This window comes from Syngnathus leptorhynchus, chromosome 21 (genome assembly GCF_054491065.1).
Source record: "Syngnathus leptorhynchus isolate UIUO chromosome 21, UIUO_Slep, whole genome shotgun sequence".
Taxonomy (NCBI): Eukaryota; Metazoa; Chordata; class Actinopteri; order Syngnathiformes; family Syngnathidae; genus Syngnathus; species Syngnathus leptorhynchus.
In genome coordinates this window covers 242023-314111 of record NC_141215.1, presented here as the reverse complement: position 1 = coordinate 314111, position 72089 = coordinate 242023, and the positions used below count along the sequence as shown (strand labels likewise).

Sequence of the window (72089 nt, the reverse complement as noted above, 5' to 3'; positions counted from 1 at the left end):
CAAACTGAATAAGAAAAAGGGTTCTCAGCTGTGTGTTGACAGCACTGGCTGCAAAAATGTTGTCCGTGTCTGGGACTACCTACCTTTGTGAGCAAATTTTCTCACTAATGAACAGTAAATGAACAAAGCTACGCTCAAAGCTCACACATAAGCACTTAAATGAGATTCTGAAATTGGCTACTACCCAGGACATGATGCCTGATATTGATGCAGTTGTGCAGGCTATAAAATGCCAAGGTTCAGGGAGAAGTACTAAGACTGAATTTTATGGAATGCTGCTTTGAATGTTGCACTCTAAAATAAACAAATGTGAATATTTTCACTGGTAATTGCTGTGAAAGTTAGAAACAGATTTACAAGAGAAGAGTATTGTTAAGTGAAATATTATGTCTTATGCATGGCACATATGTTATCTATGTGTGTTTTTTTTTTACATGTTATGCATTAACAGAGAAGGGGCCATATGTACTGAATCAAATGTCTGTTTAAAACAGCTGCCACTTGAAATTTCAAGTGTGTGGCCTCAATTTATGTGTTCTGAATTGCTTCCTAGATGTGGAAAATTGATTTTAAATTCGTTGATTTCTAAATTTAGATGTGTTTAACGTCCAGGGCAGTGTTTTTAGGTTCCACAAAACTGATGACTAAATGTTTTAAAACATTGTACAATCACTGTGATCAGTTTTTTTTTTAAATGTACAATGCACTTAAATATCCATCCATCCATCCATCCATCCATCCATCCATCCATCCATCCATCCATCCATCCATCCATCCATCCATCCATCCATCCATCCATCCATCCATCCATCCATTTTCTCTACCGCTTGTCCCCACGGGATTAGCAGGCATGCTGGAGCATATCCCAGCTGTCATCGGGCAGTTGGCGGGGGACACCCTGACCCGGTTGCCAGCCGATCGCAGGGCACACTGAGACAAACAACCATCCCCACTCACACTCACCCTCTTAACTGTGAGGCGGATAGGTCGATGGCCATCTCCTCCCCGTCGAGGTGTCATCACTCTGGTCAGGGGGTTGTTTTTTTCCTCTCGAAGCCCAACCACCTGGACGCGGTGTTGTTCTTTGTTCTCGTTCCTCACCGACTTTGAGGTGTTATCGTCCGGTACTCCCCTCGTCCCGTACCATCCCGTACTCCCTGTCTGGGCCTGTTTTACAACACTTCGCAGAAAACAAGTTCATGCAGTGTGCCTGCACATTCCTCACCCCCCACCAATCCACACAAGCACTCCAATACTAGATATTATATTGATATGACTATATGTTTCACACAACCTTAAAAAATATGTTTGCAAACTGCTGAAAGGGCATTTCCCTTTATTCCCTCTCATGACCTCATTTATGAGGTCATCACCCGTTACTCTAGCAAACAGCTACCAGCGCGCTATTGGTCCTTCCTTCCCCCCGCGGCTCATGTTGAGTCACCAGGGTATATTGGCCTATCGGTGGCAACGGGCCAACGGTTTTCTCGATCAACTGGACAGCGAGTGATCTGATGCATTCTTTGGCAAGCGATCATGTAATTTGTCATCACCACACCACAACCAGATGTCTGCACGAGAGAAAGGAGAGGTTACAGTCAGTGACAAATTTGTCAGTGAATTTGCACCATGTGGAGTCTATTGTCCCAATACTTATGCCGGTTCCCTTTAACTTTAAACATGTCATATTTTGTTGAGTCACATGGTTGTCAAAAACAGGCTTTCTTTTTTCGTGAATAATTGTATGCTGTGACTCTCCAATGCCCTCTCAAACGAGGACAAACCAAACTCATTCCCTAAGCATTGAAAAACCATAAATAAAATAAACAACCACATTTTTCCATATGTTAACTTCTTTTGTCCATGACATGAAGCAACTACAAACCGTCTATCCTCTTTACCTTGGTGAATACATGTCTCTTCTCTGTCTGGTGGTGCTAAATCCAATACGTCCCTTACCTGTTCAATTTGCTTCCTCCACACCCTTCTCTGGTACTTTTCCAATTTGTCCTGTAATGTTTGGTTTGTCTCTGTCGTATTAAACAACGTGACTTACGTTTGCCAATTTCCGCTGTCACATCTCTGTCTCAAACCTCCCTGTTCCTCTCGTGAGAGCTCTTCTGTTGTGTTCACCTTAGCTTCATAAACTACTTTTCCTCTGTGTTAGAGATGTTCCGACTCTAACTTATTTTGCAAGAACCACACGAGAGACAATATGCCCTTTGAACACTTGCAAGTGGAGAATTTGTTCGTTACTGTAGATACAGCAATGTCCGAACAAAGTCTGCCGTTGAAATCATGCAAGAAAGTATTTATTGAGAGAAGAAGGGTGGGGGTGAGAGTCAGCCAAGGTGGGGGTGACATTTGACATGTGTGGTGGTCACCTCAGCAAATGATTAACCACTTGGGAGGGTCCCAGTTTATCGCTCCACGAGGCCGTGGACATAAATCCTAGTGGAGCAAAACAAGGACGCCTCCACACCACCTGGAAAGCTTCAACAACTGAATGGTTAAACTTTTCAGAGTCACGGGAAGGTAAAGGGTTCAAACAAAGTTCATCATTCTAGTCTACATCCCAACATAATCATACGATCAAGATAGTTTATAAACCCTAACATATCCCTCCTGTTTATCCTATGATTATGCCCACCCCGATCAATAAAACATAAGTAAGAAAATATAATGAAGAAAAACAACAATAAAATAAACACACAGAAACAGCACATCATTGTACCCATCACTTGCGAAGCATTTTCGATGGTCAAATCATTAAGTTTCTGTAAAACATGCTCGGCTAAACATCATCTACGCATAGATCAATTTTAGTGTGTGAGTGAAAAACCTGCGGCAAGATGTTATAATGCAGGAAAAGTCTCACACGGTCCCTCTGCCTTAGGCGACCATAATGTTATCAATAACAACAGTCAAGACAAAAACTGCTCGTGTTTGTTCAGCCGTCATAGTCATCACATTTGACATGTCTGATATGTTGTATTTGCACTTGTGCTATGGTAGAAGACAAAAGTCTTGATACAGCAGACTTCAAACACGGGATAACACAAGTTGTAAATAAGCACATCAACACAAGCACAAAAAGCACAGGAGCCACACATTTCAACAGCAGTTGCCACCAGTTGCCAGAGAATAGCCACGAAAAGAAATCCCATTGGTGTGGGACTTTGTCTTTTGACATGGCCTGCTGTAAGTTCTTCAGTGAATTCATGGCGTCGTTGATGTGCGTGTCATTTTCTCCTGGTATGTATGTGCAACAGGAGGTCCCAATAATGTGGCACACACCACCTTGCGCTGCAGTCATCAAGTCCAGAACCATCCTGTTTTGTAAGACCATTAGCCTAATAGCCTCAATCTCTCTGTTTTGACCATCATTGACCTGCAGCGAGAGATTCACAAACAATTGGAAACGATAGTTCAGTGTCTCGATGTAGAGTGCTTGTTTTCCAACTCCGATCCAAGGAAAAAGCGCATGAACAACTTTGTCTCCGACGGACCATATTTTATGATCATCTGGCACGTTCGCACCCCAGACAGGGTCATGAGGGTCAAAGGTTGCAACAGCCCTGCGTTGCCGTCGACGTCCAGAAGAGTTGTGTGCTGTCGTCAGCTGATGGTGTTTTATCCTGTAAGTGTGGTCTGTCACCGACACTGGAGCACACACTCCTGTCCAGTTGGCGGGCAGCATCGGATAAACCTTGTGACCACAAAGCCACCAGCCATTCTGTATGAAGTAGGTCCCGTTAGATGGCGCAGCCATATCGGTGGGAGATCCCTCACCACTTGAAATGGCTCTCTTATCCTGACACTCAGCGGTGATGTCCAAAGCTCCCATCCAGTTTCCTCCTGGAGAGCAGTCGTCGTTAATGCATTTTTGGGTCTCGTTTCCTTGGATGTAACGTGTAGTTCACTCCAGCTGGTCTCTCTGTGTAGGCCACTTGCGGCAATGTTCGTCCTTTAACAGTTGCGTTGACATTGATCCAAAAGAGTTCGATCACAGGTTCTTTTCTGTGAGTCCAGGGCGGTAGGGGTAGCATCACTGACTGTGACAGCATGGTGTTGAAATCCAAACCCCTCCCACAAAGGCCATGCATTTGCTTCAGTGACAGTCATTGTTCTGGCCTCCAGGTAAACCTTTGTGGAGGAAGGGGGGGAGTTTGGAACACACACACATAGCATTCCTCCTGTGTGTGAGCTCTCACAGTGAACCCCACACACCGGCACCAAGCGTAGGCCCCGTATGGGCCTCTGCGGTCCCATGACCAGTCCCCGAAATTCTCATCATGTGACCATCTTCTTCCACGAATGACACTGTCCATTGGTCCATTCAGATGAGCCCACAAATTATAGCACACTCCAACCACAGCGCAGCATAGAATCCACCTGGCATATGGAATTCCGTTGCTACTAGGAGGATGGCAGAGACACCGGGACATCTCCTCGCCTAGCGGAGTGGGGATCGCTGAATTCTTCACCAACATTGAGACGTTCCACCCTAAGCGATGAAACCCCTTTGAAGTCGGAACTTCCCCACCACTCCGAATGAGGGGTCCAGCACTCTCTGCAACTTGCAGTGGCTGAGGTGAATCCAGCTGGGCCGTTCAGCAATCTTTACTGCAGTGGGGGTAGTCAGCAAGACTTGGAATGGTCCCTCCCACCGCGGGCTGGCCCAGTTCTTTCTTTTGATGACCTTGATGTAGACCCAGTCTCCTGGCTTAATGAGGTTGTCAACCTGTGGGGAAAGACTAGGCGGCAGTAAATTTGCATTTAACACATCTTTCATTTTAGCGTTCTGAACATGTAATCTGCCAAGGTCTGTTCTTCATCTGCTTTTTGCAAATCTGGAGTGAACAAGGGTAGTCTATATGGTCTCTCATGGATAATTTCAAAAGGCGTTAGCCCTTCTGAATTGGGGGTGATTCTCATATAGAGTTTCACCAAGTCTAGGCACTCTGGCCAGGCTCTCTCTGCCTGTTGATTCCATGCATTTTTTCAACCTGCTTTTGATAGTAGCGTTTGCTCGTTCAACCAGGCCTGCACTGGATGGGTGCCACTGTTAAGGCATCTACTCATTTAGATGGAACAATTTCAACCCATTTGGAAAATGCATCAATCATCACTAGGCAGTATTTGTGAGGTCCACTTTGTGTGAGTTCAATCAAATCTATGTGCATGATTTGGAATGGGTAAGACGGTTTTGGAAATGAGCCTCTCTTAGGTCTCATGTTCCCTTGTGGATTATGTTTCACACAAACAGGACATGCTTCACCCAAAAAATTTTTAAGTCAGAATCTAAACCAAAGGTAGTGAATTGACCTCATCCCTCCTGTCGACACATGGCAAGGCCCATGTGTCGCAATTGCTGCTGCCTTAAAAAGTGATTTTGGTAAAACAGGTTTGTCATTGATGCGGTGGATATTATCTGTATCCACAACTGCACCTTTTGTCGTCCACATTCGTTTTTCCACCATTGGAGCATTGCCCTGCATGTCTGTCAGTATAGTTTTATCTATGAGTTGCGTGTCCTCTGAATCTATTAAAAAAATTTCATGGCCATGTTTCCCTGCTGCTGCTTCCTTAGCGATTTTGTCTGCAAATCTGTTTCCATTTGAGACTTCATCTGTGCCTGTGGTGTGAGCAGCACATTTACACACAGCAAGTTTAGCAGGCAAACGGATGGCCTGCAACAAGTCTTTCAACAAGGAGGCATGGGTAACCGGCTTACCGGTTGACGTTGTCATTCCCCTGCGCTCCCATTGTTTTGCAAAATAGAACAGAGTAGAAAACGCATACTGACTGTCTATGTATACAGTGACTTCCTTATCTCTTGCTAATTGACAAGCTCTTGTCAGTGCAATCAGCTCAGCAGCCTGCGCTGACCGATTGTATGGAAGCTTCTCTGCTTCAATAATCTGGTTTGGCAACTTCACAATTGCATAACCACTTTGATTGTTCCCTTTAAGATCCTTTGAACATGATCCATCCACAAACCACTTTTCCCCTTTATCAAGTGGAGCGTCACTTAAATCTTGTCTAGGTAGCTGTAGATGTTCTGTAGCATCTAAACAATTATGTGGGGTTCCATCCTCTGGCAACGGGATCAATGTTGCTGGATTTAGGACTGTGCACCTTTTTATCATAATATGCGGTTGTGACAGAAGTGTAGCAGTGTAGGATAGGTGTCTGGCGGGTGACAAAAAGTTCATTTTGCTTTGCAGTAGCAACACATCTACAGCATGTGGAACCAGCAAGTCCATTTTGTGGAAAAGGACCACATCTGCGGATAGTGTCACTGCAAGCGCTGCTGCGCATACTGCTTGGACACAGTCTGGTAAGGATTGAGCCACTGGATCCAATTTTTTTTGAATAAAATGCAATTGGTCTTAGTTTACTGCCATGACTCTGCAGCAACACTGGGGTCATAAAACCATTCCTGCAGTCTACCGTTTGCACAAACGTGTTATTGTAGTCTGGTAAGATAAGGGTTGTAGTTTCCATCAAAGCCTGTTTCAGTACTACAAAAGCATCTTCCGCTACTGGTGTCCATATTATTTTTTCTGTCATTGCCATGGGGACTCCATGCACAATATTCAGCAGTGGTTGCGTCTTTTCTGCATAATGTGGGATCCATGCTCTGCAGTAATTGCAGAGCCCCAAAAATGACATCTTTTTTTTTTTTTTTCGGATGTAGAGTACGTCTGCTGGTGGCAACAGAGGCGTACAGAGGTGTATTGAGAGGGACCCGAGACCCAGGTGATGTATTAGATTTGTGTGTTAGGAATAAATCCACTCGTGTGTGAAAATGCCGGCTTCTTGATACCTTTCTATTGCAGAACGAGCGCGCATATTGTTGGATGAGTGGCAGTTGGGTAAGGTCACAAATTGGAGTCAGATTAGTAACTCGAGTTCAGGTTAAATTAGAAATATATTCCAACAATTTATGGTGACCCCGACGTGATGCAAGAGAGGTAAAAGAGTCTGGGACTCTAAAGAAGTCTGGGACTTCGGTAACCACAAGAGTCTGGGACTCGGGGTCTGGGACCCACGTCCACACCAGGTGACGACCTGATAAAGACGCCACACGTCCGACCGTCTTTCCTCTTGGGCCCACAGTGAGACAAGGTAAGCAGATTACTTTTCAAATTCTGCACATTGACAACGCTAAATTATAAGAGGAAGGATGAGCGGACCAGTGAAAGTGTGTAGTAGGGTATAAAATCTGGGATTTACCTACTAGAATAGTTTGGAACTATTCACGGTTACTATACGGTTTAAAATCTGGGATTTACGTATCAGTACAATAGTGTGGACTTAGTAGGGTATAAAATCTGGGATTTACCTACTAGAATAGTTTGGAACTATTCGTGGTTACGATACGGTTTAAAATCTGGGATTTACGTATCAGTGTGGAAGCGGTGTGAGTGTGGAAACTAAAATTGTTCTGCGTAAAAAGTGGTTGGGAGACACGCGAGTGGATTTAAAGATGGCGGATAAGAGGAAGTGGGATAACGGTCTCGGGTCCCTTCAAATTAAGGGTTCCCTTCAAATTAAGGGTCCCTTCAAAATTAATGGAATAAAAAGTAAGAAAATTAAGAAGGAAAAAGAACGGTGTCAGAAGTTCTTTCTGAAATTAAAGAAGGATGAATTGTTTCACGGAGAAAGAGCAAAATTTCATACCCTGGCGTCTTTATCAGTTCATTCGATCTGTCTGACAGAGATAGTTTCTTTGACAGCAAGACAAGGAGTTCAATTGTTTTTGAAGTTAAACAAGGAAGTAATATTGTGGAAAAGATCCGACTGTTCATTCACAAAGTCACATCTCCATTGCACCCAAAAGTGGACACCAACAAGCCAAAAAGTGTGAAATCACTTTTACACCCTTTTTCCAGAGAGAAGGCACACCTATTCGATCTGTCTGACAGACACACGGAGACATGGGCAGGCAACGCCCAGCGGCGCTGATCACCGCAAGTAGTAAAGGGAAAATGATGGCACAGCAGGAGCAGCCTCAAACAATGGCACCCCTAGTGGTGACTCAAGCGGGCCGTCAATATGAGCCTTTGGTGCTTCGGGATGTGGCTGCATTGGTGGAAAAATTGCCCCCCCTGCATAAAGGGGCACGAGCCTGGATTACTAAATTTTTAGCTGCCATGTCAGGACAGGGAGTAGCATTGGGGGATTTTAGACAAGCCATTTTGGGATCATGTTCCCTGATTCAATTACAGAATATTGAGGGGGCAGCTGGCACCCGCCAGCTGGGGAGAGAAACGCCCCTGGCAGAGATCGCGGAGGCGTTGTTTCGGGAGCTGAGGGCGGCCTTTCCCTCCCCAGTGGATGTGATGCCAACAATTTTTAATTATGGAAAAGATGTGACTCCGGAGCAACATTATGCTCAGGCATTGGAGCTGTGGATTGAGACCACAGGTAAACACCCAGGCAGCTACCCTGAAGCTGAGATGATGTTCAGGACGGCAATGCTGAACGGCCTCCCAAATGAGGTGCAAGCGATTATGAGAGTTGATCCGGACATTTTGGTCTGTCCGGAACCGAGATTCAAGAGGCATTTGATACACCATTGCCGCATCTACATGGAAAAAGCAAATAAAGATCAAAAGGAAACTGACGCTCTGGCGACTAGTTTGGTTAAATTACAGTTGGCAAAGTTGCATGGTGAGGCAAAACAAGAAAAGGTTAAACAAAAACAGATGTATCAGACTCCAGTGGGGGCTGGACGGGGCCGAGGCCAAGGGTTCCGTGGTGGATACAGAGGGCGTGGTCGTGGCGCCCCCCTGGGACGAGGGCGGAATTGGTTCGCTCCAGGGACTTGCTTCAACTGCGGGGCCCCTGATCACTGGGCACGAGATTGTAATGGCAACCCACCACCACCGCAAGGGGCGGAGCAGCAGAACCAGCAAGCAGGGCCACCACACCAAAGGGGACCACAGCAGCCCCGCCCGTGGCCACAGCCGAATCCACAAGGGCAGTATTACCAAGCCGACCTGTGGTACGGCCCGGACGAATAGGGGGGCCTGGGAAGCTCGGGAAGCACTGGTCAGGCAGAGCCAATGCTTCGGTTGACAGTGGCAGACACTCCGGTCCAGATGTTGGTGGACACTGGAGCAACACATTCATCGATCAACATGCCACTGCCAACTACAGCGTCGTCGAAACGAGTTACAACGTTGGTCGGCTTCTCGGGACGTCCTCAGACTCTGCCCTTTAGTCGGCCATTGAAAACGGAAATCACAAACACCGGACAGAAACTATATCATTCATATGTTCATGCAATGGACACACCCATCAATTTGATGGGCAGAGACATGTTGTCAGCATTGAGAGCCCAGATATTGTGCGGCGAGAAGGGACTTACAGTGACATTTCCTGACGGACAGGTTCTGGAATGCTCCCAGCCTGTGACACCTCAGGGTCAGTGGTTGATGGCACCACTCCCCACAGTACCAGAAACGGCACGAATCTACTGGGCGAGATTGAATCCTGAGACTCCGTTTGGGGGAGGTGTCTACTCCACGTACCTCTTGTGGAAACCGTGGATCCAGGCATTGGCACCGTACCACCCCCCAGTGGATCCATTGCATTGCACTCTATATTATGATAGAGAATCAGATGAGATATATAGAGATGCGTTTGAAGAAATTGAGGGAGATGATTGGACATTACAATCACCATGCATCTTTGTGGGCCCCGAGGGGGTGGCAGCATATGTACAGTTGTCGCCGGAGCAAGAGCAATGGTATCGAATGAGTGAGGAAGGTTTGCCGCACGTGTCACTGGCTGTGTCGCCAGGCCATGAGCCCCGCCAATTGGGGCCCATGGTGAAACGATTAACACAACGACATGACTGGATGATGACTGAGAATCCAGATGTGTGGCATTCGGCCGCAACCAAAAGTTACAGGATAATGGCAAAAATGGTAGATGAGTCAGACCTTGAATTGGTCTTTCTGGACCGCCATCATGGGCGGGAACAGACGGACCATGAGTCTGCACAGGCGATGCTGGATCAAATGCCACAGACCTTTTGGTCGCAGGGTCCATTTGATGTTGGTTTTTGTCATACGGTTCAGCCGATCCAATTGGAAGTTGATTGCTCCAGTCTGGTCCGCCGTCCTCAATATCAATGGCCGAAGGAAGCAGACAAAGGTATGGAGGACACAGTGGCAGGATTGTGGGATCCGGGGGTGTTGGAAACGTCGGCGTCCTCTTGGAACACACCTCTGAGGCCGGTCCGGAAGGCTGATGGGGTGACATGGAGGATGGCCCATGACTTGCGGCCGGTGAATGACATAACTATAACTCCAGTTTTGCCGGTCCCTGACCCCCATCGCATCCTGTCCTCCCTGGATCCTCAGAAACAGTGGTATACGGTAATTGATTTGGCGAATGCATATTTCTGTTTACCACTGGCTGAGTCAATACGACACGTGTTAGCATTTTCTTACAAAGGGGTGAAATTGCAGTACAAACGACTCCCACAAGGCTTCAAGAATTCGCCGGGAATCTTTAATCAGGTATTGAAGGACTTGTTATTATCATGTGAACTACCCCAAGGCTCAGTGCTCCTGCAGTATGTGGACGATCTCCTCATTGCAGCCGAAACATCCAACCAGTGTGTGGAAGCCACACGAGCAGTGCTGTTGAAGCTTGCTGACCTAGGCTTCAAAGTGTCAAGGAAAAAGTTACAGTGTTGTCGTAAGTCTGTGGTTTTTCTGGGGCGTGTCATCACACCAGCCGGTTTGGCTATGTCCCCGGATCACCGCAGCTCCATCTTGCGACACCCACGTCCAGAGACAGTGCAAGACATGCTGTCTTTCTTGGGATTGTGTGGCTACAGCCGAGCCTACATCCCATGTTTTGTGGATAAAACACAAAGCTTGCGGGCCCTGGTCAAACAACAAGGGGTCCGAAATTTGAAGGCCACATTGCAGTGGACCCCTGAGGATGATGCATTGTTTGTGCAACTAATTCAGGAATTGGCATCAGCAGCAGCTTTGGCTACCCCAGATTACACTAAGGTGTTTCAGTTAGATGTGGCCATTAATGAGAAGACAGTGAATGCGGCATTGTACCAAAGACATGGGACAAACAGGGCAGTTCTATTGTATTGTAGTGTGCCATTAGACGGAATTGAACAGAAACAAGCAGACTGCGTTAGATACGCCGCGGGCCTGGCAAAGGTCCTACAGAAAACGGCACATGTGGTCATGGGGTATGCCGTCCAGGTGTTAACAGACCATGCGGTGTCAGCTTTTGTCGCATCGGCGGCATTTACGTTGACACCCTTAAGACAAACACGGATGATGAGGACATTGACGGCACCAAACGTTACGTATGTGCATGATGGTGTGAACATGGCGAATCACCTCCTGGAAGGGGCACATGAGTGTGCTCTGAAAGTACAGAAAGATCAAAAGGTCCGTGAGGACTTGTATGCAGAACCATTGGAAGGTGGACGGGTTATGTTCACGGATGGGTGTTGCTGGCGTGCCAAGGATGGGACCCTCCATGCGGCAGCGTCAGTGGTGGAGAGGAAAGGTTCTTCCTTCCTCCCGGTGACAGCTCAGAAGTTGACAACAAAACCCTCCGCCCAGGCGGCTGAGGTGTTGGCTTTGGTGTTGGCTTTGGAACAGTGTCCAGGACAGCAATTAACTGTATATACTGATTCAGCATATGCAGCGTCGGCTGCCCTGATTGACCTAAAGGGGTGGCTGCACAATGGCTGGCTAACAGCGAAAGGCAAAGAAATTGCTCATAGAACTTTGATGGAGCGATTGTATGAAGCAATTAAGGGTCCCCACAAATTGGCAATTGTAAAGGTCCCGGGACATTCAAAGGCCAACACCATGATGGCAAAGGGTAATGAGAGGGCGGATGCTCTCGCGAAAGAAGTGGCTGGGTACACCCCTCAGGGCGAGATGATGTTAGCAACCACGGCTGTGGTCGGGGATGGGGAACCCCCGGATCTTCCAGTGGCACCCGAGGTTACATTGGAGGACATTAAGGACGCACAAGGTAAGTCGTCACCGGAACAAAAATCGATGTGGATCGCATCAAAGGCGGTCAGGCGATCGGATGGTCTTTGGGTGGGACCTAGAGGCCAGCCGGTCCTCCCTGAAGGACAACTCATGACCTCGGTGTTGACTGAGGCCCATACAGTGGCACATGTGGGGCCTCAGGCAATGTTTCCAAAACTTCGTCAGTGGTGGCATCCAAGGTTGCAGGAGGTGGTCTGGCAGTTTGTGGCGGCTTGTGTATTATGTCAAACATTTAATGCACGACCGACATTGAAACCCAAGCCAGGAGCATTCTCCCCTGTGGCCTGGCCTGGAGCAGAAATTGTAATTGACTTCACGGACATGCTTGACAGGGTCAACGGGAAGCGGTTCCTTCTGGTCATTGTGGATTCTTATTCACGCTGGCCGGAGGCGTATCCGTGTGCAAGGGAAGACACCACGTCAGTCATTAAAGCTTTGGTGAATCATTATATTCCAACACATGGTTTTCCTGCTTTAATCAGATCAGATAATGGGACACATTTTAACAACAAAGCAATGGCTAAAGTGGAGGCGCTGTTGGGGCTGAAGCATCGCTTTGGGTGTGTGTACCACCCCCAGAGCCAAGGCAAAGTTGAAAGGTTTAACAGGACTTTGAAAGACAAATTGGCTAAGATCATGGCTCAAACAAAAATGACGTGGTTGCAAGCATTGCCCCTAGCCCTGTTGGTCGTCCGCCAAACTGTTCACAAAATAACAGGTTTTGCGCCATTCGAACTGTTGACTGGTCGCCTAATGCCAGGGCCTGCCTCCACCTTGGTCCCGCCAGCTGACGTACCGACACCTGATTTATCACACGCTGCATACTGGAAGTATCTTCATTCACTTGTATCCAGTGTGTCTACGCAGGTCGCAGACAAAGCGGTTGCAGATTTGTCATCAGCATCACCGGAGTCGGACATCACTCCGTATGTCTACCTCCGGGTGCTTTCCCGGAAGTGGACTGGACCTCGCTGGAAAGGACCGTTTAGGGTTCTGGCTAGAACTTCACACGCCGTCCAATTGGAAACTAAAGGACAAAAGTGGTACCATTACTCACAGTTGCGCCAGGCCCCAGACTTTGTGCCTGCCTATGGTGAGCATAAAGGTTGACCGCCCGGACGGGCAGGTCAAGAGAGGGAACGTGACGATGGCGAGAATTGGATCAAAGTCGGACTTGAAAGTGTCTGAACCAAGACGACGACGATGCAAATGTTTAACTTTATTGACTATTTTGCTTGCTGGCTTGTGCTTTGTGTGGACTATGTTGGCGTTTGAACATATGGTGCGGGATGGCAGAAGTGATGGAGCGAAAGGAGAACGAGTGAGGGTGTATCATTCCTGTAATGGAACGGTATGGTATGAAGCAGAGCAAGATGGTGGTAAGACGCTGACACAGACACAACAACTACTGCTAAATCTGAAGTATAAACAACCGATACAGGTGAACGCTTGGGTGACAAATTTCAACTGGACTCAACAATGGCTTGATTTGTTAGATAAATTGGACAATTATCAACCATGGTACCAGGACTGGCCCTTGGTACGCCCACAGGAACCAAGAAGGAGAAGAGAGGTGAAGTCAGAAAATGAGTGGGAGAAAAAAGGCTACCAGCCTTGGATAATAGGCTGGGCATACAATAATTCGGTGAGAGTAACAGTGGCCCCGAAAACAACTACCCAAGTAAATATACCAATAAAGGCACTGAGAGGGTTTCGGGAAGCGTGGTATACATCAGTGATGGCAGACATGTCGGTAGTAACTGGAGACATGTTCCCTGGTTATTGGTGGTATATGACAGGGCATGTGACAATGTGGGGATGGGATTCCTTGGTTACCACACAGGCGGGTGATTATTGGACACCGTCAAAGAATAATATTGCTAAGTATTTCCATAATAAGATTCTCCTAAGAAAAGAAGGGGAGATATTGAAATTGACAATTGCAACGGGTGATAAGTCAATTGCGCCACCACACCAAGAAGTGTTAGTGTTAAATACATCATGTTGGGGGTTTAAGTTGTGGGCATATTCGTCTGGAAAAGATCCATATTTTCCAATTATCATTTGTGAGAATGGGACTATGACAAAAGGGGAAGCACCAGTGTTAAATAATTATACCCGTCAAACGGGTACCACGGCCAAAACAATGACGACGGTGGATGACTGGTTTATGATTCACACAGGTATTTCTATGGTCACTAATAATTGGCTCCTGATGGCTGAACAGGCCGCTAACAATACTAACGAAAATTGTTTGGTATGTTTAGGTGCGAGACCAGTTTTGAAAATCATGGCAGCAACTGCTGTATCCAAAACTTGTCTCTTTGGTTTCCTGTATAACAAGACTCTCCAAGGAGAGTGCAGCAAATTGGACTTGGCCTTTCCACTGACAGATATGGAAAAGAAAAAGCCCATTTTTGAAGCCCATGTTGCACAACAAAATTTCACCTGCCTAAAGTTAAATGGGACTGGCCCTGGGATTGGAAATATCCAGGAGTCATGGTGTAATGAAAATGTGTCTTTGCCAGCAGGAATCCCTCTCGCTCGTGCTGATGTTTGGCTGTGGTGTGGAGCAAAAGTGTTGTACGATAGGCTTCCCTCCAATGCCTCAGGTAAGTGCGCCCTAGTAACGCTGATCATGCCAATTAGTGTGACAGCATTAGACGTGTCCAGAATAAATTGGGAAGGCATTGGACGGTGGGGAAGAATCCCCTTCCTTGTGAGGAGGAAAAAGGACATGCAAGAATGGTTGAATGCAGGAGACCCCACGTACATAGATGCAATTGGAGTTCCGAGAGGGGTCCCTGATGAATACAAATTGGTGAATCAAGTGGCGGCAGGATGGGAGAGTATTTTCCTGCTCATTACAGTAAACAAAATGTGGACCGGATTAATTATGTCCACTACAATGTCCAACGATTGGCGAACTTCACCACCTCGGCACTCCGAACAGTGCATGAGCAATTAGCAGCCACGTCTCTTATGGCATTCCAAAATAGAATAGGTTTAGATATGGTGCTAGCGGAAAGAGGAGGAGTCTGTGGTATTTTTGGGGATCAGTGCTGTACTCTGATTCCCAACAATACGTCTCCTGACGGTCGGCTTACTAAGGCATTGGAGGGTCTGCGCACGCTAAGTAACAAAATGAAGGAGCACTCAGGTGTGGACACCAGTTGGTACTCTGACTGGTTAAACGTCTTTGGCAAATATAAAAGCTTGATTGCATCAGTACTGATTTCTATCGCTGTGTTTGCCGCTATTATGGTGTTATGCGGATGTTGCTGTATTCCATGTATCAGATCATTAACTGTTAAGACAATTGAACGCACGTTGGGGCCACTCCCTCCGGGTGGCCAGTACATGATGATCCCTCAGAAGGACCCCCAGGAGGCGGAGACAGCTGTGGCCCTCCGGGATGTGAGTATGTGAAGGTGGCCTCAGGGACCTGGGGCCATGGGAGGGTATGAAATTTTCTCCTGATTGTCTACTAGAATTAAATTGTTTACTGATTTTTAGCTTACGGCTAGTGATTTTTAGCTTGTGTTTAACAAGAAAACAAGGTATTCGAGTGATGACCTCAGTAGTCTGAGGTCATGAGAGGGAATGAAGGAACATAAGGGTTTGATCTTAAAGTAGTTAATTAGACATCTTGTGCATGAGAGTATGAAACTGTAAAGTGCTGAGTGTGTGACGGTGGGAACAAAACAAGATATGTGGTTGGTGCAAGGACGTCTGCGTTCCAGAACAAAAGATAACCCAGGAGCAGCAAAGAGGACAAGACCCACAGGGCCAGCTGGTAGATAACAACTGGTGACCCTGGAAGGAAAACTACAACCAGGAGGAGCGAGCAAGTTATTCGGCAGGAGAAGAAAGACCAATGAGAGCAAGCTAAAGTTAACTGCAGTTTACACATAGCCAATAGAATAATGACAGAATGCCTTTGTTGATGTTCTATTTGCATATTGTGTAGTATAACTAATGGCTGGGCAACTCGGATGTAGAGTACGTCTGCTGGTGGCAACAGAGGCGTACAGAGGTGTATTGAGAGGGACCCGAGACCCAGGTGATGTATTAGATTTGTGTGTTAGAAATAAATCCACTCGTGTGTGAAAATGCCGGCTTCCTGATACCTTTCTATTGCAGAACGAGCGCGCATATTGTTGGATGAGTGGCAGTTGGGTAAGGTCACAAATTGGAGTCAGATTAGTAACTCGAGTTCAGGTTAAATTAGAAATATATTCCAACAGTGTCCATATTATTTTTTCTGTCATTGCCATGGGGACTCCATGCACAATATTCAGCAGTGGTTGCGTCTTTTCTGCATAATGTGGGATCCATGCTCTGCAGTAATTGCAGAGCCCCAAAAATGACATCATTTTTTTTTTTTTATTCAGGTTTTGGTGCATCTGCAATGATTTGTTTTCAGTTTTTTTGTATCTGTCTTCCAGCAGCTGACAACGTGTGACCTAAATAGTTCACTTCCTGTTTGATCCATTGTAGTTTATTTTTGCTTACTTTATTCCCTGCTTTACAGAGATAGTGTAACAAAGCTAAGGAGTCTTCCTTGCAAGCAGCTTCAGTTTCAGAGGCTATCAAGAGATCATCTACATAAACTAGAAGTTGGCTTTTGTTTGAAATTTGAAAATCAGCCAAACATGCCATGATAGCTTGAGTGAAAATAGTTGGACTATCAGCAAATCCCTGCGGCAATCTGGTGTACGTATAACTTAGTCCTTTAAAGGTAAACGCAAACCAAAACTGTGAGTCTGGGTGGATTGGCACTGAGAAAAATGCATTGCTAAGATCAATCACCGTGAAAAACTTCTGGTATGGTTTCAAAGTGTTCAGAAGTGTGTGCGGGTCAGGCACATTAGGTGCTCGTTTGTATTGCCTCATTTACTGCTCGTAAATCTTGTATCATTCGCCAATCAATCTTGTTGGCCTTTTGGACTGGAAAAATAGGAGTGTTGCAAGGAATATCTGAGCACTTCCTAATAATCCCTCCTGACAAAAGATCATTTACGACAGGGGCTATCCCATTTATTGCCTCCTGGTTTAAAGGAGATTCTCTGATCCCGGTTAGATTTGGATGTTAAGTCCTGTAGCAAATGGTTCCTTTGATCAGTCAAACAAATGTTGATGAGCCAGGGAAGCGCATAAGCGCGTGCCCTTCTAAACACCCACACCACTTCCTCATAACTTCGTTAGTAATTAGCAACAACTATTTCTTTGGGTTTTTTGTTTTTGTTTTCTTAGCATTTAACTTGCACAAAATCACTCTTTTGTCCAAGCTGCTCTACCAATTTCCCATAGTAGTCTCCAACAACTTCAACCATTCAACCAATACTTTCCTTTCATTCAGGAAATCATTCGTCCCTGCTCATTTGCATCTCACACACAGTCACCAAAGAGGAGTCTTTTCAACACATTGGTCCCAAGCTATCCAAGTCCTCCACACAACATTCATATACCATTCTCAGCACAATCCCTATCCTAATGTTTCCGATAGAACAATTCACCAGTCCAAAAAAAAAAAAAACTCAACACATAAAAAAAAAACACAGCTTGCGAATTAAACCAGTTTTCTGTCTACAAACAGATTTCTTTCTTTTCTTCTCTTATTTATTTATTTATTTATTTATTTTATTCTTCAAAATTGTTTCTGTTTTGCGGTGCAAATTGGATAGACCACAGTCTAACAAATTTCTTTTGTACACAGGTTTAGCCAATTTTATCAGTTTAACAAATATGCACACACGTGCACAGCTCTCGGTGCGAGGGGAGGGGACCTGGCAACAATGATTCGTCACAAGCTGGCCATTTCTTGCGGTCGATCATGAAGCTGGTCCCACCCACGCACGCGAGGACAGCACATTCTAATTTTTCTATTTATCTTTTAGAAACAAGTTGTATTACTTTACCACTTGATTTGCAAATTTTAACTTCAGTGTGCACACATAATTTGACCCCTTGTCATTTGCCGGGCATACAATCAGCATTGTCATAATTTCATTGTATGTACAGGGGTTCTAATAACCTAAAAAAAATGTTTTAAACCAAAAGTAGGAGCATGAGCGGTCAAAGGGGAGGAAGCCCGTTATGCTGAAAATTTGGCTTTTCCTCTGCCCCTCCCTCCACCCTTTGATTGGTCTCGTTTTGCATAACGACACACTCTTGCAAAGTGTCCTCGTCTCCCACAGTTCCAACAGTTGTCAGAATCTGGTGGGGGTTTTGAACCATATGGCGGCCTGCGACCTTGTTGGCCTTGACCTCTTCCTCTGCCCCATTGGGAACTTTGGAAGAAAACTGTTGCATCTTCATCTACATGATTATCATCATCATCTAGATGAAATACATCAGAACCTTTGCCTTTCTTGAACACTTTGTCAGCGTCTCTGGCCCACTACATGGTTGTTGTAACACAAGCAGTGTGTGCTTCCACCAAGTGTTTCCACACCCTGTTGTCTAATTCAGGTGGGGAACCATTGAGGAGCTCATATTTTAGCTGTTGCTGATAAGCAAGTTTAATGGAGCAGTGTCTAACTCCACCACCAGTTCTGCCTCTGACTTCAGCTCCACGTCTGACTTCAGCACCACCTCCAGCTCTGCCTCTGACTTCAGCTCCGCATTTGACTCCAGCTCCTCACCACGTCTGCCTCTAACTCCAGCTCCTCCTCCAACTCCAGCTTCACACCATCTCTGCCTCCGATCCCGGCCTCACACCAGAGCTGCCTCTGACTTCAGCTGAAGGCAGTTCCGTTTCGCCTCCAACTCCAGCTCCACACCAGCTCCGTCTCCAACGCCTTTTCCATGATGACATATTTTTTTTGGTCCCACCGGGATTTGAACTCGGGCCGCTGGGGTGAGAGTCCAGAGCACTATCCACTATACCATGAAGACTTCACTAGTGTTGCAGGGAAGGAATGTACACTATATGTTTTAATGGAGCAGTCTCTGACTCCACCACCAGCTCTGCCTCTGACTTCAGCTCCACTTCTGACTTCAGCACCGCCTCCAGCTCTGCCTCTGACTTCAGCTCCGCCTCCAGCTCTGCCTCTGACTCCAGCTCTACACCATGTCTGCCTCTGACTTCAGCCCCACTTCCGCCTCCAGCTCCGCCTCCAGCTCCACACCAATCTCTGACTTCAGCTCCACCTCCGACCCTGACTTCAGCTCCGCCTCTGACTCCAGCTTCACATCAGCTCTTCCTCTGACTTCAGCTCCACCTCCGACTCCAGCTCCACACCAGTTTTGCATCTGACTTCAACTTCAGCTCCGCCTCTGACTACAGCTCCTCCTCCGACTCCAGCTCCACACCAGTTCCACCTCTGACTCCAGCTCCACATCAGCTCTGCCTGCAACTCCAGCTCCACACCAGCTTTGCATCTGACTCCAATTTCAGCTCTGCCTCTGACTTCAGCTCCGCCTCCAGCTCTGCCTCTGACTTCAGCCCCACTTCCGCCTTCAACTTTGCCTCCAGCTCCACACCTGCTCTGCCCCCTGCCTTCAGCTCCGCCTACAGCTCCACACCAGTCTCTGACTACAGATCCACCTCTGACTCCAGCTCCACACCAGTTCTGCCTCCAACTCCAGCCCCACACCAGCTTTGCATCTGACTCCAACTTCAGCTCCGCCTCTGACTTCAGCTCCACACCAGTTCTACATCTGACTCCAGCTCTACACCATCTCTGCCTCTGACTTCAGCCCCACTTCCGCCTCCAGCTCCACACCAGTTTCTGACTTCGGCTCTACCTCCGACCCTGACTTCAGTTCCGCCTCTGACTCCAGCTCCACACCAGTTCTGCATCTGACTTCAACTTCACCTCTGACTACAGCTCCTCCAACTCCAGCTCCAAACCATCTCTGTCACTGACTTCAGCTCCGCCTTCGATTCCGGCGCCATACCAAATCTGCCTCTGACTTCAGCTCCGCCTTCGATTCCGGCGCCATACCAAATCTGCCTCTGACTTCAGCTCCGCCTCTGACTTCAGCTCCGCCTCCAGCTGCAGCGCCACCTCTGACTTCCGTTCCGCCTCCGACTCCAGCTCCACACCAGCTCCGCCGCCAACGCCTGTTCCATGATGACATATTTTTTTTGGTCCCACCGGGATTTGAACTCGGGTCGCTGGGGTGAGAGTCCAGAGCACTATCCACTATACCATGAAGATTTCACTAGTGTTGCAGGGAAGGAATGTACACTATATGGTTTAATGGAACAGCCTCTGACTCCACTTCCACACCAGCTCTGCCTCTGACTTCAGCGCCGATACCGACTCCAGCTCCACACCAGTTCTGCCACTGACTTCAGCTCCATCTCTGACTCCAGCTGCTCACCAGCACTGCCCCTGACTTCAGCTCCACCTCAAACTCCAGCTCCACACCAGCTTTGCATCTGACTATAATTTCAGCTCCGTCTTTGACTTCAGGTTCACATCAATTTCGCTACCGACTTCAATTCCGATACCAGTGTCACACCAGCTCTGCCTCTGACTTCAGCTCCACCTCTGACTTCAGCGCCGGTACCAGCTTCATACCATTTCTGCCTCTGACTTCAGCTCCACACCTGCTCCACCTTTGACCACAGCACCGCGGTTAGTTCTGCCTCTGACTACGGTTCTACCTCCACACCAGTGTCTGACTTCTGCACCACCTCCGACTCCAGTTCCACACCAGATTTGCATCTGACTCCAAGTTCTCCTCCAACTCCTGCTCCACATTATCTTTGCTTCTGATACCAGCTTCACACCAGATCTGCCTCTGACTTCAGCTCCGCCTCCAGCTCCGCCTCTGAGTTCCGTTCCGCCCCCAACTCCAGCTCCACACTAGACTTCACTAGTGTTGCATCATTGAATGGGATGCCATTATGCACCCTAAATTATTTTTTAAATGTTAATGGAATGGACTTCTCATCACCTTCAAGAGCTAGAGATTTACCGTTTTTATTTCCCATCTTAACTTGGTATTTTTAGATTTTTCCAATTTTTTTTTTTCAATTTTTTGTTTTTCTTTTTTGAGGATCCTCAATGCAGGATTAAATTTACCCTTCAACAAAATTACTAGCCTGTGTATTACCGTTGGTTTTTGCTAGTACTGTTTTTTTTTCAATTTATCCTACCATTCACACTCTCAACCACACAACTTTCATGCAAACAGCTCGGAAAAACAGACCAAAAAAAGAATCTACGCCCTTCTTCAATTAAGAAAAAGAAGCTCTGTCTTTTTTTTAACCTGTTCCTTCCACTGGGACTCCAACCCAAGCTGTTGTATGGCTCGGAAAAACGTACAAAGAAAAATCTACACCCTTCTTTGAATCACAAAAAAGAAGCTCTGTGTTCCTTAGCACGTTCCTTCCACTGGGACTCCAACCCAAGCCAGATCCTGCAGCTTGGAAGAACAGACAAAGAAGAATCTACGCACCTCTTCAATGAATGAAAAGGAAGCTCTGTTTTCCTTAGTCTGTTCCTTCCACTGGGACTTAAACCCAAGCCAGATCCTGCAGCTTGGAAGAACAGACAAAGAAGAATCTACGCACCTCTTCAATGAATGAAAAGGAAGCTCTGTTTTCCTTAGTCTGTTCCTTCCACTGGGACTTAAACCCAAGCTATATTCCGTGCACCTTCCACTCTTACGCGTTTCACAACAGCACAATCACACAATTTTAGGGCTTTAACTTACTTGTCCCCTGGTTCGTTGCACTGCCGGATCCCGTCAATCCACTGTAGTCCGACGAAGGCAGACCTAAGATGCTGGCCCAGCGAAGAATTTTCTTGCCAGGTCTTTTCTTTACCAGATCCTCCTAATGGACGCTGGCTTGTCGACAATGCAGCACGTCGTCCTCCGTCGATCAGCAGTGGGTATGTTGGATCCGGGTCACGGCACCAAAATGTTAGAGATGTTCCGACTCTAACTTATTTTGCAAGAACCACGCGAGAGACAATATGCCCTTTGAACACTTGCAAGTGGAGAATTTGTTCGTTACTGTAGATACAGCAATGTCCGAACAAAGTCTGCCGTTGAAGTCATGCAAGAGAGTATTTATTGAGAGAAGAAGGGTGGGGGTGAGAGTCAGCCAAGGTGGGGGTGACATTTGACATGTGTGGTGGTCACCTCAGCAAATGATTAACCACTTGGGAGGGTCCCAGTTTATCGCTCCACGAGGCCGTGGACATAAATCCTAGTGGAGCAAAACAAGGACGCCTCCACACCATCTGGAAAGCTTCAACAACTGAATGGTTAAACTTTTCAGAGTCACGGGAAGGTAAAAGGTTCAAACAAAGTTCATCATTCTAGTCTACATCCCAACATAATCATACGATCAAGATAGTTTATAAACCCTAACACTCTGCATCAATATTGTCTATAGGTGGGTGAAATTTGAATCTGGGACGTTTTCTGCTGGATGGTCCCATCAATTGTCATCAATGTCCACACAAAATCATAAAAATAGCACTACTAAAATTAATTCTGAAAAATCCAAAAAACAGGAGTCTAGGTGTTCCCCGTCCAGATTACTGGACCGCGGGACACCAACATCATCTCCAGCAATCCTGTCTGCCATGGGTTGTTTAATTTGGAATGCATTCTGAGACTCAAACCAGTACAAATTAGGAACGTGAGTTTTCCGCCAATCGGTCTGTTGCAACAACTGCTTGACCATTGAGCCCAATTGTCTGGCCTCGTGTCCTGGGGCAATAGCCGGCGAAATGTGTGGCACCCCTTTCTCTGTCATTTTGAACCATTGCATTTGTTCATATGTCAGTTCAGTTGCCGCTGCAACTCCCTATTTACGCACTCCTCTCATCTCACACACACACACACACACACACACACACACACACACACACACACACACACACACACACACACACACACACACACACACACACACACACACACACACACACATTCCCCCCAATTTTATTCATTTAGGATATTTTAGCGGTCTAATCTCTCACAGGAGGAACTGCTACCACCGGATGTTTTGGGGAGGCCTCACTTCTCCCAGGATCTCAAAAAACCTGGCTATTTGAATACGCTCGTCAACGTACCCTTGTCCACCACGACGAAGCTAGGTCCCGGACCTATCCGTAATACGCATAAGTCCCTGACTTTACCGTACACGTCACACACATAAGTTCCAAACTTATTCACCGTATGTATCTTAACTTCTTGCACACTTTATTTGATCTGAACAACAGTCTCCTCTTAAATTTCCTCTTTCAATTTGCAGAATTTAGACTTATAGTAACAGGTATTCTGCTAACCTTATCAGTGATGAGCGCTCAGGGTTGAGGAGACGTTGTACCAGCTCAACGTTGTGCACTTAACCCAAACGGTTCGCCGACCGAGAGACAGCGTCCCAGACGCTGTCCGGTGTCCTGGATTCAGACCACGAGTTGCCAATTACCCTTCTCTTGACATTATGTCGGGGTCACCAAGAAATTGTTAGGATACGGATTTTTAGCTATTGATCTGACTTCAAATTGCAATCAACACTTAACACAAGTTTGGATGTCCCAATCCACACACTGGCGCACCTAACAATTTTGCGAGTTCATTCTGTCAAAGAGAAGACCAGTAGATCAATCAGACCAAATTTACCAATTGTTTATTCCTAACAAAGCACACTAATACAGGCCTGGGTCCAGGGTCCCTCACACTAAAACTCGTGCGTTTTTGTGACCACCAAAAGACGACACATTAACTTCAATCGTTCAAGCAATCTTTTACAACACCCATCACGTATGGCATTCGGAAACTTCAGCCCTAGTTTTAACTCCGACATTGAAACTATAACCCGAGTTTGAAACGTAAATTGTGTGGTGTCATCCATACCGTTGTAGTTCACGTTTCTTACCGCTAGAGGGGAGACTAGGTACAGTAAATAAAGAGCCTTTTACTTTGATACAGCAAAAAGCAGGTCGCAACGGCAAATTCGTGCTACCACACAAAAAGCTGTCAATAACGTTTCATGATAGCCATGTTTCCGTGAAACACCAAAAGTCTTGGAAGAAAGCCTTTTTCGGATCTGGTTGTGACATGGATAGGAGACGTTCAGGGAATACCAGGTGCTAAAAGCCTTTTTTTTCCCCACGTCAATTGTGAAAGGAAACTTTTACAACAGCCATCAAGTTGCTTGGCACGGGTTTTCAGGGGCAATTGTGTCTATAAAATGCGAAACTCTGGAGACTCTGATGGCTTACGTCCATACTACCCTGAGAACACGCGATCTCGGAAGCTTAGCAAGGTCAGGCCTGGTTAGTACTTGGATGAGAGACCGCCTGGGAATACCAGGTGCTGTAAGCTTTTATTTTATTGTATTTTTTTCAATTCAATCGTTCAAGCAATCTTTTACAACACCCATCACGTATGGCATTCGGAAACTTCAGCCCTAGTTTTAACTCTGACATTGAAACTATAACCCGAGTTTGAAACGTAAATTGTGTGGTGTCATCCATAGCGTTGCAGTTCACGTTTCTTACCGCTAGAGGGGAGACTATGTACAGCAGTGGTTCCCAAAGTGGGCGGTACCGGTGGGAAGATCTGGGGGGGCGGTGAGGAAGAAGGGGGCGGTAGGGGGGCGGCAGTCTGAAGTCGAAGTCAGAAGTTCGAGTGGTAGATTTGAGGACATTTTATTGCTTGAAACTGCTGTGAACTCAAAGCAGCAGTCAAATGTCTTGAAAAGGGGAAAAACACTTCCAATGTAGTGTTTTTCCCCTTTTCAAGACATTTACTTTGATACGGCAAAATGCAGGTCGCAACGGCAAATCCGTGCTACCACACAAAAAGCTGTCAATAACGTTTCATGATACCCATGTTTCCGTGAAACACCAAAAGTCTTGGAAGAAAGCCTTTTTCTTACCTGGTTGTTACATGGATGGGAGACGTTCAGGGAATACCAGTGCTGAAAGCCTTTTTTTTCCCACGTCAATTGTGAAAGTAAACTTTTACAACAGGCATCAAGTACCATCGTTGCTTGGCACGGGTTTTCAGGGCCGATTGTGTCTATAAAATGTAAAACTCTGGAGCCTCTGATGGCTTGCGGCCATACTACCCTGAGAACGCCTGATCTCGTCCGATTTCGGAAACTTAGCAAGGTCGGGCCCGGTTAGTACTTGCATGTACTACCACTAGAGGCGAGACTATGTACAGTAAATAAAGAGCCTGGCTCCCTGTGAACTCAAAGCAGCAGTCTTTATTTGTAAAATAACCCAACATTACATACACATTGCCCTTCCATGTAGTGTTTTTACCCTTTTCATGACATTTACTTTGATACAGCAAAATGCAGGTCGCAACGGCAAATTCGTGCTATCACACAAAAAGCTGTCAATAACGTTTCATGATAGCCATGTTCCCGTGAAACACCAAAAGTCTTGGAAGAAAGCCTTTTTCGGACCTGGTTGTTACATGGATGGGAGATGTTCAGGGAATACCAGTGCTGAAAGCCTTTTTTTTCCCACGTCAATTGTGAAAGGAAACTTTTACAACAGCCATCAAGTTGCTTGGCACGGGTTTTCAGGGGCATTTGTTTCTATAAAATGCAAAACTTTGGAAACTTTGTCGGATTACGGCCATACTACCCTGAAAACGCCTGATCTCGGAAACTTAGCACGGTCGGGCCTGGTTAGTACTCGGATGACAGACCGCCTGGGAATACCAGGTGCTGTAAGCTAATATTTATTTATTTATGTATTTATTTTTTCAATTCAATCGTTCAAGCAATCTTTTGCAACACCCATCACGTATGGCATTCGGAAACTTCAGCCCTAGTTTTAACTCCGACATTGAAACTATAACCCGAGTTTGAAACGTAAATTGTGTGGTGTCATCCATAGCGTTGCAGTTCACGTTTCTTACCGCTAGAAGGTAGCGACTAGAGAAACCGACTGAAAATTACTGACCGCGGGGATCTACGACTTCTTCTTAGTGAGTTCCAGCCTGATGTTCAGAAGCTTGTCCCTGCACCAAGCACATCCATCCCATTAATAATAAGTGTGAGACAAAAATGTTACTGGTGGAGTGTTTAGGGGGGGGGGGGCTAGGAACTCACTGGGGAGCCAAGGGGGCGCCAGCCTGCAAAACATGGATGGGAGATGTTCAGGGAATACCAGGTGCTGAAAGCCTTTTTTTTCCCACATCAATTGTGAAAGGAAACTTTTACAACAGCCATCAAGTTGCTAGGCACAGGTTTTCAGGGGCGATTGTTTATATAAAATGCAAAACTTTGGTGACTTCGAAGGCTTACGGCCATACTACCCTGAGATCGCCCGATTGTCCGATCTCGGAAGCTTAGCAAGGTCGGGCCTGGTTAGTACTTGGATGGAAGACCGCCCGGGAATACCAGGTGCTGTAAGCTTTTATTTTATTTTTTTCAATTCAATCGTTCAAGCAATCTTTTACAACACCCATCACGTATGGCATTCGGAAACTTCAGCCCTAGTTTTAACTCCGACATTGAAACTGTAACCCGAGTTTGAAATGTAAATTGTGTGGTGTCATCCATACCGTTGTAGTTCACGATTCGTACCACTAGAGGGGAGACTATGTACAGTAAATAAAGAGCCTGGCTCCCTGTGAACTCAAAGCAGCAGTCAAATGTCTTGAAAAGGGGAAAAACACTTCCAATGTAGTGTTTTTCCCCTTTTCAAGACATTTACTTTGATACGGCAAAATGCAGGTCGCAACGGCAAATCCGTGCTACCACACAAAAAGCTGTCAATAACGTTTCATGATAGCCATGTTTCCGTGAAACACCAAAAGTCTTGGAAGAAAGCCTTTTTCTTACCTGGTTGTTACATGGATGGGAGACGTTCAGGGAATACCAGTGCTGAAAGCCTTTTTTTTCCCACGTCAATTGTGAAAGGAAACTTTTACAACAGGCATCAAGTACCATCGTTGCTTGGCACGGGTTTTCAGGGCCGATTGTGTCTATAAAATGTAAAACTCTGGAGCCTCTGATGGCTTGCGGCCATACTACCCTGAGAACGCCTGATCTCGTCCGATTTCGGAAGCTTAGCAAGGTCGGGCCCGGTTAGTACTTGCATGTACTACCACTAGAGGCGAGACTATGTACAGTAAATAAAGAGCCTGGCTCCCTGTGAACTCAAAGCAGCAGTCTTTATTTGTAAAATAACCCAACATTACATACACATTGCCCTTCCATGTAGTGTTTTTACCCTTTTCATGACATTTACTTTGATACAGCAAAATGCAGGTCGCAACGGCAAATTCGTGCTATCACACAAAAAGCTGTCAATAACGTTTCATGATAGCCATGTTCACGTGAAACACCAAAAGTCTTGGAAGAAAGCCTTTTTCGGACCTGGTTGTTACATGGATGGGAGATGTTCAGGGAATACCAGTGCTGAAAGCCTTTTTTTTCCCACGTCAATTGTGAAAGGAAACATTTACAACAGCCATCAAGTTGCTTGGCACGGGTTTTCAGGGGCATTTGTTTCTATAAAATGCAAAACTTTGGAAACTTTGTCGGATTACGGCCATACTACCCTGAAAACGCCTGATCTCGGAAACTTAGCACGGTCGGGCCTGGTTAGTACTCGGATGACAGACCGCCTGGGAATACCAGGTGCTGTAAGCTAATATTTATTTATTTATGTATTTATTTTTTCAATTCAATCGTTCAAGCAATCTTTTGCAACACCCATCACGTATGGCATTCGGAAACTTCAGCCCTAGTTTTAACTCCGACATTGAAACTATAACCCGAGTTTGAAACGTAAATTGTGTGGTGTCATCCATAGCGTTGCAGTTCACGTTTCTTACCGCTAGAGGGTAGACTATGTACAGTAAATAAACAGCCTGGCTTCCGGTGAACTTAAAGCAGCAGTCAAATGTCTTGAAATGGGAAAAACACTTCCAATATAGTGTTTTTCCCTTTTTCAAGACATTTACTTTGATACGGCAAAATGCAGGTCGCAACGGCAAATTCGTGCTACCACACAAAAAGCTGTCAATAACTTTTCATGATAGCCATGTTTCCATGAAACACCAAAAGTCATGGAAGAAAGCCTTTTTCGGACCTGGTTGTGACATGGATGGGAGACGTTCAGGGAATACCAGGTGCTGAAAGCCTTTTTTTTCCACGTCAATTGTGAAAGGAAACTTTTACAACAGCCATCAAGTTGCTTGGCACGAGTTTTCAGGGGCGATTGTGTCTATAAAATGCAAAACTCTGGATATTCTGACAGCTTACGGCCATACTACCCTGAGAATCCCCGATCTCGTCAGATCTCGGAACCTTAGCAGGGTCGGGCCTGGTTAGTACTTAGATGGGAGTCCGCCTGGGAATACCAGGTGCTGTAAGCTTTTATTTATTTATTTATTTTCACCCTCCTTGAGTCGTCACCTTATCGTGGTGGAGGGATTTGCGTGCCCCTATGATCCTAGGAGCCATGTTGTCTGGGGCTTCATGCCCCTGGTAGGGTAACCATGGCAGAAGGGTCCTAGGTGAGGGGCCAGACAAAGCACGGCTCAGAAGACCCCTTATGATGAAAAAAATATATGGATGTCGTTTTCCCTCGCCCGGACGCGGGTCACCGGGGCACCTCTCTGGAGCCAGGCCTGGAGGTGGGGCTCGAAGGCGAGCGCCTGGTGGCCGGGGCTTCGCTCATGGGGTCCGGTCGGGCATAGCCCGAAAAGAAAACATGGGTTCCCCTTCCAATGGGCTCACCACCTATAGGACGGGCCAAAGGGGTCGGGTGCATAGTGAGCTGGGCGGCGGCCAAAGGCGGGGACCTTGGCGGTCCGATCCCCGGCTGCAGAGGCTGGCTCTAGGGACATGGAATGTCACCTCTCTGGCTGGAAAGGAGCCCAAGCTGGTGTGTGAGGCAGAAAGGTTCCGACTAGACATAGTCGGACTTGCCTCCACACATAGTTTGGGCTCTGGTACAAGCCCTATCGAGAGGGGCTGGACTCTCTTCCACTCTGGAGTTGCCCACGGTGAGATGCGTCGAGCAGCTGTCGGCATACTTATTGCCCCCCGGCTGGGCGCCTGCACATTGGGGTTCACCCCGGTGAGCGAGAGGGTAGCCTCCCTCCGCCTTCGGGTGGGGGGACGGGTCCTGTTGTTTGTGTCTATGCACCGAACGGCAGCTCAAAGTACCCACCCTTCTTAGAGTCCCTGGAGGAAGTGCTGGAGAGCGCTCCTTCTGGGGACTCCATCGTTCTACTGGGTGACTTCAATGCTCACGTGGGCAATGACAGTGAGACCTGGAAGGGCATGATTGGGAGGAACGGCCCCCCCGATCTGAACCAGAGCGGTGTTCTATTATTGGACTTTTGTGCTCGACACGGATTTTCTATAATGAACACCATGTTCAGGCATAAGGGTGTCCATGTGTGCACTTGGCACCAGGACACCCTAGGCCGCAGTTCGTTGATCGACCTTGTAGTCGTGTCATCGGATTTGCGGCCGCATGTTTTGGACACTCGGGTGAAGAGAGGGGCGGAGCTGTCAACTGATCACCACCTGGTGGTGGGTTGGCTCCGATGGCGGGGGAAGATGCCGGTCCGACCTGGCAGACCCAAACGCTCTGTGAGGGTCTGCTGGGAACGTCTGGCAGAATCCCCTGTCAGGAAGAGCTTCAACTCCCACCTCCGGCAGAGCTTTTCCCACGGGGAGGCGGGGGACATTGAGTCCGAGTGGACCTTGTTCCGCGCCTCCATTGTTGAGGCAGCCGACCGGAGCTGTGGCCGTTAAGGTTGTTGGTGCCTGTTGTGGCGGCAATCCCCGAACCCGCTGGTGGACACCGGCGGTAAGGGATGCCGTCAAGCTGAAGAAGGAGTCCTATAGGGCCTTTTGGCCTGCGGGACTCTGGAGACAGCTGACAGGTACCGGATGGCCAAGCGGAACGCGGCTTCGGCGGTTGCTGAGGCAAAAACTCGGGCGTGTGAGGAGTTTGGCGAGACCATGGAGAATGACTTCCGGACGGCTTCGAGGAAATTCTGGTCCACCATCCGGCGTCTCAGGAGGGGGAAGCAGTGCACGGTCAACACTGTTTACAGTGGAGATGGTGTGCTGCTGACCTCGACTCGGGATGTCGTGAGTCGGTGACGAAGACCTCCTCAATTCGACCGACACGCCTTCCATTGTGGAAGCAGGGCCTGAGGACTCTGAGGCGGACTCTCCAATCTCGGAGGTCGAAGTCACTGAGGTAGTTAAAAAACTCCTTGGTGGCAAGGCCCCGGGGGTGGATGAGATCCGCCCGGAGTTCTTAAAGGCTCTGGATGTTGTGGGGCTGTCATGGCTGACACGCCTCTACAGCATTGCGTGGACATCGGGGACGGTGCCTCTGGATTGGCAGACTGGGGTGGTGGTTCCCCTCTTTAAGAAGGGGGACCGGAGGGTGTGTTCCAATTACAGGGGAATCACACTCCTCAGCCTCCCTGGTAAGGTCTATTCAGGGGTGCTGGAGAGGAGGATCCGTCGGGAGGTCGAATCTCGGATTCAGGAGGAGCAGTGTGGCTTTCCTCCTGGCCGTGGAACAGTGGACCAGCTCTACACCCTCGGCAGGATCCTCGAGGGTGCATGGGAGTTCGCCCAACCAGTCCACATGTGTTTTGTGGACTTGGAGAAGGCGTTCGACCGTGTCCCTCGGGAGGTTCTCTGGAGGGTGCTTCGGGAGTACGGGGTGCCGAGCCAACTGATAAGGGCGGTTCGGTCCCTGTATCACCGATGCCAGAGTTTGGTCCACATTTCCGACAGTAAGTCGGATTCGTTCCCAGTGAGGGTTGGACTCCGCCAAGGCTGCGCTTTGTCACCGATTCTGTTCATAATTTTTATGGACAGAATTTCTAGGCGCAGCCGAGGCGTTGAGGGCGTCCGGTTTGGGGACCTCAGCATTGCGTCACTGCTTTTTGCAGATGACGTGGTGCTGTTGGCTTCTTCAGTCCGTGATCTCCAGCTCTCACTGGAGCGGTTCGCAGCCGAGTGTGAAGCGGTCGGGATGAGGGTCAGCACCTCCAAATCCGAGTCCATGGTCGGTCGGGGTGAGGGTCAGCACCTCCAAATCCAAGTCCATGGTCCTCGGTCGGAAAAGGGTGGAATGCCCTCTCCGGATCGGGGATGAGAGCCTGCCCCAAGTGGAGGAGTTCAAGTATCTTGGGGTCTTGTTCACGAGTGAGGGCAGGATGGAGCGCGAGATCGACAGGCGGATCGGTGCAGCGTCGGCAGTAATGCGGACTCTGTACCGGTCCGTCGTGGTGAAGAGAGAGCTGAGCCAAATGGCAAAGCTCTCGATTTACCGGTCGAGCTACGCTCCTACCCTCACCTATGGTCACGAGCTATGGGTCGTGACCGAAAGAACAAGATCCAGGATACAAGCGGCTGAAATGAGTTTCCTCCGCAGGGTGTCCGGGCTCTCCCTTAGAGATAGGGTGAGAAGCTCAGTCATCCGGGAGAGACTCGGAGTAGAGCCGCTGCTCCTCCACGTTGAGAGGAGCCAGTTGAGGTGGCTCGGGCATCTCATTAGGATGCCTCCTGAACGCCTCCCTGGGGAGGTGTTCCGGGCATGTCCCACCGGTAGGAGACCCCGGGGACGACCCAGGACGCGCTGGAGAGACTACGTCCCTCGGCTGGCCTGGGAACGCCTTGGAATCCCCCGGGATGAGCTGGAGGAAGTGGCTGGGGAGAGGGAGGTCTAGGAGTCCCTCCTAAAGCTGCTGCCCCCGCGACCCGACCCCGGATAAGCGGAAGAAGATGAAGGTGAAGGTTTATTTATTTTCAATTCAATCGTTCAAGCAATTTTTTTACAACACCCATCACGTATGGCATTCGGAAACTTCAGCCCTAGTTTTAACTCCGACATTGAAACTATAACCCGAGTTTGAAACGTAAATTGTGTAGTGTCATACATACCGTTGTAGTTCACGTTTCTTACCGCTAGAGGGGAGACTATGTACAGTAAATAAAGAGCCTGGCTCCCTGTGAACTCAAAGCAGCAGTCTTTATTTGTAAAATAACCCAACATTACATACATATTGCGCTTCCATGTAGTGTTTTTATCCTTTTCATGACATTTACTTTGATACAGCGAAATGCAGGTCGCAACGGCAAATTCGTGCTACCACACAAAAAGCTGTCAATAACGTTTCACGATAGCCATGTTTCCGTGAAACACCAAAAGTCTTGGAAGAGAGCCTTTTTCGGATCTGGTTGTGACATGGATAGGAGACGTTCAGGGAATACCAGGTGCTAAAAGCCTTTTTTTTTCCCACGTCAATTGTGAAAGGAAACTTTTACAACAGCCATCAAGTTGCTTGGCACGGGTTTTCAGGGGCAATTGTGTCTATAAAATGCAAAACTCTGGGAACTCTGATGGCTTACGGCCATACTACCCTGAGAACACGCGATCTCGGAAGCTTAGCAAGGTCAGGCCAGGTTTGTACTTGGATGGGAGACCGCCTGGGAATACCAGGTGCTGTAAGCTTTTATTTTATTGTATTTTTTTCAATTCAATCGTTCAAGCAATCTTTTACAACACCCATCACGTATGGCATTGGGAAACTTCAGCCCTAGTTTTAACTCCGACATTGAAACTATAACCCGAGTTTTAAACGTAAATTGTGTGGTGTCATCCATAGCGTTGCAGTTCACGTTTCTTACCGCTAGAGGGGAGACTATGTACAGCAGTGGTTCCCAAAGTGGGCGGTACCGGTGGGAAGATCTGGGGGGGCGGTGAGGAAGAAGGGGGCGGTAGGGGGGCGGCAGTCTGAAGTCGAAGTCAGAAGTTCGAGTGGTAGATTTGAGGACATTTTATTGCTTGAAATACCAGACTGGGTGATCAATCCATTCCTAAATGTCGTCGGTGAAGAAACTGGAGTGGCAGAGGAAGAACTGATTTCAATTCAAAATGACATTGAGCTAAGGCCAAAGTTCAAAAAGTCATATCAAGATTTTTGGTTCCAAAAAAAAATCTCTGACTGCTATCAAGTGCTGTGGAACAAGGTCAAGATGTACTTTATTGCCTTCCCAACATCATATTTAGTAGAACGGGGCTTCAGTGCAGTCGCCTTGCTTCTTTCCAAGCAAAGAAACCGACTGAAAATTACTGACCGCGGGGATCTACGACTTCTTCTTAGTGAGTTCCAGCCTGATGTTGAGAAGCTTGTGTCCCTGCACCAAGCACATCCATCCCATTAATATTAAGTGTGAGACAAAAATGTTACTGGTGGAGTGTTTAGGTCTTTACCATTCTATGTTGCTGAAACAGTTAAAACAGTTAAAAAATGAATTGGTTTGCTAAATTGGGTTTTATTTGTGAAATACACATCAGTGTTTAACCTCTTTTCAAATTGCAGCATACCAAATATCAAGAAAGAGGTGTTTGTTTCCATATGTGTCTGTGGGGGGACGGGGGGCTAGGAACTCACTGGGGAGCCAAGGGGGCGCCAGCCTGCAAAACATGGATGGGAGATGTTCAAGGAATACCAGGTGCTGAAAGCCTTTTTTTTCCCACATCAATTGTGAAAGAAAACTTTTACAACAGCCATCAAGTTGCTAGGCACAGGTTTTCAGGGGCGATTGTTTATATAAAATGCAAAACTTTGGTGACTTCGACGGCTTACGGCCATACTACCCTGAGAACGCCCGATTGTCCGATCTCGGAAGCTTAGCAAGGTCGGGCCTGGTTAGTACTTGGATGGAAGACCGCCCGGGAATACCAGGTGCTGTAAGCTTTTATTTTTTTCAATTCAATCGTTCAAGCAATCTTTTACAACACCCATCACGTATGGCATTCGGAAACTTCAGCCCTAGTTTTAACTCCGACATTGAAACTGTAACCCGAGTTTGAAATGTAAATTGTGTGGTGTCATCCATACCGTTGTAGTTCACGTTTCTTACCGCTAGAGGGGAGACTATGTACAGTAAATAAAGAGCCTGGCTCCCTTTGAACTCAAAGCAGCAGTCTTTATTTGTAAAATAACCCAACATTACATACACATTGCGCTTCCATGTAGTGTTTTTACCCTTTTCATGACATTTACTTTGATACGGCAAAATGCAGGTCGCAACGGCAAATCCGTGCTACCACACAAAAAGCTGTCAATAACGTTTCATGATAGCCATGTTTCCGTGAAACACCAAAAGTCTTGGAAGAAAGCCTTTTTCTTACCTGGTTGTTACATGGATGGGAGACGTTCAGGGAATACCAGTGCTGAAAGCCTTTTTTTTCCCACGTCAATTGTGAAAGGAAACTTTTACAACAGGCATCAAGTACCATCGTTGCTTGGCACGGGTTTTCAGGGCCGATTGTGTCTATAAAATGTAAAACTCAGGAGCCTCTGATGGCTTGCGGCCATACTACCCTGAGAAAGCCTGATCTCGTCCGATTTCGGAAGCTTAGCAAGGTCGGGCCCGGTTAGTACTTGCATGTACTACCACTAGAGGCGAGACTATGTACAGTAAATAAAGAGCCTGGCTCCCTGTGAACTCAAAGCAGCAGTCTTTATTTGTAAAATAACCCAACATTACATACACATTGCCCTTCCATGTAGTGTTTTTACCCTTTTCATGACATTTACTTTGATACAGCAAAATGCAGGTCGCAACGGCAAATTCGTGCTACCACACAAAAAGCTGTCAATAACGTTTCATGATAGCCATGTTTCCGTGAAACACCAAAAGTCTTGGAAGAAAGCCTTTTTGGGACCTGGTTGTGACATGGATGGGAGACGTTCAGGGAATACCAGGTGCTGAAAGCCTTTTTTTTTCCCACGTCAATTGTGAAAGGAAACTTTTACAACAGCCATCAAGTTGCTTGGCACGGGTTTTCAGGGGCAATTGTGTCTATAAAATGCAAAACTCTGGGAACTCTGATGGCTTACGGCCATACTACCCTGAGAACACGCGATCTCGGAAGCTTAGCAAGGTCAGGCCAGGTTTGTACTTGGATGGGAGACCGCCTGGGAATACCAGGTGCTGTAAGCTTTTATTTTATTGTATTTTTTTCAATTCTTCTTAGTGAGTTCCAGCCTGATGTTGAGAAGCTTGTGTCCCTACACCAAGCACATCCATCCCATTAATATTAAGTGTGAGACAAAAATGTTACTGGTGGAGTGTTTAGGGGGGGGGCTAGGAACTCACTGGGGAGCCAAGGGGGCGCCAGCCTGCAAAACATGGATGGGAGATGTTCAGGGAATACCAGGTGCTGAAAGCCTTTTTTTTCCCACATCAATTGTGAAAGGAAACTTTTACAACAGCCATCAAGTTGCTTGGCACGGGTTTTCAGGGACGATTGTGTCTATAAAATGCAAAACTCTGGAGATTCTGATGGCTTACGGCCATACTACCCTGAGAACGTCCGATCTCATTCGATCTCGGAAACTTAGCAGGGTCGGGCCTGGTTAGTACTTGGATGGGAGACCGCCTGGGAATACCAGGCGCTGTAAGCTTTTATTTTATTTTATTTTTTTTCAATTCAATCATTCAAGCAATTTTTTTACAACACCCATCACGTATGGCATTCGGAAACTTCAGCCCTAGTTTTAACTCCGACATTGAAACTTGTTAGGATACGGATTTTTAGCTATTGATCTGACTCCAAATTGCGATCAACACTTAACACAAGTTTCTATGTCCCAATCCTGCGGCAAGATGTCATAATGCAGGAAAAGTCTCACACGGTCCCTCTGCCTTAGGCGACCAGAATGTTACCAATAACAACAGTCAAGACAAAAATTGCTCGTGATTGTTCAGCCGTCGGGGGCTTGGCATGCCCACTGTTGGAGGGTGAGCACAATTCTCACCCCCTTTGCAGCACTGCTTCATCGGGGGAGAACTTGGAAATGTCTGCCGCGCGGTTGTCGTCTTCAGTCTTCAGTGGCCAGGGTAGACTACCTGGCCACCAAGGGGGAAGAGGATTATTCTGCCTCTATTTGAACTGGGGGCGGGGACGCTGTCGATGGTGGATCTGCTTCCTTGCTGGAACCCTCGTGTTGCAGTCATCAAGTCCAGAACCATCCTGTTTTGCAAGACCATTTGTTCAATAGCCTGAATCACTCTGTTTTGTCCATCACTGACCCCAGACAGGATCATGAGGGTCAAAGGTCACAACAGCCCTGCGTCGACGTCCAGAAGAGTTGCGTGCTTTCGTCAGCTGATGATGTTGTATCCTGTAGGTGTGGTCTGTCACCCACACTGGTGCACACACTCCTGTCCAGTTGGCGGGCAGCATCAAACAACCCTTTTGACCACAAAGCCGCCAGCCATTCTGTATGAAGTAGGTTCTGTTTGATGGTGCAGCCATATCGGTGGGATATCCCCCACCACTCGAAATGGCTCTCTTATCCTGACACTCATCGGTGATGTCCAAAGCTCCCATCCAGTTTCCTCCTGGAGAGCAGTCGTCGTTGATGCATTTGTGGGTCTCGTTTCCTTGGATGTAACATGTGTAGTTCACTCCAGCTGGTCTCTCTGTGTAGGCCACTTGCGGTAATGTTCGTCCTTTAACAGTCACATTGAGATTTGTCCAGAAAAGCTGATCACAGGTACCGTCTGTAAGTCCAGGGCGGAAAGGGTCGGCATCACTGACTGTGACAGCACGGTGTTGATATCCAATCCCTTCCATGGATGCCATACATTTTGCTTCAGTGACATTCCTTGCTCTGGCCTCCAAGTGAACTTGCGTGGAGGAAGGGGGGGAGTTTGGAACACACACATAGCATCCCTCCTGTGTGTGAGCTCTCACAGTGAACATCACATACCGGTACCAAGCGTTGGTTTCGTATGGGTTTCTGGGGTCCCATGACCAGTCCTCAAAATTCTCATCATGTGACCATCTTCTTCCACGAATGACACTGTCCATTGGTCCATTCAGATGAGCCCACAAACCATAGCACACTCCAACCACAGCGCAGCGTAGAATCCACCTAGCATATGGAATTCCGTTGCTACTAGGATGGCAGAGACACCGGGACATCTCCTCGCCTAGCGGAGTGGGGATCGCTGGATTCTTCACCAACATTGAGACGCCCCACCCTAACCAATGAAGCCCCTTTGAAGTCGGAACTTCCCCACCACCCCGAATGAGGGGTCCAGCACTCTCTGCAACTTGCAGTGGCTGAGGTGAATCCAGCTGGGCCGTTCAGGAATCTTTACTGCAGTGGGGGTGGTCAGCAAGACTTGGAATGGTCCCTCCCACCGTGGGCTGGCCCAGTTCTTTCTTTTGATGACCTTGATGTAGACCCAGTCTCGTGGCTTGATGAGGTTGTCAACCTGTGGGGAAGGAAGATCAGGCGGCAGTAAATTTGCATTTGACACATCTTCCATTTTGAGCGTCCTGATCATGTAATCTGCCAAGGACTGTTCTTCATCTGCTTTTTGCAAATCTGCAGTGAACACAGGTAGTCTATATGGTCTCTCATGGATGATTTCAAAAGGTGATAGCCCTTCTGAAGTGCTTTTGATAGTAGCGTTTGCTCGTTTAGATGGAACTATTTCAACCCATTTGGAAAATGCATCAATCATCACTAGGCAGTATTTGTGAGGTCCACTTTGTGTGAGTTCGATAAAATCCATGTGCATGATTTGGAATGGGTAAGACGGTTTTGGAAGTGAGCCTCTCTTAGGTCTCATGTTTCCTTGTGGATTATGTTTCTTGGCACGGGTTTTCAGGGGCATTTGTTTCTATAAAATGCAAAACTTTGGAAACTTTGTCGGATTACGGCCATACTACCCTGAAAACGCCTGATCTCGGAAATTTAGCACGGTCGGGCCTGGTTAGTACTCGGATGACAGACCGCCTGGGAATACCAGGTGCTGTAAGCTAATATTTATTTATTTATTTATTTATTTATTTATTTATTTTTTCAATTCAATCGTTCAAGCAATCTTTTGCAACACCCATCACGTATGGCATTCGGAAACTTCAGCCCTAGTTTTAACTCCGACATTGAAACTATAACCCGAGTTTGAAACGTAAATTGTGTGGTGTCATCCATAGCGTTGCAGTTCACGTTTCTTACCGCTAGAGGGTAGACTATGTACAGTAAATAAACAGCCTGGCTTCCGGTGAACTTAAAGCAGCAGTCAAATGTCTTGAAACGGGAAAAACACTTCCAATATAGTGTTTTTCCCTTTTTCAAGACATTTACTTTGATACGGCAAAATGCAGGTCGCAACGGCAAATTCGTGCTACCACACAAAAAGCTGTCAATAACTTTTCATGATAGCCATGTTTCCATGAAACACCAAAAGTCATGGAAGAAAGCCTTTTTCGGACCTGGTTGTGACATGGATGGGAGACGTTCAGGGAATACCAGGTGCTGAAAGCCTTTTTTTTCCACGTCAATTGTGAAAGGAAACTTTTACAACAGCCATCAAGTTGCTTGGCACGAGTTTTCAGGGGCGATTGTGTCTATAAAATGCAAATTTCTGGATATTCTGACAGCTTACGGCCATACTACCCTGAGAATGCCCGATCTCGTCAGATCTCGGAAGCTTAGCAGGGTCGGGCCTGGTTAGTACTTGGATGGAAGTCCGCCTGGGAATACCAGGTGCTGTAAGCTTATTTATTTATTTATTTATTTACTTATTTTCACTCTCCTTGAGTCGTCACCTTATCGTGGTGGAGGGATTTGCGTGCCCCTATGATCCTAGGAGCCATGTTGTCTGGGGCTTCATGCCCCTGGTAGGGTAACCATGGCAGAAGGGTCCTAGGTGAGGGGCCAGACAAAGCACGGCTCAGAAGACCCCTTATGATGAAAAAAATATATGGATGTCGTTTTCCCTCGCCCGGACGCGGGTCACCGGGGCACCTCTCTGGAGCCAGGCCTGGAGGTGGGGCTCGAAGGCGAGCGCCTGGTGGCCGGGCCTTCGCTCATGGGGTCCGGTCGGGCATAGCCCGAAAAGAAAACATGGGTTCCCCTTCCAATGGGCTCACCACCTATAGGACGGGCCAAAGGGGTCGGGTGCATAGTGAGCTGGGCGGCGGCCAAAGGCGGGGACCTTGGCGGTCCGATCCCCGGCTGCAGAGGCTGGCTCTAGGGACATGGAATGTCACCTCTCTGGCTGGAAAGGAGCCCAAGCTGGTGTGTGAGGCAGAAAGGTTCCGACTAGACATAGTCGGACTTGCCTCCACACATAGTTTGGGCTCTGGTACAAGCCCTCTCGAGAGGGGCTGGACTCTCTTCCACTCTGGAGTTGCCCACGGTGAGATGCGTCGAGCAGCTGTCGGCATACTTATTGCCCCCCGGCTGGGCGCCTGCACATTGGGGTTCACCCCGGTGAGCGAGAGGGTAGCCTCCCTCCGCCTTCGGGTGGGGGGACGGGTCCTGTTGTTTGTGTCTATGCACCGAACGGCAGCTCAAAGTACCCACCCTTCTTAGAGTCCCTGGAGGAAGTGCTGGAGAGCGCTCCTTCTGGGGACTCCATCGTTCTACTGGGTGACTTCAATGCTCACGTGGGCAATGACAGTGAGACCTGGAAGGGCATGATTGGGAGGAACGGCCCCCCCGATCTGAACCAGAGCGGTGTTCTATTATTGGACTTTTGTGCTCGACACGGACTTTCTATAATGAACACCATGTTCAGGCATAAGGGTGTCCATGTGTGCACTTGGCACCAGGACACCCTAGGCCGCAGTTCGTTGATCGACCTTGTAGTCGTGTCATCGGATTTGCGGCCGCATGTTTTGGACACTCGGGTGAAAAGAGGGGCGGAGCTGTCAACTGATCACCACCTGGTGGTGGGTTGGCTCCGATGGCAGGGGAAGATGCCGGTCCGACCTGGCAGACCCAAACGCTCTGTGAGGGTCTGCTGGGAACGTCTGGCAGAATCCCCTGTCAGGAAGAGCTTCAACTCCCACCTCCGGCAGAGCTTTTCCCACGGGGAGGCGGGGGACATTGAGTCCGAGTGGACCTTGTTCCGCGCCTCCATTGTTGAGGCAGCCGACCGGAGCTGTGGCCGTTAAGGTTGTTGGTGCCTGTTGTGGCGGCAATCCCCGAACCCGCTGGTGGACACCGGCGGTAAGGGATGCCGTCAAGCTGAAGAAGGAGTCCTATAGGGCCTTTTGGCCTGCGGGACTCTGGAGACAGCTGACAGGTACCGGATGGCCAAGCGGAACGCGGCTTCGGCGGTTGCTGAGGCAAAAACTCGGGCGTGTGAGGAGTTTGGCGAGACCATGGAGAATGACTTCCGGACGGCTTCGAGGAAATTCTGGTCCACCATCCGGCGTCTCAGGAGGGGGAAGCAGTGCACGGTCAACACTGTTTACAGTGGAGATGGTCTGCTGCTGACCTCGACTCGGGATGTCGTGAGTCGGTGACGAAGACCTCCTCAATTCGACCGACACGCCTTCCATTGTGGAAGCAGGGCCTGAGGACTCTGAGGCGGACTCTCCAATCTCGGAGGTCGAAGTCACTGAGGTAGTTAAAAAACTCCTTGGTGGCAAGGCCCCGGGGGTGGATGAGATCCGCCCGGAGTTCTTAAAGGCTCTGGATGTTGTGGGGCTGTCATGGCTGACACGCCTCTACAGCATTGCGTGGACATCGGGGACGGTGCCTCTGGATTGGCAGACTGGGGTGGTGGTTCCCCTCTTTAAGAAGGGGGACCGGAGGGTGTGTTCCAATTACAGGGGAATCACACTCCTCAGCCTCCCTGGTAAGGTCTATTCAGGGGTGCTGGAGAGGAGGATCCGTCGGGAGGTCGAATCTCGGATTCAGGAGGAGCAGTGTGGCTTTCCTCCTGGCCGTGGAACAGTGGACCAGCTCTACACCCTCGGCAGGATCCTCGAGGGTGCATGGGAGTTCGCCCAACCAGTCCACATGTGTTTTGTGGACTTGGAGAAGGCGTTCGACCGTGTCCCTCGGGAGGTTCTCTGGAGGGTGCTTCGGGAGTACGGGGTGCCGAGCCAACTGATAAGGGCGGTTCGGTCCCTGTATCACCGATGCCAGAGTTTGGTCCACATTTCCGACAGTAAGTCGGATTCGTTCCCAGTGAGGGTTGGACTCCGCCAAGGCTGCGCTTTGTCACCGATTCTGTTCATAATTTTTATGGACAGAATTTCTAGGCGCAGCCGAGGCGTTGAGGGCGTCCGGTTTGGGGACCTCAGCATTGCGTCACTGCTTTTTGCAGATGACGTGGTGCTGTTGGCTTCTTCAGTCCGTGATCTCCAGCTCTCACTGGAGCGGTTCGCAGCCGAGTGTGAAGCGGTCGGGATGAGGGTCAGCACCTCCAAATCCGAGTCCATGGTCGGTCGGGGTGAGGGTCAGCACCTCCAAATCCAAGTCCATGGTCCTCGGTCGGAAAAGGGTGGAATGCCCTCTCCGGATCGGGGATGAGAGCCTGCCCCAAGTGGAGGAGTTCAAGTATCTTGGGGTCTTGTTCACGAGTGAGGGCAGGATGGAGCGCGAGATCGACAGGCGGATCGGTGCAGCGTCGGCAGTAATGCGGACTCTGTACCGGTCCGTCGTGGTGAAGAGAGAGCTGAGCCAAATGGCAAAGCTCTCGATTTACCGGTCGAGCTACGCTCCTACCCTCACCTATGGTCACGAGCTATGGGTCGTGACCGAAAGAACAAGATCCAGGATACAAGCGGATGAAATGAGTTTCCTCCGCAGGGTGTCCGGGCTCTCCCTTAGAGATAGGGTGAGAAGCTCAGTCATCCGGGAGAGACTCGGAGTAGAGCCGCTGCTCCTCCACGTTGAGAGGAGCCAGTTGAGGTGGCTCGGGCATCTCATTAGGATGCCTCCTGAACGCCTCCCTGGGGAGGTGTTCTGGGCATGTCCCACCGGTAGGAGACCCCGGGGACGACCCAGGACGCGCTGGAGAGACTACGTCCCTCGGCTGGCCTGGGAACGCCTTGGAATCCCCCGGGATGAGCTGGAGGAAGTGGCTGGGGAGAGGGAGGTCTAGGAGTCCCTCCTAAAGCTGCTGCCCCCGCGACCCGACCCCGGATAAGCGGAAGAAGATGAAGATTTATTTATTTTCAATTCAATCGTTCAAGCAATTTTTTTACAACACCCATCACGTATGGCATTCGGAAACTTCAGCCCTAGTTTTAACTCCGACATTGAAACTATAACCCGAGTTTGAAACGTAAATTGTGTAGTGTCATACATACCGTTGTAGTTCACGTTTCTTACCGCTAGAGGGGAGACTATGTACAGTAAATAAAGAGCCTGGCTCCCTGTGAACTCAAAGCAGCAGTCTTTATTTGTAAAATAACCCAACATTACATACATATTGCGCTTCCATGTAGTGTTTTTATCCTTTTCATGACATTTACTTTGATACAGCGAAATGCAGGTCGCAACGGCAAATTCGTGCTACCACACAAAAAGCTGTCAATAACGTTTCACGATAGCCATGTTTCCGTGAAACACCAAAAGTCTTGGAAGAAAGCCTTTTTCGGATCTGGTTGTGACATGGATAGGAGACGTTCAGGGAATACCAGGTGCTAAAAGCCTTTTTTTTTCCCACGTCAATTGTGAAAGGAAACTTTTACAACAGCCATCAAGTTGCTTGGCACGGGTTTTCAGGGGCAATTGTGTCTATAAAATGCAAAACTCTGGGAACTCTGATGGCTTACGGCCATACTACCCTGAGAACACGCGATCTCGGAAGCTTAGCAAGGTCAGGCCAGGTTTGTACTTGGATGGGAGACCGCCTGGGAATACCAGGTGCTGTAAGCTTTTATTTTATTGTATTTTTTTCAATTCAATCGTTCAAGCAATCTTTTACAACACCCATCACGTATGGCATTGGGAAACTTCAGCCCTAGTTTTAACTCCGACATTGAAACTATAACCCGAGTTTTAAACGTAAATTGTGTGGTGTCATCCATAGCGTTGCAGTTCACGTTTCTTACCGCTAGAGGGGAGACTATGTACAGCAGTGGTTCCCAAAGTGGGCGGTACCGGTGGGAAGATCTGGGGGGGCGGTGAGGAAGAAGGGGGCGGTAGGGGGGCGGCAGTCTGAAGTCGAAGTCAGAAGTTCGAGTGGTAGATTTGAGGACATTTTATTGCTTGAAATACCAGACTGGGTGATCAATCCATTCCTAAATGTCGTCGGTGAAGAAACTGGAGTGGCAGAGGAAGAACTGATTTCAATTCAAAATGACATTGAGCTAAGGCCAAAGTTCAAAAAGTCATATCAAGATTTTTGGTTCCAAAAAAAAATCTCTGACTGCTATCAAGTGCTGTGGAACAAGGTCAAGATGTACTTTATTGCCTTCCCAACATCATATTTAGTAGAACGGGGCTTCAGTGCAGTCGCCTTGCTTCTTTCCAAGCAAAGAAACCGACTGAAAATTACTGACCGCGGGGATCTACGACTTCTTCTTAGTGAGTTCCAGCCTGATGTTGAGAAGCTTGTGTCCCTGCACCAAGCACATCCATCCCATTAATATTAAGTGTGAGACAAAAATGTTACTGGTGGAGTGTTTAGGGGGGGGGGGGGGGGCTAGGAACTCACTGGGGAGCCAAGGGGGCGCCAGCCTGCAAAGCATGGATGGGAGATGTTCAGGGAATACCAGGTGCTGAAAGCCTTTTTTTTCCCACATCAATTGTGAAAGGAAACTTTTACAACAGCCATCAAGTTGCTTGGCACGGGTTTTCAGGGACGATTGTGTCTATAAAATGCAAAACTCTGGAGATTCTGATGGCTTACGGCCATACTACCCTGAGAACGTCCGATCTCATTCGATCTCGGAAACTTAGCAGGGTCGGGCCTGGTTAGTACTTGAATGGGAGACCGCCTGGGAATACCAGGCGCTGTAAGCTTTTATTTTATTTTATTTTTTTTCAATTCAATCATTCAAGCAATTTTTTTACAACACCCATCACGTATGGCATTCGGAAACTTCAGCCCTAGTTTTAACTCCGACATTGAAACTTGTTAGGATACGGATTTTTAGCTATTGATCTGACTCCAAATTGCGATCAACACTTAACACAAGTTTCTATGTCCCAATCCACACACTGGCGCACCTAACAATTTTGCGAGTTCGTTCTGTCAAAGAGAAGACCAGTAGATCAATCAGGCCAAATTTACCAATTGTTGATTCCTAACAAAGCACACTAATACAGGCCTGGGTCCCGGGTCACTCACACTAAAACTCGTGCGGTTTTGTGACCACCAAAAGACGACACATTCTTCCGGGTTGCCCAGTTTTAAAGAACCACAATATGAATATTAAAGCATGCAAAATATTGTGTGATTATTGGTCGATGGTCATCTCCTCCCCGTCGAGGTGTCATCACTGTGGTCAGGAGTTGGGTTTTTTCCTCTCGAAGCCCGACCACCTGGACGTGGTGTTGTTCTTTGTTCTCGTTCCTCACCGACCTTGAGGTGTTATCGTCCGGAACTCCCTCTCTGGGCCTGTTTTGCAAAACAGCGCGCTATCGGTCCTTCCGATTCAGCTGTATAATTACCCAGTCGTTGGACATTGTAATGAAGGTAATTAATACGGTCTACATTTTTATTGGGGGTGATCCATAGGAAGATACTTTTGAATCCCGAGGCCACTTGATTAACGAGTTTATACTCATCTGGTACACCTCGGGGCACTCCTATAGCGTCAATATATGTTGGATCGTCGTCGCTCAACCACGGGGGCAAAACGTCTCTTTTGGCTCGCTTCAGGAGCTCCGCCAATGGGGACTCCAGGTCCCAATTGAGATTCTGTATTTCAATGGGGACAACCACCACAGGAATTATCAAAGACACAAGGGCACAGATACCTGATGCATTCTTTGGCAAGCGATCATATAATTTGTCATCACCACACCACAACCAGATGTCTGCACGAGAGAGAGGAGAGGTTACAGTCAGTGACAAATTGAATTTGCACCATGTGGAATCTATTGTCCCAATACTTATGCCGGTTCCCTTTAACTTTAAACATGTCATATTTTGTTGAGTCACATATGTTAGGGTTGAATAGATTAGGTTGATCATATTATGTTGGAATGTAATCAGTAATAATTAACCTAAGCTTGTCCTGTCTTAACAAAGGAGTAGAACAAAGTGCTAAGATCTTTTGCACTGATTGACCAATTGTAGAAGACGCAATCAAAGTTGTTCTGTCTACTCAACATCGTAAAACATCCCCGCTATGATGTGATCAGAGGCCAGGTGTTTCACCCCCACCTTGGCCACCACACATGTAAATTGTCACCCCCACCCTTCTTCTCTCAATAAATACTGTCTTGCATGAATGCAACGGCAGACTTTGTTCGGACATTGCTGTGTCTACAGCAACGAACAAATTCTCCACTTGCAGAATTTGTTCGGACATTGTTGTATCTACAATGACGAACAAGTTCTCCACGTGCAAGTGTTCAAAAGGGCATACTGTCTCGTGTGGTTCTTGCACAATAAGTTAGAGTCGGAACATCTCTAACAACATGGTTGTCAAAAACGGGCTTTCTTTTTTAGTGAATAATTGTATGCCGTGACTCTCCAATGCCCTCTCAACCGAGGACAAACCAAACTCATTCCCTAAGCATTGAAAAACCATAAATAAAATAAACAACCACATTTTTCCATATGTTAACTTCTTTTGTCCATGACATGAAGCAACTACAAACCGTCCATCCTCTTTACCTTGGTGAATACATGTCCCTTCTCTGTCTGGTGGTGCTAAATCCAATACTTCCCTTACCTTTTCAATTTGCTTCCTCCACACCCTTCTCTGGTACTTTTCCAATTTGTCCTGTAACGTGACTTACATTTGCCAATTTCCGCTGTCACATCTCTGTCTCAAACCTCCCTGTTCCTCTCGTGAGAGCTCTTCTGTTGTGTTCACCTCAGCTTCATAAACTACTTTTCCTCTGCATCAATATTGTCTATAGGTGGGTGAAATTTGAATCTGGGACGTTTTCTGCTGGATGGTCTCATCAATGTCCACACAAAAAGACAACTTAATAAAAATAGCACTACTAAAATTAATTCTGAAAAATCCGAAAAACCTTTCGAGCCCTCCCCTTTACTTTTCCGTATTGCTGCTCCTTCTCTTTCTGCCCCCCCCCTTGGCCGGGTCCGGGACACGGCCAAACAGGAATACCTTCATCCTGATGGAACAAGCTCTGGGGCCGGACGTAGGTGTGAGTAGTGATACCACCGGCGTCCTTTGAAGTCGAGCTGGGCCGCGTGAGACGTCCTGGCCAAGACACAAAAGGGGCCCTTCCACCTGGGCTCCGTCCACTTTCTGGAGATGACTCGGACGTACACGTGTACATGTGAGCTGTTTCTCCACCGACACGCCTTCCTCCGCCGCAGCGGATTTCTCTCCAATCTGTGCAGAAACACTGGACACCAAAGCAGACAAATAGGACCAGTATGCTGTATGAGACAAATTTGGTACCGTAACATCCTCCGGTGGGACGAGCGTCGTTGCTGGTCCCGGCATTAGACGACCTGTCATCAATTCAAACGGTGCAAATCCAGTGTGCCTGTTAACAGATTGCCGCACAGACAACAAGGCAAGCGGAATCGCTTGGAGCCAATTCATTTTCATTTGAGCAATAATTTTGGCCAGTTTTTCCTTCAACGTCCGGTTCATTTGTTCAACTTTGCCCTGGCTCTGAGGATGGTAGACACAGCCAAATCGATGCTTCAAACCCAAAATTGATTCCACCTTGGCCAAGGCTTTGTTGTTAAAGTGTGTACCATTGTCAGAGCGGATCAGGGCCGGAAAACCATGTGTGGGGATGCAATGGGTGATCAAAGCCTTGATCACAGCAGCAGAATCTTCTTTCGAGCACGGATATGCCTCAGGCCAGCCTGAGTAAGCGTCAACCAACACAAGCAAAAAGCGTTTTCCATTCACTCTTGTATACATGTCGGTGAAATCAATGATCACCTCTGCTCCCGACCACGGGGTCGGCTGAAACAGGCCGGGCTTAGGCTTCAACGTAGGACGTGCATTGAATGTCTGGCAGGACTCACAATCCGCAACGAATTTCCAGACCATGTCCGAGAGTCTGGGATGCCACCAACTTCGAAGATGGATCATCATGGGATGGGGACCCACATGGGAAGTTGTGTGTGCCTGTGACAGGACCTCCGCCATTAGCCTTCCTTCCGGAAGAGCGGGCTGGCCTTTGGGTCCTACCCACAAGCCATCTGATTGTTTGACAGCCTTTGCTGCCACCCAGACTGATTTTTGTTCCGGGGACGTGGCATCCTGGGCGGCACACAGATCGGCATGTGAGAGCGACAGAGGCAAACAGGAGTCGGGGTGTTCCCCGTCCAGATTACTGGACCGCGGTTCACCAACATCATCTCCAGCAATCCTGTGTCTGCCATGGGTTGTTTAATTTGGTGTGCATTCTGAAACTCAGACCAGTACAAATTAGGAATGTGAGTTTTCCGCCAATCGGTCTGTTGCAACAACTGCTTGACCATTGAGCCTAATTGTCTGGCCTCGTGTCCTGGGGCAATAGCCAGCGAAATGTGTGGCACCCCTTTCTCTGTCATTTTGAACCACTGCATTTGTTCATGTGTCAGTTCAGTTGCCGCTGCAACTCCCTCTTTACCAATCAAAATACGTGATGAAGTTAAATCCCACATGTGCCCTTCAATTTCTTCAAACAAATCCCGATATACATCATCACTTTTTCGGCTTTAATATAGAGTGCAATGCAAAGGATCAACAGGTGGGTGGTATGGCGCCAGTGAGCAGATCCAAGGTTTCCACAGTAGGTAGGTCGAGAACACACCACCACCAGCAGGGGTCTCTGGCTCCAGCCTGGCCCAGTAGATGGTTGCAGTTTCTGCTTCTGTCGGTAGGGGCGCCATCAGCCACTGACCATGTTGTTGTATTTGTTGTGAACACTGGATGCTGACGCCATCTGGAAATTGAATAATCACTCCCTCTGGCCCACACAGAATTCTGGCTTCAACGGCTGACAACAAGTCCTCCCCATCAAATTGATCGGAGTGTCTGTGGAATGGATGTATTTGTGCCACAGTCTCCACCCTGTCCGGGTGATCACAGTTTCAAGTGGTTTGGTAAAAGGCAGACTTCGTGGTTTTCCCGAGAAGCCGACTAAAGTTGTTGTTTTCTTTGACAGTAAGGATACAGGAAGGGCAGTGTTTATTGATGAATACGTTGCTCCTGTGTCCACCAGCATCTGCACAGGTTTTCCCTCCACTGTCACATGAAGCATTGGCTCCGCCGGGCCACTGCTTCTCTGGCTCCCCGGGCATCCCTATTCAAATTGTCCACACCAGAGATCATCATGTTGATAGTACTGACCTCCGTGTGCTTGTGGCTGTTGCCAGGGCCGTCCACCAGACGGTAGGGGCGCTGCTTGTTGCATCGGCGCCTCGGGTTGATGTGGCGGGCCTCCGGCTGGGCGGGCGTCTCCGTGCGGTCGATACTGCGGGCATTCTCTTGCCCAGTGATCGGTTTCGCCGCAGATGAAGCATGCGTTGGGCGAATGGGGTTTGTATGTTGCCCTCCCGGGTAAGCAGGTGCATTCCCTCCCCAGCCTCTGTATCCGCCCCGGAACTGGCCCCTTCCGCGTCCCACCACCTGAGGAGCCTGTGACATTTGCATTTCCTTTTTCTGTGATTTAGACTGTTTAGCTTCACCATGCATTTTTGCCAACTGTAATTTAAACAACAGTTTGGATAATGCGTCTGTCTCGTTATCAACTTTAGCTTGTGACTCAGTAAACATTCTGCAGTGATGCAAAAGATGACGTTTAAATTGTTCCTCGGTACAAACCAGAATGTCAGGGTCTGACATTAGCTGCTTCTTCACATCTGGCGGAAGTCCATCCACCAGCGCCGTCCGGAAGAGCACCTCTGCCTCGTGCGTGAGAGTCGGATGGCGACCTGTGGTTTCAATCCAACTCTCCACACATGTTACATAATGTTGGGCAGGTGACATTTTCACATCATAGGGAAACATAGTGGGGGCCAGATCGGTAGGTTGTGGGAAAGTCATTTTAATGTTTTCAAACAGGGGCGCTGCTACTGGTGGCAAGGGCACCTCCCTCCCCAGTCTCGCTGTGCCTGCTGCTTCCTCAATCGCCTGTAATTGCACTAGGGAGCATGCTCCTGCCAACATCTGGCAAATGTCACCAAGTGTGCAGGTCTGCCCACTCATCAGAGCCAAAAATTTGTTCAGCCACACCTTGCCTCCTCTGCTTTTCTCACATTAACAACACTTTCTACGGGCAGTTTCTTCTGAGTGGCAAACAAAGCTGTTGCAGCTGTTGCCATATTGTGCAAAGAGCGTCGCTCTTCCTCTCTCTCTGTGCTTCTCAAGCACCTTGCGCTCACGCCAGCCGGCCCCTTTCTGCTGGTCTTCTAAGGAGAGCTTTCTTTTCAGCACCTGACCCTCTTTTTGCTGCAATTGCCGTGAGAGACGTTCCATGTCCCAAATTGTTGAAAAACCCTGAAACAATTTGTCAGCTTCCAATTTCGCGAAGACTTTTCGGTGTCTCACACGCTCCTTTGCCACTTTCTTTCTGTCAATGCCACTCACAATTTGCGCTACCACATTGCATACATTCTTTCAATCTCACTCCATTCATTCCTCTCAGCGCACACACACCTCTTATCACACACACTATCTCACTCCATTCATTCCTCTCAGCACACGCACTCCTCTCATCTCACACACACACACACACACACACACACACACACACACACACACACACACACACACACACACACACACACACTCCCCCCAATTTGATTCATTTTGGATATTTTAGAGGTCTGATCTCTCACAGGAGGAACTGTTACCACCGGATGTGTTTGGGAGGCCTCACTTCTCCCAGGATCTCAAAAAACCTGGCTATTTGAATACGCTCGTCAACGTACCCTTGTCCACCACGACGAAGCTAGGTCCCAGACCTATCCGTAATACGCGTAAGTCCCTGACTTTACCGTACACGTCACACACGTAGGTTCCAAACTTATTCACCGTATGTTTCTTAACTTCTTGCACACTTTATTTGATCTGAACAACAGTCTCCTCTTAAATTTCCTCTTTCAATTTGCAGAATTTCGACTTATAGTAACAGGTATTCTGCTTACCTTATCAGTGATGAGCGCTCAGGGTTGAGGAGACGTTGTACCAGCTCAACGTTGTGCACTTAATCCAAACGGTTCGCCGACCGAGAGACAGCGTCCCAGACGATGTCCGGTGTCCTGGATATAGACCACGAGTTGCCAATTACCCTTCTCTTGACATCACGTCGGGGTCACCAAGAAATTGTTAGGATACGGATTTTTAGCTATTGATCTGACTCCAAATTGCGATCAACACTTAACACAAGTTTCTATGTCCCAATCGGTGCTTACGTATTATCGGGAGGACCTTTGATTTTTACTTTTTCTTTTTTTTCACATGGTTTGTTGGTTAGTATGAAGATCTAGATCCATAGTTCCATAGCTCCATAGCCCCGGAGCTCCATAGCCCCGGAGCTCCATAGCTCCATAGCCCCGGAGCTCCATAGCCCCGGAGCTCCATAGCCCCGGAGCTCCATAGCTCCATAGCCCCGGAGCTCCATAGCCCCGGAGCGCCATAGCTCCATAGCCCCGGAGAAAAAGTAAAAATCAAAGGTCCTCCCAATAATACGTAAGGATCCTGAAGGGAACACAACAGCCTCTTCCTCAGTGCGCGGTAAATCAAAGATCTTCATACTAACCAACAAACCATGTGAAAAAAAAGAAAAAGTAAAAATCAAAGGTCCTCCCGATAATACGTAAGCACCGGTTTCTCATTTACAATGGCGATCTGGAGGCAAGGTGTGTGAAGTGTCTTGCCCAAGGACACAACGACATGTGACTGTGACAGAGCCGGGATGGAACCGCCAACCCAGCCACAGCCGCCTTTCATGTCAAACCGTATGCTTTGCGTGTTAGGGTGGGGATTTGGGGAGGTTTCACCGAACGTGAATGAATGTGGGAGTAGTCGTAAAGATCTAAAATAGCGATGGTTTGGGTGTGCTTGGTGCCCATAGCACTCACGTTTGGGCCAGCAGGTAAGGTGCACCACTGCAGCAGATGTTTCCATGGTGTAGTGGTTATCACGTTCACCTAACACACAAAACGTCCCCAATTTGAGACAGCTTCTAATCTTCATTGTTATTGATGGTTCCTTTGCAAAGTGCCTGACACATTAAAATGAGTTCGCATTGCAACTACGGTGTGGTACCTAATTTGAGACTGGGTGAAAACCCCTATCTTTCACTCACTTTTGCATTCCCTTTGGTAGTCCTTCGCTGTGTCCAAATTTGCATCACGTGACACACGAATGGAGCCTGTGAATGATGATGACACAGCACATGTGACACCAGCCTGTTAAAAATGCCAGAGAATGGGAGATAGCTGTGTTTCAAAGTAGGGCTCGTCCGGGAGTGGAACCCGGGACCTCTCGCACCCTAAGCAAGAATCATTCTCCTAGACCAGGGGTGTCAAACTCAAATTAACAGTGGGCCAGAATTTTAAATTGAACAAAGCCGCGGGCCAAGGTTGAACAAATGAACCTTTTAATATGGAATCAAACAAGTTTTGATTTTACAATGAATATTGAACAATCAAGGCTTATATAATTTAAAAGTGCAGGCGTGCAAAATCAAGTTGATAATAACACTAATAATACTAATACTAACAATAATAGTAATAATAGTAATAATAATAATGATAATAACAAAACATATCAATGGCATAATAAATACAATTTAAATAAAAATTGAATGCCTCCTTTTTGTTTGCAGCCTTCTGAGGTAAATGTCAAAATTAGCTTCTTCAAGTTGATAATAACACTAATAATACCAATAATAACAATAATAGTCATAATAGTAATAATAATAAGAATAATGATAACTATAATAATAAAAAAACATATCAATGGCATATTAAATAAAATTTAAATAAAAATTGAATGCCTCCTTTCTGTTTGCAGCCTTCTGAGGTAAATGTCAAAATTAGCTTCTTACACAGGCTAATACATTTGAAAATAAAATAACATAACAACTATGAATAAATAAACCATTCAGGCCTTGGAGTAGCAAGAAAAAGTGCATAAAAAATTCCAGAAAAGACTTAAACTGGCGGTGATTGAGATCTTTGTGTTACTGTGGACATAACATCCTCCATCTTCAGCGCTTTACCACACAGGGATTCTTGATGTAAGATGCAGTGATAAACAGATAATTCACCTGCACAGTTCTCTTCGCGCATCTTTTCACAGATCCTGCCCACCAGTCCATTCCTTTTACCACTCATGGTTGGCGCACCATCAGTGGTTAATCCCACAAGTTTATTCCACGGAAGGTTTATTTCAGTTACACATTTTCAAACCTCCTCAAAGATTTCTTTCCCTGTGGTTGTGCCATGCATTGGTTTAAATCCCAAAAGCTCCTCCGTAACATACAGATTTGTGTCCACGCGGCGGACAAAGACAGTCAGCTGCGCAGTATCAGACGCGTCAGTGCTCTCATCCACAACAAGGGAAAACGAAACAAAATATTTTCCCTTCTCCATCAACTGGACATGCAGATTGGTGGCAAGCTCGCATGTGCGGTCAGCTATTGTTTTTCTGCTCAGGCTTACGTTTGCAAAGGCTTGGTTTTTCTCGGGGCACACTTGGTCACAAACCTTCATCATGCACTTTTTTACAAACTCTCCCTCATTAAAGGGCCGGGCTGATTTGGCGATTTCTTGTGCCACGATATAACTTGCCTATACAGCAGCCTCACTTTGTGTTGTGGCTTTTGTGAACATTTTCTGTTGTGAAATCAAACCTCTTTTCAGCTCCTTAACTTTCTGGCTCCTTTAAGCCGTGTCCAGGTCCTTATATTTGTCCTGGTGTTTGGTTTCATAGTGTCGTCTAATATTGTGCTCCTTAGTTACTGACACGTTGACTCCACAAACAAGACAAACAGGTCTGTCTTGTATACATATAAACAGATATTCTGTCTCCCACCTGTCCAGAAAAGTTCTATTTTCTGCCTTTCTTTTCGCCATTTGTTGGTAGGCTAACACAGTGACAGCTGTCGTTTGAGGTCGCAGTGTGGGGGAGAGGCACGGGGATGCGGGGTGTGCACATAGACTGTATATAAGAAATGGATGTAACATCCGTGACGTCACCCATTAGTTTGTGGACGGCTGCTCGGAAGCCAATAGTATCGAATCTAGGCAGCGCCATCTTGAAAATTTCAGGTGCATTCTGGGAAAAAATGAACACGGATTCTAATTATATGGGCATGAGGCGGAGTCATGAACGGACGTATGGGCGCCAAAGCAACAGCAGACCATTATGGAATTTGTAGTACAAGCGATGAATGCGGTGTTACAGCGCTGCCGCCGTATAATACCGGCGGGCCAGCTCTAATGTTAATTTGAAATTGCCTCGCGGGCCAAATATAATTACACTGCGGGCCAAATATGGCCCGCGGGCCAGAGTTTGACACCTATGGTGTAAACAATGCCGCGTACGCGCGCCGTCGGACTCGTGATTTGCATGTCTAATTATTCCACAGACCCATATAACGATATACAAAGTATATTTCAAATAACTATCATATAGCAACAATATTACCAAACCATCTGTCACTCCAAATCATAAAATCCATCGATCATTGATCGTGTAAACAATGCCGCGTACGCGCGCCGTCGGACTCGTGATTTGCATGTCTAATTATTCCACAGACTCATATAACGATATATAAAGTATATTTTAAATAACTATCATATAGCAACAATATTACCAAACAATCTGTCACTCCAAATCATAAAATACATCGATCATCGATCGTGTAAACAATGCCGCGTACGCGCGCCGTCGGACTCGTGATTTGCATGTCTGGCGTGATGTGTGCTCGCATGCTGTCCATCACAAGCAGAGCTTGCATCCTAAATTGCATTGCTGCCCCTACTGTTTTTTTTGTTTTTGTTTTTTTGTTTTTTTACATCACCACACTAAATTATCTTCACCAGACCTGTGGTTTTTAAAAACTCAAAAAAACAGCGCTTTCCCCTCCCAGTTGTTGCGTCACGGCCAATGGTGAAATTTAAATCACCCTCGTTCAGTTTAGTTTGAAAATAACTATTTCTTTTTCAGTTTTTTTTGTTTTTTTGTTTATTTGTTTCATGAACTTGAATATTGTGCTTTAAAGTGTGAATTGCTTTATTCGTTTTTCAGTGTATTAAAAATAATATGTGAGGCGATCAACTGTACTAGTAAGTAATGTGTTAATGATCAAGTACATTTTTTGAAAAAAAACATATAAGTCTCGCCTGAGTATAAGTCGACCCCCCCACCCAAACTATGAAAAAAACCGCGACTTACAGTCCGAAAATTACGGTGCTTGAAAACGTCAGGAACCAAAAGGACATGACGACGACGACACGACAACAGACGACAACAATGAGCCGACGGGGAGTGAGGAGCAGACAGGATTTATATACACTACAGGTAACAAGAGGCAGGTGAGAACAATCAAACCAATCATGGGCACACAGGAGGGGAGGGGCGAGCACACGGACAGAAACCAAGACAACTGACGCATAGTGGAAGGGCTGGGGACGAGACGTGACACTTTTAGTGTCTTAAAAGACAATGATGGTATTTATTTACATATTGAAACACAATATTCCACCTCCTTCAATGTTACACGTGAATGCACATACAGAGAGTAATTTTATTCATTTTGATCAGGCTACATGAAGCAAAATATAAAGGTGAATGTAATTCTCATTAATGGAATGAATGACTCCTTTTGACCAGCAGGAGGGTTTATGTGCCCCCCTCAAGAAATAAACCTATTTGCAAACCGTTTGGTGGGAAAGCCTCAAGCCCCTATTACACCTCCCTATTCCAAAAATCAATTTCATATGTGGTCTCCAGAGAGGGGACGTATCAGATATGAAACTGATAAGAACAGATACTACACTTGATCTTAGCCAAAAGGCCGAGAAGCGATAAGCAAAAATGGGTCTGAGGCAACGACTTCAATCAAGAGACTACCAATTCAAGTTAACGGCCGACCTCGGATGTGTCATCGCGAAGCTACTAAGTTAAAACAGTCGAAGTAAAGTACCCAGTTTTTCACTGGCAGGCCAAAGTATGTTTTACTTTTACTTTTGTATTTGATGTGTATGTTTTGTAATTCTACGTACAGCGGAGCCTCGGTTTTCGAACACAATCCGTTCCAGAAGGCTGTTCAAGAAGTGAATCATTCGATTTCCGAAACCTTTGTGCGCAGAGAGCTTAATTTGGTCGAATACGGAATTGTTCGAGAACCGGGACGTTCGAAAAAAATAAATAAATAATATATATATATATATATATATATATATATATATATATATATATATATATATATATATATATATATATATATATATATATATATATATATATATACATATATATATATATATATATATATATATATATATATATATATATATACACACACACACAGTATATATATATGTAGCAGTAGAGTGGGTCGTCTAGTAACCGGAGGGTTGGGGATATATATATATATATATATTATATACAGTAATTAATATATATATATATATGTCACGTATTTCTATGATATGGCCTTTAATTAACCTGTAGTAGCAGATTCGGCTGGAGTTTGTTTTTGCTCCCTCTCCCCCGTGGATTTCTCACAGTAGGATCCAAGGATTCTCTTAGCTCAAGAACGAACCTAGCCGTTTCCTGCTCATAGCCCAGGGTATGGACTGGATTGGCAGTTGCAGCGAGGTTGCCCCGAACAAGCCTGTTTCAGAGAAACCTTTCGGTAGACCTAGCCATTTCTGAATGTAGGTGTTTGCTTCGTCTGTCCAGGCCGTTCGCTGTTGATATTACTCATCTTCAGTGGCCACATGGCCCTTTGGTACAATGTGAAGTTGTAGCACCACAATTTTTGCTTTCCGGGTAGTTGGCTCTTGTGGATGATCGCCAGGCCTTCTGCGAGTTATTTCTTCTTTGTTACATTATAAACAAGGCGCTGTAGGACAGCACTAACCTGGTTGCTGGTGGGGAAACGAGCATTGTATTCTCCGATTCCAAAGTTTTAATATAATTGTCAAGAAAATTCCATATAGTAGCCCAGCAATCAGGTATTGTGGCCGAGCGGTCTGAGGTGCTGAATCCAAAGCTCCAGTCTCTAATGAGGTGTGGGTTTCAAATCCCACCACAGCCACTTCTGCATCAATTCAGGTCTGGTCTCCTTGCCCAACTCCTGTCAGTGCACCTGTAAAGTATCAAGACCCTTCAAAGGTCTTTGCAAAATATTAATCTTTGCCTTTTATTCTAACCTGGAGTACCCATTTGATATGTAACTACACTGTGTATTTGGGCTGAGAATGATGAAAGAAGGGACAACATATATGCCTCATAAAGTGTATGCATTGAGGATGGGTCGACTTCCATGCAGCACAACCAACGTGTGGAAAATACAGGTGCGACATTTCTTCTCAATAGAACGACTTGAAAGAAGGCCAAAAGCTTTCCAAAGGACACAAGTTACAAATAGCAGAGGATGGTTTCGATCCATCGACCTCTGGGTTATGGGCCCAGCACGCTCCCGCTGCGCCACTCTGCTGCTCACTAATAATTCACGATGTCCTCTAATCGGCAAACAAGCATTCGGTTCCAACCTGCAACTGGATTTTGATTGTCACTCATATTGTTTGGTCTCTGCTGTGTACAGGCTTCATTACATTATGAAAAAAGCTCAGTCGGGCAGCACTAACCTGGATGCTGGTGGAGAAACCAGCTTTTCCGCCTTCACGTTTTAATAGAATGTCAACAAAATTCAATGTCAAAATGACAGGTGGTAGGTAGTGTGGCTGAGCGGTCTAAGGTGCTGGAAATAGGCTTCAGTCTCTCCTGAGGTGTGGGTTCAAATCCCACCACTGCCACTTCTGCATCGGTTTCACTCTTTACTTCTGGCCCAACTCTCTTCGGTGCAGCCATTGAGTACATATGATGACCCTGGAAAGTTCTTTGCGATTTATCAATCTTTGCCTTTCATGTTCATCGGGACTACTGTTTTAATAGGTACCTACACTGTGTATTTGGATAGAGACTGCTGAAAGGAGACACATATATGCCTCGTGAACAAGTCGGCAGAAAGGTTTGCCGATTTATTAGTGCCCAGAAGAGCAGCACTCTGTTCCGTACTGTAACCGTCGGTGAGAATGGGTAGACAGGGAAGCCTGTAAGCGAGTCCGTCACTCATATATTCCATCGCTTCAGTCCTTATGCTAAGATCAATTGTAGTATCTGTTCTTAGCTAGCTCGGAAGGCAATCACCTCGACTGATTTGCAAGTTCTCATCCATGGCAGTGAACTTGACTCACTTTGTGGAGGAAATAGTGACAGAGCATTCTGTTACAAATAACCTTATACTTTTGTTACAGAATCTACTATGGTAAATTACTTTAATTGACTTTGCATTATTTTGTAGTTGTTTGGTATTCTTTGTGTGTTTCTTTCCTTTGATCTAAATCTCTTTAAGTGGTGCTTCCGCTATGGTAGCTCCCCATGCTGCCATGCGGAGGAACCACAGTGTACGCTTTACATTTAAGGAAATGAATGGTGAGCCGCTGGTAATGTCAAGGTTAAACTTTTCCAGAAAGCTAATCCAACAAACCCTGAAATTTAAAGCAGATGATTTGAACTGCATTATAACGTTGCCTTTTAGCAAAGGCTTTGATGTGAGCTTTTGCTCTGCGGCAAACCTCCGTGAGTTTTGGAATGGGTATAAAAATGTTAAATCCCTGTTCTCTTTGTTTAATGTAGAAAAGCTGACCGACAATGCTGCGAAAACAGTTATTGTCAGAATGTTTAATGAGGCAGTGAATGCAGAGGACATTTGTTATTTTCTGGGAAGATATTGCACGGTTAAAGGCCAGGCTATGACGGTGAGTAGTGATGGGTCCTGTAACATCGATGCGTCGGCGCATGTGTCGAGCTCATAGACTCTATGACATAGAGCGAAGCCCTGTGTCGGTGCGCGTATCGCTTTAAACAAGTCACGTGACCGAACGAGCAGCAGTATAGTCTGTCAAGGAAGCGTGCCAAAGCTCTGTTAAAGGAAGCGCATTGTCAACGGGATGGATCTGCTAAAACAATATCTGATCTTTTGCGGTTCATCCTCGAAGATATCAAGAATTCTGGAGCAGCCCCAAGTCAGATACTGGGACAATAAAAAGACATTGCACTCCAGCCTCATCTGTGCCGTGTGAGTGGGTGTTTTCAAAGGCGGGAAATTGTGTCCAAAAAGCGCAACACGCTCAATTTCAAAACATTTGAAAAACGTATTGTTTTAAATAAAATTTGTAAAAAAACAAATCCCAGTGCACAAGCATCCTCTTTCACAACACGTTCACTTAGATTTTCACGTTATGATCCATGTTCACATTATTGATTGAATGTAACTCATAAATAAAATATATTTTCAATTTAAATGAATATGTGAAAGAATACAAGATTTCGTTGCAATTGATAGCCCATGTGACACGCGCCTCAGATTAAATGGGGCTAGTTGATCAACAGCAAACCCAGGTAATCATGCACCCTAAGGAAGAATAATTCCCCTGCACCAATGAGCCCCATCGGAGACCAGCTGACCCCGTTACATTCCGATTGGTAGCCCATGTGACATGGACCTGAAGACTGAATGTCAGTGATGAATGGAATAAATTGAATCTGGTTGTAAGGCTCCCACTTCCCTAACTTCAAGCCCTAACACTAAGCCTAAAACCGTAACAATACCCAAACCCTAATAATTAACCCGTAACCTGCTAACCGTAACCCCCTCATATTTAACCCTAATCTCTAATGCTCCCCCTAATGGTAGTGCTCCCTAAACTTGAAGGCAGGCATATACGAACCGGACCAGCAGATTACCCCATTTCAGAATTGTTTTAGAAACCCTTACAGACGGTTAAAATCCACATAATAGTTATGAGCGGATGTGTTCTGTGAGTGTTCTCCTTCCCCCCCCTCCCCTTTCCTTTCTCCCGCTGTTGGGTTTTCAACATTCACAAAGAATTTCACAGAGGCAGAGAGTTGTCTTCAATGGCTACAACTTTTTTTCAAAAGGACGGTGATCAAACAACAGCAAGTGCCCTTCTACAGGCTGGCCACTTTTTATTGAGTAAATACAATGGGTGGGGGTTACTCAAATGTATAGCTTCTCATTGGTTCACAGCAGTCAGTTGAGCACAAAAATGCAGAAAACCCAGATGTTATTGCTTAACGACTCATGGCTCCAAACATATACGTCCTGTACCAGGAACGAGCAAACCCCGATGTTCTTGCTTAACGATTTATGGCTCCAAACATATACATCCTGTACCAAGAACGGGCAAACCCAGATGTTCTTGCTTAACATTCTATAACGGTTGGAAATTCCCGGGACACAAGGTCAAACTGCCATACAGCGAACATCTTGCATTAAACCCATGGAATCCAATGATATTCCCAACAACCGCCAAGTAGCATCTGGCCCCTCAATAGTAAACAGTCCTCGTTAGTATAGTGGATGGTATCTCTGCCTGTCACGTGGAAGACAGGGGGTCGATTCCCCGACGGGGAGTTTACTTCTTTGTGCAAAATAGCATTTAAGCAGTTTTTGACCCATGTGCGTTAATCTGTGTTTGTAGCAGAGTTATTATATAGCTGCGTTGGTTGATATGATAAGATCATAAAATGGCCGCCTCTGTGACTCGCTCACTCCTACTTCGTGTTATTTTTTTGTGTTTTGGGGTCTTCTGCAGCCCATCCCAGATCAATTTTAGCAGAGAAGAACTATTGAACATTGGACAGTTTTTTCCTGGCACTTTCTGTCCAGTTTTCACGGACGCGGGCAGTTTGATGGAGATTTTAGCCGGAGCATCTGGTTTGGATTGGCCACCAAACGAGACAAGCACAGACTGCAATGGACAATCAAGACTGCGGAAAAGATCATCAGGACCAACCTCTCATCTATCCAAGACTTGTACCTGTCCAGGACCAGGAAACGTGCAAGTAACATCTCTACATACCCTTCTCACCCAGGTCAGAGTCTGTTCGAACTACTCCCCTCTGGAAGGCGTCACAGAGCGCTGTGCGCAAAAACCAGCAGACACAGAGACAGCTTCTTCCCCCAGGCTGTCGCTCTGATGAACTCACACCACTCATAGAGTCTCAGAGACATCACTGGGCAATAAATATCCTGTTCTTGCCACTTCAATGTGGTTAAGTCACCTGAATGTTGTTAGTCACTTGATTGTAGTACAGCGACTGAGATCAACCGGAGTCAAATTCCTCGTTTGGCATGCACAAACTTAGCAAATAAAGCTGATTTAGATTTTATGCAGGGGTTTTGGTGTTGGCAGTATTAGGCAGGTGTCTGTTTTGGATGCTGTTTTGGTGGGTAATACTGTAATGGAATGGTCTGACAATATCCTGGCACTGTCTGTGGCTGGGAAAACTGGACAATATGACCTGGAAAGGTAAGTGTTCTTTTTTTTTATGTCAGATCAGCAGCAGCAGCAGCCTCGTGTCTCAAGGATATCCAGCACTAAGGTTACAGTCATCCAGCTCTGCAACCAGTGACAGTCATTTCATTACGGAGGCCGAGACGGCCGTGCTGTTTCCCGTATCCTTCGGTCAAAGTCAAAGTCCGCTTTATTGTCAATTTCTCAACATGCCAAGGCACACAAAGACATCGTGTTCGTAGACTCAAACATATTTTGACCTAAATGTTAGAGGTTTGGGTAGCTCGGTGCGCACTGGTTAGCACGTCCGTCTCACAGTTAGGAGGAGTTCGATTCCACCTCTGACCCTCCCTGTGTGGAGTTTGCTTGTTCTCCCCGTTCCTGCGTGGGTTTTCTCCGGGCACTGTAGTTTCCTCCCACATACAAAAAAACATGCTTGGTAGGCCTATTGAGCGCTCCAAATTGCCCCTAGGTGTGAGTGCAAGTGCAGATGGTTGTTCGTCTCTGTCTGCCCTGCGATTGGCTGGCAACCGGTTCAGGGTGTCCCCCGCCTGCTGCCCGATGATGGCTGGGATAGGCTCCACCACGCCCGTGACCCCCGTGGGGACAAAGCGGTTCAGAAAATGGATAGATGGATGGATGGATGAAAACTGCTTTCTTTCACTCCCTTTGATAGAACCATGCTGACTCTTACATTCCATTTGGCAGTCCTTCGCTGTGTCCAAATTTGCATCACGTGACACACGAATGCAACCTGTAAATGATGCGCATGTGACATTGGCCTGTCACAAAAGGCAGAGAATGGGGGACAGCCGTGTTTCAAAGTAGGAATCCTGCGGGAGTTGAACCCGGTACCTCTCGCACCTTAAGCAGATCATTTCCCGAGACCAACGAGAACCGTGTTAAATTAGCAGACTTTATTACTTTCTGATTGGTAGCGAATATGACATGGACCTGAGGACTGCATTTCAGTGATTAATGAATTCCGATTAATATTAATCCCTCTGCTCCTTGTTCGGCCCCCGGGTCAAAATTTAGAAGCCAATTGGGCCCGCAAGTCAAAACGTTTGCCCACCCCTGGTCTAGAGGCTGTTATTTCTGCAAAAGGAGGATCCACTAAATTGATGTCATTTTTCTCTTGGGGTGCCAAATTTACGCACCTGCCTACTTTTGTTGAAATAATGACTGCACACTGTCTGCTAATCCTATAAACTTCATTTCACTTCCCAAATATTACTGCCGTCATCCACCGTGCACGGATTCGGGCTTGTGCCTAAGACTAAATGGGGCTATTTGATCAACAGCAATGTTTCAAAGCCGGGCTCGTCTGAGAGTTGAACCCAAGGACCTCTCACATCCTAAGCGAGAATCATAGACCTAGACCAACGAGCCACAATGAATGCTTGCAGACCATGTTACATTCCGTGTAACGTTGGTCTGTCAAACGCTCCACATAATGATAGACAACAGTGTTTCAAAGAAGAGCTCGACCGGGAGTTAAACCCGGGTAATCATGCACCCTAAGTGAGATTTATTCCCCTGCACCAATGAGCCCCATAGTACAGACCAGCTGACCCCATTACATTCTGATTGGTAGCTGTCAGGTCTAAGTATGATCAGACATTAAATCACATGCTGGAACGAAGAGGAGAAGACAACCAGGATAAGTTTACTCGCGAGGAGAACGATACAGAAAGCAAACTCAGATCCAATCTCCATTGATTCTCCACGTGCTCCTCTTTTTAATGTTTTGGTTGCCCTGGTTACAGAGGCGTTGTTACACTAAAGGGAGGGGAGATAGTGGCTGTAGCAACGCTGATTAGCTAAGGAATGAAGTGTGGTGTGATTTAGCACAATTGTCGGCCCATGCCCCCGCACTGGAATTGCAGAGTCTGTTTTCTTCACTCAAAAGCTGTCTTCTCCATGGGCGGCCGACTCCTCCTCGATTGTGATCAGATAACTTGAAGCACATTGAATGCCGCTTACCTGTGGAACAATGCAACTAAACCTTTGCTAAGTTTATCTTCTTGGTAAACTAACACAACACATCATAATAATGAGTAACTAGCCCTACCTAAACATTTCAACACATATTAAATGTGAAGTAATTGGTATACAGTTCCTTCAACAAACATTGAGTAAATATGGGATAACTTATATGTGACTACTTCAACCCGTATATAACATTCAACAAAGAAAAAACGTTTCGATCAACAACAATCTATGAATCAAAGCTACAGTTAACTAAAAGGAATGAAGTCCCTTTAAACTAAACAAAGAACATCTCTATGCAAAGAATCTCTGCTCATTGTTAGTGAATATCTCTTCCAAAAACAAACACAAAAGTAACGTAAGGACAGGAAGGATACATAAGGCTCTTGCCGTTTTACAAACCCACGTCTTTCCTGGTAGTTTGTTAACGCTACAATACAGTTATATACTAGATCTGTGCAACGCGCGCGTGTGGCGTTGTTGACATAAAGGACGAGGAATTTGATCGATGGATTTAATGATTAGGAGTGACACAGACGGTATGATAATATTGTTGTTATATAAACCCACCTCTTTCCTGGTACTTTGTTAACGCTACAATATAGTTATATACTAGATCTCTAGAGCGCACGCGCGGCGTTGTTGACATAAAGGACGAGGGATTTGATCGATAGATTTAATGATTTGGAGTGACACAGATGGTTTGATAATATTGCTGTTATATAAACCCACGTCTTTCCTGGTACTTTGCTAACGCTACAATATAGTTATATACTAGATCTGTGCGGCGCACGCGCGGCGTTGTTGACATAAACGACGAGGAATTTGATCGATGGATTTCAAGATTTGGAGTGACACAGATGGTTTGATAATATTGTTGTAATATGATAGTTATTTGAAATATACTTGATATATCATTATATGGGTATGTTGAATAATTAGAAATGCAACTTACAATGGGCCCGACGTCAGCATATGCGGCGCATACGCGGCATTGTTTATATAAAGGACGATCGATAGATTTAATGAATTGGAGTGACAGATGGTTTGATAAACGTGTTATTTATGTAATACTTAATTGAATAACTCTGATTGTTACGTCAGGCCCGTTCTCAGCTCCTTGTTTCCGTATATGTCACGTTAGCATACCGTATCGTTTAGCCTGTTGTTGCTGGTTCATGTCTGTTTTTGGTGCTGGATTTTGACAAATACATTTGCCCCAAAAGTGTGACTTATACTCCGGTGCGACTTATATCTGTTTTTTTCACTTTATTGTGCATTTTATGGCGGGTGCGACTTATACTCCGGAGCAATTTATAGTCTGAAAATTACGGTAATCATATGATAAATAGGAGGGATATGTTAGGGTTGGTAGATTAGTTTGATCCTATGATTATGTTGGAAAGTAACCTGTAATAATTAACCAAACTTTGCCTGTCTTAACAAAGTAGGAGAACAAAGTGCTAAGATCCTTTGAACTGATTGACCAGCTGCAGAGGAAGCAATCAAAGTTGTTCTGTTTACACAACATCGTAAAACACCCCCTGCTATGATTTGACCAGAGGCCAGGGGTTCACCCCCACCCTGTCCACTCTCACCCCCACCCTGCTTCTCTCAACAAATATGCTCTTGCAAGAGGCCTAAGACAGACTTCGTTCGAACATTGCTGTATGCACAGTGACGAACGACCTCTCCACTTTCAAGTGTTCCAAAGGCATACTGTCTCCCGTGTGGTTCTTGCAAATAAGTTAGAGTGAGCACCACTCTAACAAAAAGGAAGCCTTGAGCGTGAAGTTTTTCTTCGTACTAAGTTCATTTTGTTTCCCTTGTCAATCACTTTTTTTTGGTTCTTTTATCACAAACTATTTTAATTTTAGGTTATATTACCTGACATGTTTCGGCACTCTGATAAAGGCGGAAGTACATGCTGAAACATGTCAGGTAATATAACCTAAAATTAAAATTGTTTGTGATAAAAGAACCAAAAAAAGTGAAGTTTTTCTGTATTGGTTCGCTGGCTGTCTAGCAGCACCCAGTCACGTGCCGTAAGGACAGTCCAGTAAAAAGACGAGTATCATCAGCAGGCTCAAGTCACACGGAGCTACATTCAGCAAACATGAGTCTACCCTCAGGAAAGAACCACCTAAAAGTTTATGAACAGTGGATTGAAGATAAGGCAGACTTTGTGGTGGAGATCGACTCGGAGCAACCACCAGTTGCCGACGCAGCCACGGACCAACTGTATCCTGGAGGACAGCCATCGTGCCGCAAACGGCTGCCTTCGTTTAGCAGGCGCTCACAAGCATCATCAAACTACTCACCTACAAGAGCCGACTCCAAATCAGCCAAGGCCCAGCTTGCCTTGGCCGAGAAGAAAGCCAACCTCTTGAGACAAAAGGCTGAATTGGATGCCTGTCTTCATCAAAAGTCAAAGCTTTATTGTCAATTTCTTCACGTTAAGACACACAAAGAGATCGAAATTACGTTTCCCACCGTCCCACGGTGACTAGACACAGTACACAACACTTACAATCAAATAGCACAAAGAGTAAAAACGAACAGACGAGCAACGAATAAGTAATAAGCAAATAACCCAAATAAATAAATAGACAAATAAGAGCAGCAAAATGGAGCAAGCGTGCTAATAGCAGACAGCCAGATCACAGGGCAAAAGAACAGGACGTCATATTTTTAAAAGTAAAAAAAAAGTAGCTGCAGCATTAGCTGAGGTAACAGCATACGAAGAAGTACAACGTGAAAGCGGGGAACCGCATGAAACCTCTCGTCAACCCAGTGCATACGTGGAACAACAATACAAGTTGCTCAAACCCTCAACTACAACGTCACGTGTCACCATCAAGAATGGAGGACATTAAACAAGAACCGTAAGTAAACAAAGGGCCAACCAACACCTACGCCTTTAAATCATTAGCCCAAGCTTTCCAACCTGCAAATACAGTGCCTTGCGATAGTATTCGGCCCCCTTGAACCCTTCAACATTTCGCCACATTTCAGGCATCAAACATAGAGATAAAATTTAATTTTTTTGTCAAGAATCAACAAGTGGGACACAATCGTGAAGTGGAACGAAATTTATTGGATAATTTAAACTTTTTTAACAAATAAAAAACTCTGAAGTGGGGCATGCAATATTATTCGGCCCCCTTGTGCTAATACTTTGTAGCGCCACTTTTTGCTGCGATTACAGCTGCAAGTCCCTTGGGGTATGTCTCTATCAGTTTTGCACAACGAGAGACTGGTCTCCATTATCTTCTGTTGTCATTTATTGACAAGTGCTCTATTTGGAGGCTCCGCCCCTTTGCTCACTGCATGTTGAGCCTCATCTATACTCTTCAAAGAGAGACCAGATGAGGGCATATTGTAAATATCCTCTTCTTCCTTCTCTTTAATGTCGTAGGGGTCTTTTCCCTCCTTGTTCTGGCTCCGCCTCCTCTTTTTTTTTTTTATGAAAGGACACACCTTGTCCATTTGCTCGTGAAGCACGGCTGTTCCTGGCTGTTGTCACATTCAAACTTGTACATATAGGAGAATCAAAATCAGGACTTTTAACTGCTTTACAAGACAAGGGGTTCAACCAGCTATGAGGTTTGAGCACACTAACAGGTACTCAAACTTGGCCAAGCTATCTAGCCTTGCTTGCTCGCAGAATAGTAGCATGGGAGGTAAACGTGGTGACATCCTGAGTTCCACTTTGCAATATTGTACTTCAATACTTTACAGCTTATTATTAGCAGCAGTACCACATGTCTTGTAAACCAGGGGTCGTGAGTTCAATTCTCACAGAGGCCTGATTGTATACTAAACATTTGCTGCACAAGCTGAATTTATGAGTTGAGGGTGTAATTCCATGTATCTTGTCCATGGTACTGGTGGCCAGCAGACACCAGCTCAGTGGTCTAGTAGTAGAGTGTCCGCCCTAAGACTGGAAGGTTTTGGGTTCAAACCCCGGCCGGGTCATACAAAAGACTATAAAAATAGCACCCATTGCCTCCCTGCTTGACACTCAGCATTAAGGGTTGGAATTTGGGGGTTATATCACCAAATGATTACTGGGCGAGGCACAGCTGCTGCTCACTGCTCCCCTCTCCCCAAGTGGATGGATCAAAATCACATGGGGATGAGTTAAATGCAGAGGACACATTTCACCATACCCAAATGTGTGTGTGATGATGATCATTGGGACTTTGTGCGATGAGTTATTGTCTTTGAGGATGTTAAGGAAAATTTTATAATTTCTCACGGCACACAAATGTGTCCACGCCGGATGAAAATCACTGGCTTAGAGTCCTGTTTAGACTACATTTTCAAGCGTTTCTTCTGGTTAATCTTCTAAAAGGTTGACACAGGTTTGCCAAGCAAGGCCGCGTAGCTCAGTAATAAGAGCACTAGAATTGTAAATCAGAGGGTGTGAGTTAAATTCCCACTAGGCTCCGACAGACAGCTACATCTGCTAACCCTGATTGATAGTAGTGTGTTTGAATTTTTGATGAGCGGTATGTGCTAAAGCCTCATTGCTAGCAAGAGAACTGGTCTTGCAAAAAAGGATTCACTAGCTGTGTCCAAATTAACAGGGTGCATCCTCAGAAAGTCGTTTTTTTTTGCCAGTTGGCATGTTGTTGATTTGAATTGGGTTCAAGCACTCCCTATCGCATTGATGTGTGTGCATATGCCTGTTAATGCCCGAACTGGGCACACCCATTTTGAGTTGCAGAAAGATTGCTGTTTTCCTGGACCAATTTCGACCCTTCCAGTTGCTGATCCAGATCCTGGTAAATGCACACACACACATCTCGGACTAATTGTCCAGTTTTATGATTCCAGGTTTGCTGAGCAAACTGCTGCGGACCCGGAAGCAGAGATCCGGCTCACCCCAACTGTCTGGCTGAAAGTCCTGAGGAGTAATTGGACGGGGTTTGGATGGACTGGACCCTATAAAGTGGTGGACCGCACCTCACATGTTGTACAACTGGCCGTCAAAAGAGACACGTGGTATCATCTGTCCCAGTGTGCCCCTGTGAAAGAATCCTGCGGTGATTCAGATCTGCCATTGGCAGCGTCCCCACTCCCGATTGAAAAAGAGGCAGAATAATCCTCTCACCCCTGGTGGCCAGGTAGTCTGCCCTGAGCCACTGAAGACAAAGACTGCAGAGCAGATGTTTTCAGGTTCCCTCCGGACGGAACAGAGCTGCAAAGGGGGGAAGAACTGTGCTTACACCAGTGGGCGTGGCAAGCCCCCAACGGCTGAACTGCTACGAGCAATTGTTATCTCATACTGACAATTTTGAGAACATTTTGGTCGCCTAAGGCAAAGGGACCGTGTTAGCCGTTTTGCCGCAGGTTTTTCACTCACACACTCAAGTTGAACAGCAGAATTGAGGCGAGACGTCCTCCTCACACCAGTTTATTGCTGAAATTGCTTTAAGTTTTTGACCTTTTGCAACCACCCCCCCATCATTTACTCTCTTAATGTGAGGTATTTGTGCTCTTGCTCCCCATCATTTCTCCACTGATATGGCTAAAATTACGAACTCCCATCCAATTGATACAAATTTCCGCCACACCTTCTAACGACACCTACACTGACATTGATACTCTCATACCAATAGCCACCACTATTCCCCCAACCCCGACATAAGCACATGTGTAATCTGTGTTTGTTTTTATGTGGTGTATGGATGTTGTTGTGTTCCTTGCATAACTGATTACTATAGTTATTGAGAGACGAGATTTAGATTGACCTGCCGCCTATCAGATGATCCATTATCCCTGTGTTCATGACGTTCTTTGTTAGTTTGTCCTTGCCTTTTGAGGGACTGAAGAGGGAGCAACAGAAATGTGTAAATACTCTTGTTAATTTATCCAAACATAGTTGCTCCATCAGAGCCCAGACACAGCACACAGAGCTTTGAGACTTTCACTTACACATAGGCAGTGAGTACAGACACGGCATACAGAGCTCAGTTAAGTTCCATGACACATAGTCACAAAACATTCAGTAAATAACAGGACATTCAGGTGATAACAGAACAGCCGTCATCAGGCAGTAGATGAGGGGACACCCTGAACTGATCTCCATCTGATCGCAGGGCACACAGAAATGGAAAACCATTTGCACTTGCACCCAGGGGCAATTTGGAGTGCTCAATCAGCCCACCAAGCATGTTTTTGAGAAGTGGGAGGAAACCGGAATGCCCGGAGAAAATCCTCGTCCATGCAAACTCAACACAGGGAGAGCCGGAGGTGGAAGTGAACCCGCAACTTCCTAACTGTGAGGTGGACGTGATACCCAGTGTGCCAACGAGCTGCCCTGATGAAGCAAATGTTTTTATAAACTAATGAGTATCTACACATGGTTGTTGCTCCCTCTTCAGGATCTAAACTGATACCCATTCAATTCCATTCATTCCATCCATTATCTGTACCGCTGGGGTCGCGGGCGTGCTGGAGCCTATCCCAGCAGTCAACGGGGAGTAAGCGGGGGACACGTTGCAACTGGTTGCCAGCCAATTGTAGGGCACACAGAGACAAACAATCATTCGCACTTGCACTCACACCTATGGGCAATTTGGATTACTAAATTGTCTGACCAAGCATGTTTTTGTGATGTGGGAGGAAAACCCGGGGAAAACCCACGCAGGCACGGGGAGAACATGCAAACTCCACACAGGGAGCGCCAGATCACAACTCAAAAGTTATTTTATGATACAAATTGATTTGCTTTCATGTCGAATCGTATGCTTTGCATGTTTGGGTGGGGATTTGGGGAGGTTTCACCGAACGTGAATGAATGAGGGAGTAGTCGTAAAGATCTAAAATAGTGATTGCTCGGGTGCGCTTGGCGCCCAGTAGCACTCACCTTTGGGCCAGCAAGTAAGGAGCACCACTGAAGCAGATGTTTCTATAGTGTAGTGGTTATCACATTCCCCTGACACGTTACAGGTCCCCAGCTCAAGACTGGGTGGAAACAGCTTCTTCTAATTTTTCTGGTCATTGATGGTTCCTTTGCAAAGTCCCTGACACATTAAAACGATTTTGCGCTGCAACTATGTTGTGGTACCTGATTTGAGATTGGGTGAAAACAGTTTTTTTTCACTCACTTTTGTTGAAACCATGCTGACTCTTACATTCCATTTGGTAGTTTCTCCAAATTCGCATCATGTGACACACGAATGCAGCCTGTAAATGATGCGCATGTGACATTGGCCTGTCAAAAAAGACAGACAACGGGAGACAGCTGTGTTTAAAAATAGGGCTCGTCCGGGAGTTGACCCCAGGACCTCTCCCACCCTATACGCGAGCCCCATAGTAAATTAGCTGACTCTGTAACATTCTGATTGGTAGTGAATATGACATGGACCTGAGGACTGGATTTCGGTGATTAACGAATTCTGATTAATATCATAGCCGGTTTGCGCGTATCCTTTCAGGGTCATAATTGTGTGTCTACCGCTGCCTCGTGACAGCCAGGCCTAAAAAAAGATGAATTAGGAAGAACTTTATGAAATAAATTGACGTTAAAATGTAGGTGGACGTAATGTCTGGAAGCTTGTGTTCAACAGAAGGCTGTTTGGCAACAGTGAACAACGGACAAATTCAGCAAGCCCAGATTCGTTCCGGTGATGCTGCGGCCACAACGCTATACGATCATGACCAATATGCAATAGCATACAATAAGTTTAGGGTCTTTTGTTTAGGATCTTCATCCAGGACACCCAGTCAGACCATGAAAGAATGTTGATGTTAAAGGAACTATCCATCTGCGCAGATCCGGTGATCCCAAAGACTTGAGGTGAGACAACATTGGAAATACTTCTGTGTTGACAGTGTCTGTGAGTCACTTCAACGCATAAGTTTCAAGTACACATTGCTAATGTTGACCACAAAATGGCATGTGAGTTAGCCAGGAGTCAAACCTCGAATCTGTCGTCAGACGCGTTATCCATTGCGCCAATAACACAGAATAGGTTGTACCCCTAAGCTAGTGTGTAACACTTTTGCAAAAAAGATTCGAGCCGGAATCGCTGTGGCCACAACGCAGAGTACTTATCAATATACGATCAAGGCTTATATGCAGAAACATAAAATAAGTTGAAAACCTTTAGGCTTTTCAGCCAGGACACGAACTATCCAACTGCGCAGATCCGATGATCCCAAAGATTTGGGTTGAGACAACACTGAAAAAACGTTTTTCTTTGTTGACAGTGTCGCTTCTTCTGTGGCTTACCTCTTCTTCGTTTCACATCTAAAGCATCTTATCATATTACCTTGCGGCTTATACTACACGGTACATACCATATCGCCCATGCAACCCATGCATGAGATGTGGTGGCTGAGATATTTAGGCAATGGGTTGCTACTCCATTGTGCTCTCCACTCATCATTTCATATCACATCCTCGTCGGATTTTATCTTCAGCCAAAGTATCTTGACACAACATACATGAGGTGACGTGTCAACACCAGTTAAGCAAGACGAGGTGACCGAGAGATAAAGGCGATGGATTGCTGGTCCATGTTGCTCTGCACGCATGGGTTCAAATCCCATCCTTATCGAAGGTTGTTTTTAAATTGTTGAATCTGTAATTTGGTTTGTATTTGACTCAATATAGTAATATTTATATTCTAGGACAGCTCCGTGGTGCACTGGTTAGCACGTCCGCTTCACAGTTAGGGAAGTGCGGGTTCGATTCCAACGGCTGTTGCGTGTTGTTGATGATGTCTGTTGTTGGGTCAGGAAAACTAAGCTGTGGGGTAACGTTTGGTTCTTTATTGGCAAGATCTTGGGTTGTTTAATGGCATTCAGTACACATGGCACTTCATCAGATGTAACAACACCCCCCATCTCCAGGTCAGAAGGTTTTATACTGTCTGGAAAAGGCAGGAAAGTGTCACCTGACCATTTGGTATCTATGTGTATTGGAGAGTTGAAAATGTATTGAAAAAATATTTTAAAAATTTATGGATCCCCGGGGGTGGGGAAATTCAGGCCCCAGCAGTATTCATACCACAGAGCGGGTATATAAAAGACACTCAGATGACATGAGCGCAACTCAATAGGCTCCTATAAGACTGCCACACAACGGCGCCACAAAGAAAGCCAGTAAGTGTGAAAGTTAAAAATCAAAACAAAGCAACAAGACAAAGGAAGAACGTAACAGCAGCTGACCAGCCCCCCTCAATACCAAAGAACACCCCAAAACACACAAAATAGCCTCCACGGGGTCCATGAACAGGTGTAAGGGCAGTCAAGTTCAACGGCGCCCAATGGACCGTGGTCGTGAATCGGTAAAACATCACAAAACAGGCAAACGTGAGCAGCATCCTGGGCACCCAGTCGAGGCACGTGCAGATGGTCACCATGGGGCTGGCACGGCTAAGGTCGTTGGTTCCGACGAGCACAAGGGAGCGGACCTCCCACAGGGGTCGCGGCTGCGAGGCCAAGGCGAGGGACCCAGTCAGCACCGGCCTGATGAGCAGGATGGCCGTCGGAAAGTCACGCCGGTCGCGACCGATGTGCACAGCCAGGGGAAAAAAATATCCAAAACGATCTGCACACGTCGAGGTGCGGCC

At 46.5% G+C, this 72089-nt stretch overlaps 10 pseudogenes; 9 read left to right on the top strand and 1 right to left on the bottom strand.

Annotated features, from left to right (window-relative positions):
* The first annotated feature begins 26307 nt into the window (after positions 1-26307).
* On the top strand, positions 26308-26424 carry LOC147039902 (5S ribosomal RNA; annotated as a pseudogene).
* Positions 26425-28275: 1851 nt separating this feature from the next.
* LOC147039901 (5S ribosomal RNA) lies at positions 28276-28394 on the top strand (annotated as a pseudogene).
* A 4012-nt stretch (positions 28395-32406) lies between these two features.
* LOC147039900 (5S ribosomal RNA) lies at positions 32407-32515 on the top strand (annotated as a pseudogene).
* Positions 32516-33647: 1132 nt separating this feature from the next.
* Positions 33648-33764, top strand: LOC147039899 (5S ribosomal RNA; annotated as a pseudogene).
* A 1143-nt stretch (positions 33765-34907) lies between these two features.
* On the top strand, positions 34908-35016 carry LOC147039898 (5S ribosomal RNA; annotated as a pseudogene).
* A 345-nt stretch (positions 35017-35361) lies between these two features.
* Positions 35362-35480, top strand: LOC147039897 (5S ribosomal RNA; annotated as a pseudogene).
* Positions 35481-38475: 2995 nt separating this feature from the next.
* Positions 38476-38594, top strand: LOC147039896 (5S ribosomal RNA; annotated as a pseudogene).
* Positions 38595-42610: 4016 nt separating this feature from the next.
* On the top strand, positions 42611-42719 carry LOC147039895 (5S ribosomal RNA; annotated as a pseudogene).
* A 970-nt stretch (positions 42720-43689) lies between these two features.
* On the top strand, positions 43690-43808 carry LOC147039894 (5S ribosomal RNA; annotated as a pseudogene).
* An 11002-nt stretch (positions 43809-54810) lies between these two features.
* LOC147039893 (U2 spliceosomal RNA) lies at positions 54811-54983 on the bottom strand (annotated as a pseudogene).
* Between the last annotated feature and the right edge of the window lie 17106 nt (positions 54984-72089).